Source organism: Callorhinus ursinus, unplaced genomic scaffold (genome assembly GCF_003265705.2).
Source record: "Callorhinus ursinus isolate GAN/ISIS: 27379988/994484 unplaced genomic scaffold, GSC_fseal_2.0 scaffold9, whole genome shotgun sequence".
NCBI classification, from domain to species: Eukaryota; Metazoa; Chordata; class Mammalia; order Carnivora; family Otariidae; genus Callorhinus; species Callorhinus ursinus.
In genome coordinates this window covers 45,565,056-45,633,390 of record NW_027397071.1, presented here as the reverse complement: position 1 = coordinate 45,633,390, position 68,335 = coordinate 45,565,056, and the positions used below count along the sequence as shown (strand labels likewise).

At 36.6% G+C, this 68,335-nt stretch overlaps 2 protein-coding genes across 11 annotated transcripts in view; both read right to left on the bottom strand.

The window, feature by feature from the left end:
- Positions 1 to 127, bottom strand: part of RPE65 (retinoid isomerohydrolase RPE65) — a 22,749-nt gene extending 22,622 nt beyond the window's left edge. The window contains exon 1 of one of the 6 annotated variants that reach the window (XR_012379412.1): positions 33 to 127. The gene's annotated coding sequence lies outside the window, so the exon portion shown is untranslated. The remainder of the gene's footprint in view (positions 1 to 32) is intronic. The other 5 variants (XR_012379411.1, XM_073896549.1, XM_073896551.1 and 2 more) reach the window with 5 other exon arrangements.
- Positions 128 to 13,739: 13,612 nt separating this feature from the next.
- On the bottom strand, positions 13,740 to 51,487 carry DEPDC1 (DEP domain containing 1). Of its 5 annotated transcripts, none has more exons than XM_073896548.1 (13): positions 51,330 to 51,487; positions 49,215 to 49,480; positions 45,692 to 45,848; positions 44,871 to 44,989; positions 44,331 to 44,461; positions 42,724 to 42,771; positions 39,273 to 39,413; positions 37,121 to 37,972; positions 36,509 to 36,681; positions 34,605 to 34,781; positions 33,098 to 33,283; positions 17,838 to 17,952; positions 13,740 to 13,983 (listed from the first exon to the last, which is right to left on the bottom strand). In XM_073896548.1, exons 1-12 carry the CDS (start codon positions 51,375 to 51,377, stop codon positions 17,911 to 17,913), a joined length of 2,340 nt encoding a protein of 779 aa, XP_073752649.1. In that variant the 5' UTR covers positions 51,378 to 51,487; the 3' UTR covers positions 13,740 to 13,983; positions 17,838 to 17,910. The 5 variants fall into 5 exon arrangements, with proteins under 5 accessions (XP_073752649.1, XP_073752648.1, XP_025727606.1 ...); XM_073896547.1 differs by lacking the exon at positions 17,838 to 17,952 and adding an exon at positions 17,662 to 17,783; XM_025871821.2 differs by lacking the exons at positions 13,740 to 13,983; positions 17,838 to 17,952 and adding an exon at positions 17,564 to 17,783.
- Between the last annotated feature and the right edge of the window lie 16,848 nt (positions 51,488 to 68,335).

Below are 68,335 nucleotides of genomic sequence, written 5' to 3'. Positions count from 1 at the left end.
CCAAGTGCAGAGTGAGGGAGCAAGTCCTCGACCAGGGGCCAAGTGCAGAGTGAGGGAGCAAGTCCTCGACCAGGGGCTTTATACGCTTTCTAAGTCTCTCTGAAAGGAATTAGGGCTTCCCCACCCCCTCAGCTGAGAGAAGGGGAACAGAAGTGGCTTTCAGCACTCAGATCCTCCTGATGCTTCAGCATTATTTGGGCTTGCCGTTCCCATAACAGCTTTTTGGCTGTTTTCCAGAGACCTCAATCCTTCCCAGAGAGAATGACAAGTGGATTGGAAAGAAAGGAGCTGTGTGGGAGTGGCTAGCGTCAGGACTGAGCTGATCCGGGTCACCCCACTGGAATCTGGCATCATTCTCTGGCCCTGACCTACCTCTCATCTTCACTCTCATGGATTCCTTCACTTAACTTATTTTTTAAAACATCTATTACATATCGTCCATGGGCCAGACAGATGGGTACCGTCCCTGTCGTCACAGATGTCGTCACTCTGCAAGGACAACAGGAAACTAATGAACTATTCAATAACATTTTATACGTGTTATGATTGGAACAAGTATGGAGTGTTATGGAAACACACTGTAGCGCCTCCAACCCTCTCTGGTTGCCTTATTGGCCCCATTCATCACCCTAGTTAGAATGAGGCTGAAGATTTTTTTTTTAAATAGCATTTTTAATATATCAATAATTTTCTATGCTTTTCAAAGAACCTTTTTGAAGACATAAAAATATCACAGATCATTTCATAATAATAGTGAATAGCATTGCAATTGTTGAATAAGAAAATACATAGTGACATTAATTGAGTATAAACGTATAGTGTATCAATCACAATTGTAACAAAATAAAAATTGAAAAAGTAGGTTGATATTTTTATATAACCTATAAATTATGATGTATACATTAGTCTACATCTAGACGTCTTGTAATAACTCTCTATGGACTTATAGGGCTTTTTTTTAAAATTTTATTATGTTATGTTAATCACCATACAAATACATCATTAGTTTTTGATGTGGTGATCCACGATCCATTGTTTGTCTATGACACCCAGTGCTCCATGCAGCACGTGCCCTCCTTAATACCCATCACCGGGCTAACCCATCCCCCACCCCCCTCCCCTCTAGAACCCTCAGTTTGTTTCTCAGAGTCCATAGTCTCTCATGGTTCATCTCTCCCTCCAGTTCCCGTCCCTTCATCTTTCCCTTCCTTCTCCTAATGCCCTACATGCTCTTCCTTATGTTCCACAAATAAGTGAAACCATGTGATAATTGACTTTCTCTGCTTGACTTATTTCACTTAGCACAATCTCCTCCAGTCCCATCCATGTTGATGTAAAAGTTGGGTATTCATCCTTTCTGATGGCTGGGTAATATTCCATTGTATATATGGACCACACTGAAGATTTTTTTAAAAGATTTTATTTATTTATTTGACAGAGAGAGACACAGCGAGAGAGAGAGCACAAGCAGGGAGAGTGGGAGAGGGAGAAGCAGGCTTCCCGCCAAGCAGGGAGCCGGATGTGGGGCTCGATCCCAGGACCCTGGGACCTGAGCCGAAGGCAGACACTTAAAGACTGAACCACCCAGGCGCCTCGAGGCTGAGGATTTTATGTCCTTTAGATTTGCTGAGGATGAAACCCTTTTCATCCCCGCACTTGTCACTAGTGCCTGTTTGTTCTGCACCTCACCATCCTGTTCACTGGTATGTGTGCTGCCCTCAGAGAATAGATACCACTATTTCCTTCACATTTCCATCAGCTTTAGTTGTTTGTCAGCACAGACATGGTGCTGCCCAAAGGAGTCCCTGGAAACAAAGTATCTACTCTACCAGCTGACAACTTTAATATTTTTTGAGAAACCTATTATCCATTTTGAATTTAAGAAGTGGTTATGACTATTAACCCTAGACCGCCTCAAACAACCTGAGCATTCCCAAAATAGAAGATAGGAGCTTCATTTCCCAGCCTGCCTTGCAATGAGGGCAAAGGCATGTGACTGGGGCTTCACCAGTCGGAGGAAGGGGCAGAGGTACTAGTGGTAGCCCCTGGTGTCCAGCACCAGCTAGGTCTCTGCCCATCCTAGGCTGTCATAGTGTCTCCAGTGGAGCCATTCTACAGTGGACCCTGGAGTATTATCACTGGCCTGGTATTCTCCAAACCCCATACTTTAGCCGTATCAGAGATTCTGTTAGCTACCTAATATTAAAATTATTTGTGTAGCTGCTTGATGAACTGAAATTGGTTTCATTGTTTACAACTAAGAGCTCTGTCTCTATAAAATGATGGTAATACAGGATACTGTAGTATCACATAGGATGAACATCTGTATTGGTATATGGAGGTCCCAGAGGGATTTTGAGGAAGTCTCTAAGCTGAGATAAGGAGAATATGTAAAAGTTGGCCAGTCAAAGGGCAGGGAGAAGAGTGTTCAGACATAGCCTGTAGCATTCACCAAAGTCTAGAAGTGAGTGTGATTTGGGGAAATGGCAAAAGATGAAGCCAGATTTGAGATGACCATAAGCCAGATTTTGTAAAGCTTTGTAAACTATGTAAAGAAATTGAGACCCATATCATGAGAACAGAGGGAATCACTGGAATGTGGTATTCAGAAGAGTAATACCATCTGATTTGCATTTTATTAAGACTACTTTGATTACGTTGTATATAATATATTGGAATGGGAGATTTGGGCAAGATAAATCAGAGACCAAACAAGTGAAGGTAACTGATATGATGTATTGGGGTTGGATATGAATGGTAAGATTCAAGAGATATTTCAGAAAAGGACTGATCACATTTTGTGCTTGGTAAGGACACTGAGGAAATGAAAGGTAGAGAAAGGATGACCGCTTGGTTTCTGGATTGAAATATGGTACAAATACTTGAGAAAGTATACACTGTGTGTGTGTGTGTGTGTGTGTGTGTGTGTGTGTGAGAGAGAGAGAGAGAGAGAGAGAGACGGAGAGATGTTTTAGAGATGCAGAGAGAATGAATTCTGATTTTGATAAGTTTGTTCAAGAGATGACTGGGGGCTGTAATAGTTTGAAGGCTTCATAGGGAGGTAGAGCGAGTTGGCATCTGAAGGACTGGCAGGGTGTGGACACAGAGCGGATGGACAGGGTATCTGGTGATGGGAGCAGAGTGAGAGAGGGCAGAGTAGGCAGTTTGGGAGGCAATGTTCAAAGGAATTTCTATCTCTTGCACTATTTCTGTTGGATTTTGTTTTCTCAGAAGTGTCTCTTCTTGAATAGAATTATGGGCCATGTTGTGATACCTATATACTGTCAATCCACTGAGGAGAAATTCCAGGAATGTCAGAACCCAGCTGCTTTTCTTCGTTTTCACCTCCCATTGAAAGGGGCCAAAGCAGAGGCTTTGTGGCAGCCAGGTGCTAGAAAACCTACACCAGCTGAGTGACGAAGCATTGACAAACTGCATTTTCTATTGAGGAGCATTTTTGGGAGATGAAAACCAACCTGACTGGTGACCATGACTGTACCAAATGCCTTTCGTAGGTATTCCTTTGATGCCCTTGGTATTCCGGGGCCGTAGCCACGTTGCTTAATTGTAGGAATGGATTTTGGTGATTTTTGTATTTAGTTTTGCATCTGTGGTAGCCTTTATTCTCCAGCCTATTTCAATCCTAGAAGTCAGCGGCTTGAGGGCCATTTTAAAAATACAAATCATAGCGATTCATTCCTGGAAGACGTATTGGCTCATGGATCATGTGAATCATCAAGTTAACATGCTTGTTCAAAGTCAGAATGAAATCTAATTACTGTGCACTGACCCTCATGGAACCCTGAGTTCTTCAGGTATAAAACAAGGAAAATATGCAAAAACATTTTTTAGCACAAAGTACCCTCTATACAAATATTAAGTGATATTTACCAATGCTCATTCATAGGGAGTTTGATTTCATATCTAATCTTCCAGCCAACACCTCTTACCTCAGGGCAACCCATTTCTATGTATTCTCTCTTGGTGTCAAGTCAGAAAACAGCTGGGCTATATCCTTTCCAAAGTAGTGTTTTGACCTCTTAGCTTCTAACGCCCAAAATGTGGACCTCTTTCTCAAGTCTATCTGTATTTTTCTGTCATTTCGTTGTTATACACTGGGTCACCAGTCTATTGTTACTTTTTCTTTCATTCTCTCCTCTTATTCTCCACTTTAATGTTTTGTTGTTTGGAAAAATCAGATCTTCATTTTCAATTTATATATCTGCCAAAGAAACTTTCATTTTTTTTAATTTAAATTTTAGTTAGTTGACATACAGTGCAATATTGGTTTCTGGAGTAGAATTCAGTGACTTACCGTTTACATACAACACCCAGTGCTCATCATAAGTACCCTCTTTAATGCCCACCACCCACCTAGCCCATCCCCCCCCCCCCCCCCACCTAGCCCATCCCCCACCCCCCCACCTCTCTCCATCAACCCTCAGTTTATTCTCCATTGTTAAGAGTCTCTTATGGTTTGTTTCCCTCACTCCTCCCCCGCCCCTCGTATGTTCATCTGTTTTCTTTCCTAAATTCCATGTGTGAGTGAGATTATATGGTATTTGTCTTTTTCTGACTGAATTATTTCACTTAGCCTAATACACTCTAGCTCCATCCACATTGTTGCAAATGGCAAGATTTACTTTTTTAAAAAAGATTTTTTTATTTATTTGCTAGAGAGAGAGAGCACAAGCAGGGGGAGCAGCAGGCGGAGTGAAGGGAAGAAGCAGGCTCCCTGCTGAGCAGGGAGCCAGATACGAGACTCAATCCCAGGACTCTGGGATGATGCCCTGAGCCGAAGGCAGCCGCCTAACCTACTGAGCCACCCAGGCATTCCATGAGATTTCACTTTTTTTTTTTTTAAAGATTTTCTTTATTTATTCATGAGACTCAGAGGTGGAGAGAGAGAGAGAGAAGCAGAGGGAGAAGCAGGCTCCCAAGGAGCAGGGAGCCTGATGCAGGCCTCGATCCCAGGACCCTGGGATCATGACCTGAGCCGAAGGCAGACGCTTAACCATCTGAGCCGATGGCTGAGTAATATCCCATTGAAACTGTTTAATTTTGATATATTTTGGTACATTTACCAAAATAATATTCCATGAATTGAAACAGTAAGACACCTTTCTTCAAGCAGAGATTTCTTAATAGGAACCGATTACACATTTCTTGGAAGAAACCATTTTGGAGAGTATAATACAAGCTACTTTGTCATCCTGGCACATGGCAGACCATGCAGGGCTTAGAGGTCATGGTGAAGAGCTTGGATTAGATTCTATTCTGAGAGCAATACAAAGAAATTAAAGGGTTTTGAACAGGGGAATGACTGAGGTGATCTGACTTACATCACTCTCCCTGATATCTGAAGAACAGATTGTAGGTGTCTGGAGTAGAACTAGAGAAAGCAGTAATAGTTCAGGTGAGGTGGTGATGGTTCTTAGTCTAGAGTGGAGCAATGCAGATGGAAAAAAAGTGGATAGATTTGAGGTCTGTTTTGTAGGTAGAAGTATAGGATTTTGTGTTATGTTAATTGATATGCCTGGGATGTAAGAAAATGGGGTCATGGGGCCTATCACTTATCTACTGTAACATAAAAATTAAACATCAAACCTCAGTGTCCTCCAACAGTCAGGTCCTGGGTTGGGTGGGTAGGTAGATTTGCTGATATTGGCTGGATCTGCTCTCATAATTGGATTTGCCTGGCTATTGGCTAATCTCCAGGTCTCAGCTGGGATGAGTGGGGTAAATTGGCTTTACCACATGTGTTTGTCCAGTAGGGTAACCTGGGCATATTCTCTTGCCCATGGCAGAAATGAAAGTGAGCAAATAGAAATACAAAAAGCTCCTTAAGGGCTAGGCTCAGAACTGATAACACTGTCACTTCCACCACCTTCTGTTAGCCAAAACAAGTCATGAGACCAGCCCATATCTCAAGGGGTATGAAAATAGCCTCTGCCTTTAGTGAGAACTATAGTGTCACATAGCGAGGTCATGGATACAGGGATAGATGAAGAATTAGGGCCGTTTTTGTATTCGGATACACAGGAGAACTAAATAGGAGTTTTAGCAACTGAACTTAAACTGTTCTTTAAGACTTTAGGGGAGGAATGGTTGAGTGGAAATGGGTAGGTATATCAAGAGTTCCTGATTAAATTTCAGATGCTGTAAGATATTCATCTTCTCCATATGACTTGCTTGTCCATTCTTCTCCCCTCCTGTAGCACCTCTGATGCTTACCCTGAAGGAATTGCTTGCTCAGTGGAGGTGGCATTCAAACCAGAGCAGTCTGATTTCAGACTGATTCCAGTCTGCATTCTTATAAACATTACTTCCAACTACATGTGTCAGTTCTGGTAAATATTATTTTCTCGATTTTATTACATGTTCAATAATATTTTAGTGCTCCATGTAGATAGATGCTCCTGGAAGCTTCCCAGCTCACTTGTCCCTAATCTGTGTCTTCAGCTATTCCTCAGCAACACTGCCAGAGTCATTCTTCTTAAAGGAAAATTAGACCATGTCCCTTCTTAGAGCCTTTCCAGAGGTCTGCATTACTTACCGGATAAAGTCCAAGCACTTTAGCACAGCTATAAAGTCCCCTACACCTGGATCCCTGCCTATGTCTTTGTGCCCTCATCTGCCACTCTCTCCTTTCTTTTGTGCTCCAGCAGTACCAAACTCTTCTTTGTTTCTCATCAATTGTGTACCATTTCATGCTTCCCTTTCTTCATACAGTTTAGCTCCTTTGCATGGAATTCCCTTGCTTCCGTTGCCCATCTGGTAAATGCCTAGTTTCTGTCACAACCCTGATAGAGCATCACCTTCAGGTGATGCCTCAGATAGAATGCTCTTTTTTGTACTTTTTGGGAAACTTTTATATAAGTCCACTTTTGTATATATCACATTATGTTGTTTCATTTGTTAGCATGTCTGTCTTCCACTTTAGTTTGTAAGCTTCTTGGATTATTGCTGAACAAATTAAATTCACCCAGAACATTGACATTTGGCTAAACCATTCAACACCTGTCAGGATGGAAAATGGCAGCCACCCCAGCTGCTCCCCCAGGGTGAAAACCAGTAGACTAGCAAAAGCTCTGCATTTACTTCTGCTGCACCTCCGTAAATCACACCGAGGCAACCTATCCTGCCCTCTTGTCTCCCCATCACTGCCAAAACTAAGACTGCCCTGGCATCATTAAAAAATGTCATGGGGAAGGAGAGAACATCAAGTCCCCTGACCATGCACACTCTGTCTTCTCTCCTCACTAGTAGATACCAGACTGCGCTCTTACTGGTGGGTCCTGCTTATCACTCAGGGAATCCCCCTTGTTTGCACATACCTGTGTGAGTAATAGTTTAAGTTGTTTGTAGTCCCTGGCTTGGGTGTGATGTTTTGACATCTGATATCTTAAAAAGGTAGATCCTGTATGCTTAGGGCATCAGTATAAGAACTCAATAAAACTTGTTTTTCAGCCAAGTTAGTATAGGTTACTAAAAGAACTGCCTTAGTGAATTGAGCACAAGAATAGTCTTAAAATTGTGCTAGTAAATGAATGAGTAAGGATTTGGGTTCGTTTTCTCTAAAGAATAAAATATTTTCCTTAAAATCTTGATTATAGTCTTAAATTAATTAGCTCTTGATTCACACACATGCAAAAAGCACAAAAGAGGATCTAGGCCAGCCCTAATGGACTAATGGTGCCTCAGCTATTTAAGGCCTGAGTCCACTTTAAATTCTCTGGTTCTGCCAGTTGGTACAAATGCAAAGAATGGGCAGCTGAAATCTTTTAGAACCAGACTTTTTTTCACCTTTTCTGGGCCAGAGAACTGGTTTATTAGACAAAAGAACCTTAAACGTGGATTAGGAATGACTTATCCTCTTAACTTCAGGCACATGAACATCAGAAAAAGAGCTATTCTAATAGCATTAGGAATTCTGGTTGTGCTAATCCAGTTTATGAAATTTTAGATTGCTTATGGCTCATTCTCAGACAATGGGAAAATAGGTTTACTAATAGGAGAAAGTTGTTAACAATTGACTGAATGTCCACACATATCTTCATTCCTTTACTTATCACAGTGTATTACCTGTTTTTGTGTTTGTTTCCCTACTTGGCTTCTTGAGACAGTGCCCTTGTTTGTCATTGTATGGTAAAGTCCAGGACTTAGTGAGTAGTTACTAAATATTTTATGCTATTGTAGATGGTAGTTTTTTAAATTTGAATTTCTGCTTGTTAGGTGCCAGCATATGGAAATAAATTTAATTTTTGTAAATTGATCTTGTATCCTGCAGTCTTTCTAAACTCATTTATTTTAGCCACTTTTTAAGTAGATTCCATCGTATTTTCTAATAGAAGATCATGTTGCTATAAATAAAGACAGTTTTACTTCTTCCTTTCCAATCTAGATGCTTTTTTTTTTTAAAGATTTTATTTATTCATTTGAGACACAGAGATACAGAGAGAGAAAGCATGAGCAGGGGGAGAGGCAGAGGGAGAAGCAGGCTCCTCGCTGAGCCAGGAGCCCGATGTGGGGCTCGATCCCATGACCCTGGGATCATGACCTGAGCCAAAGGCAGATGCTTAACCATCTGAGCCACCCAGGCGCCCCAATCTAGATGCTTTTTATTTCTTTTATTTTCTTGTCTTATTGCACTGGCTAGAACCTCCAGGAAAGTGTTGGATAGAAGTGGTGAGATAGGACATTCTTGTCTAGTTCCTGATCTTATATTGAGTCTTTCACCATAAAGTATGATATTACCTATAGCTTTTTTCATAGATGTCCTTTATCAGGTTGAGTAAATTTTCTACTTAATGAGGTTTTTTTAATCAGGAATGGATGTTAGATTATGTCAAATGCTTTTTCTGTATTCATTAAGATTATCATGTGAATATTATTTATTAGTTTGTTAATATGGTGAATTATATTTATTTTTTTCAGAATATTAAAGCAACTTTGGATTTCTAGGATAACCCAGAAATATTTATTATCATTTTTATCAACTTTTAGATTCTATTTGAGTTTTTACATCTACATTCATGTAGGATATTGGTCTATACTGTATTTTTTCTTGTAATGCTTTTGTCTAGTTTATGATGGCTTTGAAAAATGAGTTGGAAATTATCAGTTCTTAACTTTTCTGTAAGACTTTGTACAGAATTACTATTATTTCTCCCTTCAGCATTTTGGTAGACTTCATCAGTGAAGCCATTTAAGCCGGGAGCTTTTGTTTTTTACAGGGTGTTAATGACAGATTCTGTTTCTTTAATAGAGATAGGAGTCTAGGTTATATATTTCATTTGAGATATCTATTTCATAAGATTTATTAATTTGTGTCTTTCAAAGAATTTATCCACTTCATCTAAGTTAGTGAATATACTGGTATAATGTTGTACATAATAATTCAATATATATTTTTTAATATCTATAGAATCTGTAGTTATGTTGCATCTCTCATTCCTGATATTGGTAATTGTACCTTTTTCCTTTTTTTTCACTGGTAAGTCTGGCTAGAGTTTTATCAATTTTATTGATCTTCTCAAAGAACCATCTTTTAAAACCAATTAATGTGTTTAAGTTTAAAACTGAATTTCTTGTCAGCTTATATAGTTTGGTCTTGTTTTTTTATCCAGTCTGACAATATGTGCCTTTTAGTTGGGGTATATAGACTGTTCATATTTAATGTGACTATTGATGTGGTTAAATTTGAGCCTATCATCTTATTATTTGTTTTCTGTTCATTTCTTCTGTTCTTTGTCTCCCCTCCCCTTTTTTACTGCCTTGTTTTGGATTAATCAATTAATACCATCTAGTATATTTTCATATCAGACAGTGTAGCTTTCATCTCTAGAATTTCTTTTTGGGTCTTTGTTGTATCTCCCATATCTCTACTTAAATTTTTGAATGTTTTAATATACCTCTCTGGTAATTAGAACATATGTGTCAGTGTCAATTGGCTGATTTTTATCTTAATTATGGGTTATATTTTTCTGCTTTTTTGCATGCCTAGTAATTTTTTATTGGATACCAGGCATTTTAAATTTTACCCCATTGGTTGCTAGATTTATTTGTATTCCCTTAAATGGGCTTGTGCTTTGTTCTGGGACTCAGTGTTTTTGAAAACAGGTCCTTTTGAGTTTTGTTTTTAAGATTTCTTAGGTGGGATTGAAGCAGTGCTTAGTGTAAGGCCAGTTTTCCAATACGGTCCAAGTACTTTTCTGTGTGGGAAAACTTTTCTGTGTCATCTACCAAATTCTCCATCACTCGTGAGATTTTCTAGTCTGCATGGTGGGAATAGATAGGTCCTATGCTCAGCTCTATGTGGATGACTAGCACTGTTACCTCTAATCCAGTCCGGCGATTCTCTTGGCTTTGGTTAATTTGCTTACATAAAAGCAGAATAAATATTTCAGCAGAGTACTTAAGGGGGACATGATGCAGAGCTTCAGAATTCTCTCTCTCTGTAGATTTCTCCCTCTATAGGACTCCTTCCTGTGAACTTTAAGTCACCTTATTCTCCCCAGATTCTCAGCTTCATCTCCTCAATTTAGAGAATCTTCTAGGTTCACTTTCTGGCGTCACAGCACAGAAGCTTGCTTGCTTTCTTTCTTTCTTTCTTTCTTTCTTTCTTTCTTTCTTTCTTTCTTCCTTTCTTCCTTTCTTAAGATTTTATTTATTCATTTGTCAGAGAAAGAGAGAGCACAAGCAGGGGGAGCGTCAGGCAGAGGGAGAAGCAGGCTTCCCACCGAGCAAGGAGCCTGATGTGGGACTCAATTCCAGGACCCTGGGATCATGACCTGAGCCGAAGGCAGACACTTGACCGACTGAGCCACCCAGGGGCCTCACAGAAACCTTTCATAGCACTAAACTGGCCTACCTTGTTTAGTAATCATTGTTTTTTATTGGATGATGTCCAATATCTTGGACACTGTTATGTTAATTTTTTATTATTTCAGGCAAGAGGATAAATCTAGTCCTTAGTGCTTAATTTTGGTTGGGAGCTGAAGTTCACCAACTGATAAATATTTGTTTTGAAATAAATTTTGGGAACTGCTTGAACTTCATACAGAACAGCTTGGGAGGGCCTGTGTTGCATATCTTTGGAAATGGGCAAGTGAGATTATGGAATTTTGTGACTGATGGCATTAGGTGTAATATGATGGTAATGGAGGTTGGATAATGCAGGAGGCAAGAAACTTAAAAAAGGCCACGTTAAGACTTGTAAGATACAAATAGTGCCATACACTATCTATATGATGATGAATCAAAAGACAAAGTCCCTTTCTTCATCAAACATCTTTACAGTTTGCATGAGGACAAGTGTTTGATTGGCTAGTTTATTATTTTTTGCTTTCATTGAGATGTTTTATTTCATTAGGATAGACAATATAACCCCAAGAATATACAATATATGATATATATTACCTCACGGCTTTGTATTTCCCTGTTAAGCACCCATATTATATTATAATTGGCATTTATCTGTTTCTCTAACAGTCTGTCAGCTTCTCTATATCAAGATTAGGTTATTTTATTTACCCTTTTATCCCCATTGTCTAATACAATGCAGAGCATATAGCTGGTGTTAGTGAGTGAATAAATGAATGGAGAAATATGAGTGAATGAATCGTGTAAATTTTCTGTATTAGGGTTGACTGTCAAAGGAGTCATTTTGGATAAATGGATCTTTTAGTTACTTTTCGGTCACTACCCTGACACCTACCCATAAAAATAGTCAACACATTTATTATTAAGTGCAACTGAGGTTGGTATGTAATAATAATAGGGTTATGTGCTCAGTATACATTTTTTAAAATTTTAATACTAATCTCTATGACAACTTCAAGGTTTTTTTGTTTGTTTGTTTGCCTTTAAATTTAAACAAATGAACAGTAGTACTTCCTAAATTCAAGTAAGTGAGAAGCTAATTACATGTACACTTGAGCAATATCCAGTATTTACTTCATAATATGGCAAAGGTAGCTCTATGATCTTCCAATGTGAAGCAGTAAATAAATAAATAAATACATACATACATACATACATACATACATAAAATTTTAAGAAAGCAGCAGTTAATTATGGACCATGTCCTGGGCAGCCGTAACCTTGTATGGGTCTCAAGGACCAAGAGCAATACCTAGGAATGAATGACTGAAAAGATGAATGAACAACACCTCATCCTTCTCAAGGCTAATTCACTATGTAAAAATGACTCTGGGAGCATAACTGCACAAAAGGAAAAGGTAAGCCCATTTAGCAAGGTAGTATCTATATCTGATGAGGATGCTATTATGATTTATGAAGAGAATAGCCATTTTTAAAAAAACTGCCTGTTCAATAAAGTAGATATTTTATACCCAGATGGCCTTGGGCCACGGTAGAAAATGGGCAAGCAGATTGTTTTTTAGGGTATTTGTGCAATAGAATGCTTTAGCTTGCCCCAAACTAGTCAAGCCATTATTCAATACGCTGAATTCCAATCAGGTTTGTAAAATAAGATGTCAGATTGAAAACCTCTGCCAGAATTAAGTTACTTCTCAGAAGGCCCTTCCATATAGTCAGCAGAATAGTACAAGGGCATACAGGGGAAGAGAAGGAGAAAAGCCACACGTAAAAGTAAACATGGTAAAGGTGTGCATAAGTTATGGAGCTTTAATGGTATTTTATAATTAAACATTTGGCCAAATATTAGATAAGACATCACATATAATTATGAAAAAGTGAAATATCAGAAAAGGATTCATTAAAGATACTCAAATCAGACTTGTTGAATTACTTATTTCCAAACTCTGCTAATCTTACATATTAAAAAAAAGGTTGAGGGGTAAAAATAACCAAATCAGCAGATACTAATAGCTTACCATGCAAGCTTTGACAGTTAGCTTACAATGCTGCTGATAATGGCACAAAAATGTACATTAGAGCTGTGAAATATTCCATGAAGCTGCTACAATGTCTTTTCCTGGCTTCAATCATAAATGCAGAAATTCACATTCAATCAGATTTGCTAGCTTTTTTTTCCCACTGTAAATCTCTCATAATCTTTTTTTTTTTTAAGATTTTATTTATTTATTTGACAGAGACACGGCGAGAGAGGGAACACAAGCAGGGGGAGTGGGAGAGGGAGAAGCAGGCTTCCCGCTGAGCAGGGAGCCTGATGCGGGGCTCGATCCCAGGACCCTGGGATCATGACCTGAGCTGAAGGCAGATGCCTTCTGAGCCACCCAGGAGCCCCTCTCATAATCTTTCTTTAGCTAAGTTAATCATAACTGCCCAGTTGTATGCAGTTGAGGCAATTATTCAAAGAATCTTGTGATTCAAAATCACTTTGATTTTTAGTGTTCATACTTCTGAATAAATACTTTAAATTTTTTGTTTGAATCATCTCCTGTTTGGTTAAATTACTTTCTAATTTTTTTAATTTTTAACTTTTTTAAAAGACTTTATTTATTTATTTATTTGAGAGAGAGTGAGCAGGAGAGAAAGTGAGCAGGGGTTTGGAGCAGAGGGAGAGGGAGCCTGACATGGGGCTCAGTCCCAGGACCCTGGGATCATGACCTGAGCTGAAGGCAGAAGCTTAACTGACTGAGCCACCCAGGTGCCCCATTAAATTACTTTTTAAATATATTTTTGCATGAGGACACATTTCTGAGTGCCTAATGTGTTATTATTTATATTCATTAATTAGAGATGCTTATTTAATTAGGAATTTCTTTTAATAACCAATTTAGAAAGGCTCCAGTTGCACTGAAATTACATTTTAACTGTTATATTCAAAAGATCTATTTTAGATTATTATGGTTGTGAAACTCATAACTAGCAGATCATAGATTTGAAAGAATCAGTATAAAGTTCACATCTGAAATAAGGTAGAAGAAACAGGGGTGCGATCTCTTCTCTGAAGGGCATTAAATTAATTTCTCTACTTTGGAAGGGATGAAACTATTTAATCAGTCATTGGATCACCGGACCCTTTCAGAGGTTCTGGAAAGATAAGAGGTGAAGAGAAAAGGAAGTGAGTGACAAGGAGTTCCTTCTTCCTCCCAGACCCATATCCAAACTTGAATTAAGTTGGAAACATTAGCTGGCTTTACAGAAATAAATAGACTTGTTGGTCTTTATTGAATTAACCAATCAGATTAGTATAGTAAAACTACAATCAATTCAATAAACATTCAGTCATACCGATGACTTATCATATTTTATTTGACTAGATTAGTATAGACTTAGACTATTATTAGACTAGACTTTGAATCCAAGATTAGTATAAAGGAACTTAGAGACAATCTAGTACAAAACTCCCACTTTACATGTTAGGATATTAAATTCCAAAAAGATTATTTATCCAACCTATTAGTAAAAGCCCGAAGTCTCACTGCTTTTACTCTCAATTTAGTCAGAATTGAAATGTCCTTGGTATGGAATATAGCAACTACATTTGGGGTATGTTAAAGCATATTTGTTTTCATATTTATTAATCTTGATCTTTTCTTCCCATCAGAGAATGTTTACTTCCAACAGCCCATGTGTGGCCCATATGGATGCCATTTTAGCACTTTTCTATGTCACTTTTGATTATCAAGTGGTGGGGCTCCAGGCCTTGTCTCCCATTTGAGCTATACCCAATATGAATGTCCAGAATGAGTTCACAGGCAAAATTTACTTCTTACCATGGAAACCAATTTTCATGAACCCAACTTTTAGGACTCAGTCAAGCCAATCAGAATTAGGCTATAATCATGCTAGATTCAAAGAGTCATGTTAGTTAAAATCACGCTACCTGAGAGATAAGGTAGTGTTTGCCAAATCTCTTTAGAGAGAGATTCAGACTCATGAGGTCTGAGTTGATAGGCAAGGTTGAGAAACAATGCCTGGTATCAGGGGAAGAAAAGCATAAAAGGCAAGATCAGAGGTAGATCAGAGACAGCAGACCTTGGTCTTGTTGGTTAGAGCATGCTTCAAAGTCGAGGTCATTTAGGGACATTATTGGCTCTGAGGAAAGGCTCAATGCTCTAGAATTACCTAGTTGGTGCTTCCTCTAGTATTGTCTAATTAATTCAAGTTTACTTCACTATGTCAGATTATAAGTCCCTATAGTTCCTGATGTTCCCTGAATCTGGCATCATTGTCACCTGATTCATATTGCTGGAATTAAAACAAAAATGGATTCCATAGGGATGGTGAAGAAAACTTATACAGAGGAATTCTTTCCATTAAAGACGATTTAAAAATTTGCCTTTTAAAAATCATTGGCTGAGATTGTAGATGTACAAGTATCTCTATAACAATGGTGGGACAACTTCATTTTCTTGAGTGCTTCTACCCTCTGAATCTTCTGGAAAAGAAATGCCTTTTGTTGTGACAGGAACCTATGGAAAAGTGCTCATGCTTTCAGATGATCCGGAGAACTGTTCAATTCTGGCTTAATTCTCATCAACATCACATGACTCATCCTCTGAGATCTTTTTCTTTTTCTTTTTTCCTGGTGGAAAGGATCTCTTAAATTATTTTACCTCCTCGTGACTTTGTTTCCTCTTTTATTGTGCCAATGATAATTATACCTACCACAAAGAGTTCTTATGAGAATAAAACAAATTATTAACACGAAGTGCTCAGAATACTGCCTGGCAACAGGTGCTTAATAAATGTTAGCTTATTTTTACTGTCACTTCAGAAAGAGAGTAGTTATGATGCTGGGGTAAGACAGAAAAGAATCATTGGATCACATGGAAGACTGATGACAGATGGTGGCCCTTATCCATGCCCCATGCAATCTGTCCTTACAAGTTCTCCTATCAAGAAATGGAGTCTGTTTTCTCACTCCTTGAATATGGGCTGGACTGTGACTTCCTTAGAGTGACAGAATGCAGTAGGGGACTTTTGACTGCCATGAAGAAAGCCCAGTCTAGCCTGTTTAGAATGTTCGAGAGACCACATGAAATGAAGATGATTCAGCTCAGCTGAGGCTATTCCAGATCAGGTAAGACCAGAAAAACTGTCCTTCTGAGCCCAGCTGAGATTGCTGAACTGCAGAATTGTGAGCTAAATAAATAGTCATTGTGTTAAACTTTTACATTTCGGAGATGGTTGATAAAGGGGTAGAGGGCTTTTGGGAGGAAACGCAAGTTGTTGGAAGATGATCAGAAAATGTATGGTAAACAAGAGTTTAATAAGGTTTGACAGGGTTTGTTAACCAGATTTGTCAGTGCCTTCTCTATTGGTGTGTTGCTGAGTTCTCCTCTTCCTGGCATAGGAAAGGGAGACATCTTTACAAATGGAAATTTCCTTCATAAATGAGAATTTCTTTTACAAAAGGGAGACGTGTGCCCTGATTTTAGAACTTTTTCTGGGTGTTCTGGTTCTCAGTAGCCTTTAGCTCAAAATAACCCATATGCCAAAGAGGCATATTTTGGGGTGGTGTATTCTGATACTATTTAAGATATAGAAGAAAAAAAAAACCCCAAAGCTCCTGGTCTTAAGGAGTTATATTAATTTCTTATTATTACCACACACTTAGTGAGTAAAGCAACACAAATTTATTATCTTATGGTTCTAGAGGTCAGAAGTCTAAATTGGTTATACAGGGTCACTTTCCTTCTGGAGCCTCTAGGAGAGAATCTGTTTCCTTAACTTTTCCAGCTTCTAGAGGCTGCCTATATTCTTCGACTTGTGGCCCCTTCCTGTCTTGAAGCCAGCTGCACAGCATCTTCTCTTCTCTGCTTTTTGCTTCCATCTTTACATCTCTTTGTTTCTGATACTCCTCCTGTCTTTCTTTTCTAAGGACCCTTGTGATTATATTGGGTCTACCCAGATAATCCAGGATAATTGCTATGACTCAAGATCTTAATTTTAATCACATATGCAAAGTTTTTTTTTAAAGTTATATGAGGTATATAATCACAGGTTTTTGGCATTAGGACATGAACTTACTTGGGGGCCTGTTACTCAACTGGACACAAGGAGGTTGCATTTTAGTAAAGTTCATCTTTATAGGATAAAGCCCATGTTTTTGAATATGAGTCAGATAAATTTTTATGATGTTCTTTCTTCCCGGCTCTATCTCCAGTAACTCTCTGCCTCAGACACATAGTTCAGCCATCTTGCTTCTATTACTTCTCCTTAACAGAACAAATCTGTTATTTCTCATCCCTGTGATTTGCCCCTTTCTACAATGCCCTACTTCCACATAACCCTTCTCAACATCCCAGCACCCTTTGCCTGGAAAAACACTCAACGAGGGACATCACCTTATCTGAGAAATGGTGTCCCTCCAGTTGACTCCCAAATGACCCTTTGCCTGCTTCCACCACTGACTTTGTTACACTCTATTAGAGCTATCTGTTTGTGTGTTGGTTGCCTTGTTCCATTACTCAAAAGCTCCCCAAGAGTGGGGAGTGTGTCATTCATTTTTCTAGCCTCAATACTTAGCATAGTACCTGGCACACTATAAGAGCTTAAGAATTGTCAAATGAATAAGTGAGTATCATTGAAATTATTTATCTATTACTAATTATATGAGGAAGAAAGGAGGGAAAAGTTGAAGGAGTTTTTTTTTTTTTTTATCTTGAATTGTTAAGGAAGTTTGGTAAAGAGCATATTTCTTGCAGAGCCTGGAGAAGGCACAGCAAATGGGAAAGATGAGATGAGATATACATGACTCACAGGCAGTGATGATAACAAGAGCCAGAGGCACTGAAGAAGCTTCAGGGCCGCTCCTCTCAGTTGGGGTGTTTTTGATGTGTGCCTGCTTTGATCCCTGCTGTGTAGCTATGGCCCAGGATGTTCTGGAATGGAAAAAAAAAAAAAAAAAAAACGACAACAAACCAAAACACACTTACTGTTTCCTGTTCCCAAGATCCAGGGTGTGTTACAGAAGAAACACATGGTGAGGGGGTTGGTGACAAAAGAAAATCATTTCCCAAAGGTAAATGGTCTCTCCAACATGGCTGAGAGCTGAAGCAAAAGAAAAGAGGATGCACAGAGAGGACATTACCGTGTGCAGGAGAAAAGCAGAATGCAACATAAAAGCAGAGACAAGATAAAAGCGTGAGGTCAGCAAATCTGTGCTAGTAATGGCTGCAAGGGCATAACAAACGGTACATGGAGGGATTTTGTCAGCCTCTTGGACAACCCGTGGTGCACAGATAGTGCCGTGTCAAGTGCCCTTGTGCTCAGGACAGGACAACACAGTTGACAGATCAGGACTGGGGGAAGAAAGACACACAGAAACACACGGCTACCCCTCCCTGTACGGGAGGCCATGTGGGACTCCCATTGTGAGTGTATTTTTAGAAGCATAAATTTTGTCATGGATTATGTCCAAGTTAAATCATTCTTATTAAACTTATCTGAGATGTGGATTCAGTTATTCTCAAAAACTCCTTTCTGAAATAGAGCTTCCTTTTTAGAAATTTGCTAACTGTATACAATAGTCAGATCCTATTGACCATCTCAGACTAGCCTATTAGAAATGTACTGCTACTTTAATCTTCCCAGCTTGATAGAGAGAGAGGAGAATATGAATTTTTAAAAGGAGGGAGTATGTGAAACAAGCTTTGAGGAGTTGTTGGAAAATCAAGCACTATCGTGCTACACATGTTAAACAGTTTAAGAGGCAAACGGCTGGGGCTGTACCTAAGCAAATATCTGATGGGACTTGCTTCAAAAAAGAAGCTTTTTCTAGAATATAATGTTTTTTAGAGCTAATTGTCTCAGTCCCCATATCCTGGTATTTGATGGGATACATAAGCTGAGGTCAAAGTCACTGTAGTTCTACAAAGGGCTAAATCGGGTGATTTATCACACTAGGAAGCAGAGATCTTGTCTGTTTTATTCCCACTAGAAAAGTTCCTGCACATTGTGGACACTCAAAAAATGGTTGATAGAATGAACACAAGTGGAGAGAAGATGAAGCACTGAATCTATGAAACTTGTGTTTGTGAATGGGGTTAACAACTTGGATGAAACATGATTGCCCAAAGACCTGTGAGCCTCTAAGGCTTGGGCCTTTGCGATTTGGTCCTAGGAGAAAGCTAACAATATTCATGGCTATATTTTAATTGCAGGTGCATTGTGTACCACATTATGAGCTAGACATTTTAGACATATTGTTTCCAATCATCAGAATAACTCCCCAAGGTACATGGTATCATCCCTGTTTTACACATGGGGTATGAAGACAATAGTCCTTAGATTTTTTTTTTTTATTTGTTTGTTTTACTTTTAAGGGAAAGGGAACTACAGTTCATTGGGGCACATTGTATGCACATTCTATATGAGATGCTTTGTACATATAATCTCATTTGAGCTCTCAAAGATGTCAAGAAAGAAATATTATTCTCATTTTATAAATAAGGAAATTTCATGTCAGAGAGATTAAAATTTTGGTAAACAATGGAGCTGGTAAGTAATGGAGCCACAATTAGAACCCAGTCCTCTATGATCCCAATATTTATGCTCATTCAGTATACATTCTAGGTCTATATATTATGTTTAGTATTTTAAATATGAATACGACAATTGATATTAGCTCAGTGGTTTAAAAAATCCCTAACAGGGATCTGTACCTGTAAATTTATGCTTCTTAAAATTGTGCTTACTATCACTTTGTATTTGACATTATAAAGCCATAAATATTCATAGAGTCAAATCCCTTTTGAGAGCCCAAGACTAGTAAGAGCTGCATCAGAGGAGACCTGCAGATGGCACTGCTGCCCATGTCACCAAAAGCAAACTTCCTAATAGTTTAAGTAAAGAAAAGAAAAGATAGTCATTTTAGGAATTAGCCAACGGTGAATCCAAAAGTTCAATTCAGTCAACATTTGGGTGATTTGCAAATTGTGTAATTCCTTCCAGTTTATGGTTTGACATTGGAATTTAATGAACAACGAGTATAATGCTCGATAATGTTCTAGCCTAGCAATAGGTGGAATACAAGTCTTTGTGGAGGGGACACAAGAGTATCAACGAAGCTAGGGAAGAGAAAGAAATTTGGATTCTGCCTGAGCATAAGGTGCTGCCTGACAAATCAAGTCACTGAAGAATCATGAGATTGAGACTGCTAAAATCTAAAGATGGATGCAATCTTTAGAATTTCCAAGTAAACTGGAAGCTGATGAAAACCCACAAATACAAAAGTCTGAGACGCTGTACATAATGAACAAGAATGGCAGGTCTTTACCATTGTATTTTTAGCTTCACCATGAATTTTTAGGAAAAATTATTGTCAGTCTTTAATCCTAACCTAATCCAATCATGTAAGTTTTAGAAGACAAAGAGAGCTACTTTCTCTTGAGTCATTAAGAGACATAAAGTTCTGGAGAAGGAACTCCAAGATTTACATAAGGTTGATTCTGGTTGATAAGATTATGGGTGATTTAAAATTTTATTTCCAAATCATCTACAATATACAGGCATTACTTTTTAATAAGAGAAATTAAAATTAGTAAATACTAAAGTAAAAAATAACTGAAAACTGATTTTCACCACCTCTCTTTTGTCCCTCTTTCTCTCTTACTAACACAAATCCTCCGCACTGCCTGCTAGGGGTGCTAGGGACCCTCTGTGGTGAATGTGAGGTGTTCCACACAGACCTCCATTCAGTGCTATGTCATGAATTCTCCCAGCTGCCAGGAATATTGGCCGCAGTCCTCTTTAGGAATTGTGTGCTTGGCAGAAGGGAGTTGTCTTACCCAAGGTTACACCTCCTCATCAGAAACAACCCATATTCAGTGACTGGTTTACATAAAGGTACAAAGGCCCAGGGCTTTCTCTCAGTTTGAGAGAATTCTGAAGAGCCATCCCACCTTCAGAACCCCTCATGGGATCAGCTGCACTGCAGTTCAACTTTTTCTTTTGCCCCATCCCAACTCCATCACTTTCTTACAAGCGTTCCTGAGTGTACTTCCCAATAACCTTCTATGCAAATATTTGTCTCAAAATATGGGGATCATGACCTAAAACAGAACTAAGAGTAGTCCAGGAAGGTGACTAAAATAGAATTTTGGAGCTGGATCAGCCAAAGGCTGTCTCATAATGAGGGGACTGTCACTGGTGGCTGGTGAAGTACTGATAGTCCCTGCCCAAAGTTTCATTGGTGCTGAACCGCCACCAACTCCCGGTCAATATAGCAGATCTAAGACAATATCATGTAATTGTTCTCTGGGATTGAAGATTTTTACAAGAAGTCTACTGTCACTTTTATTTTTCTGTAGAAAGTGTGTTTTTCTTTGGATGCTTTTAAGGTTTCTCTATCAATAGTTTTTAGCAACCTGATTATATGTGTCTTGGTGTAGTTTTGCTTCTTTTGCTGGGGGTTATGTGAGCTTCTGTGGGTTTATGGTCTTCATCACATTTAGAAAAAAAATGCAGCCATTATTTTTGGCCAGTAATTTTTATGTCCTTCCTTTTTCTTCTCTCATTCCTGGGTTCCTATTGTTTTTGTTTTTTTTTAAAGGTTTATTTGGGAGAGAGTGCGCATGTGAGTGCATGGAAGTGGGGGGAGGGGCAGAAGAAGAGAGTCCTCAGACAGACTCCCTGCTGAGTGGGAACCCATCGTGGGGCTGGATCCCTCAACTGATCCATGAGATCATGACCTGAGCCAAAACCAAGAGTTGGACGCTTAACCGATGAGCCACCCAGGTGCCCACCTAGGCTCCTTTTATACACACTACTTAATTTCATACTTTCACACAGCTCACTGAGGCTCTGTACTTTTTTCAGTTTTGTTTCCTCTTTATTTTGGGTAGTGTCTATGGCTTTCTCAAGTTTACAGATCTTTTCTTCTGTGTCTAATTTGCTCTTAATTTCATTACATAGATTTTTCATTTGGGGTATTGTATTTTTAATCTTTACAACTTCTATTTGGATCTGTTTTTATATCATCCATTTTATCACTATATTCCCTATTTCCTTCATATCCTACAATATACTTATAATTATGTTAAAGTGTTGGTTAATTCCATTATCTCTGTCATTCCTGCATATGTTTCTATTGACTGACTTTTCCCCTTGGTTATGGGTAATATATTTTCTGTTTCTTTGCATGTCTGGTATTATTTCTTTTCTTCTTCTTACTACTTTTCTATTGAAGTATATTGGCAAACAACATACTAGCTTCAGGTGTACAACACGATTCAATATAGTATTTATTATGAAATGATCACACAATATGTCACATCTAGTAATTTATTATCAGATGCTGGACATTGTAGCTTTTACATTGTTGAAGGGTTTCACTGTATTTTTAAAAGTACGGAACTTTTTGAACAGTGCAGGTCCATGACACAGGAGTCTGTAAACTTTGGAGATTTGAAACTCTCTTCCTTCTGTTCTTTTCTGGACATAATGATGAGATGGAGAAATTCACCCCAAAAGAAAGAACAGGAGGCAGTACTCACTGCCAGGGATTTAATCAATAGGGATATAAGTTAAGATGTATGAAATAGAATTTAAAACAATGATTATAAAGCTACTAGCTGGGCTTGAAAACAGCATAGAAGACACTAGAGAATTCCTTTCTGTAGGAATAAAAGAACTAAAATCTATTCAGGCTGAAATTAAAAATGCTGTTACAGGATTTCCTTCTTCATCGGTGCCCACAATTCTTGGTCATGCTGCTTCTAAGAATGAATAGATAGACCAGACAGAGTGGTGGGCAGCAAAGCAAGACTTATTAAGTGGTGGCAAAGTTTATTGAATGGTAGAGTACACAGCTCCCAAAGAGGGAGAGGACCTGAGAGGGTTGCCACTGAAGTTTCTAAGTCTAGGGGTTTTCATGGGCTTGTTGGTGGACTGTTTTAATCTAATTAACCTCCATGAGCCTGTCATCCAATCAGGTTTTTGTCATCTATCTATCACATGGGAAAGGGTGGAGGGCTAATTCCAGGGTGGTATAAAATCTTTTTAAGCGTGGTTTGCCCTTAGGGTGAGGGCCTGTTGTCCCTCTCTGCTTTTCTTCCAACTATGCTTCATCAATGCTATTACCAGGATGTAGTCACAAATGGAGGCTCTAACAGCTAGGACAAATGAGGCAGAAGAGAGAGTCAGTGATATAGAAGACAAAATGATGGAAAATAAGGAAGCTGAGAAGAAGAGAGAAAGACAACTAGTAGATCACAAAGGGTGAGTTTGAGAACTCAGTGATTCCATAAAGCAATATAATATAGGGATAATATGGGGCCCCAGAAAATGAAGAGAGAGAGAGGGGCAGAAGGTTTATTTGAACAAATTATTGCTGAGAACTTTCTTAATCTGGGGAAGGAAACAGGCATTCAAGTCCATGAGGCACAGGGAACCACCCCCTTAAAATCAATAAAAATAGGTCAACACCTTGACATATAATAGTGAAGCTTGCAAATTTCAGAGATAAACAGAAAATCCTGAAAGCAGCTTGGGACAAGAGGTCCTTAACCTACAAGGGTAGACCAGAAAGGAACAGACACAATCTACAGGAACAGTGACTTTACAGGTAATACAATGGCACTAAATTCATATCTTTCAATAATTCCTCCAAATGTAACTGGGCTAAATGCTATAATCAAAAGACAGAGGGCATCAGATTGGATAAAAAACAAGACCCATTGATATGCTGTCTACAAGAGACTCATTTCAGACCCAAACACAGCTCCAGATAGAAAGTGAAGGGGTGGAGAACAATTCATCATGCTAATGGACATCAAAAGAAAACTGGGATAGCCATCCTTATATCAGACAAACTAGATTTTAAACCAAACACTAATAAGAGATGAATAAGGACACTATATCAGAATAAAAGAATCTATCCAACAAGAAGATCTAATAATTGTAAATATTTATGCCCCTAACTTGGGAGCAAATATATAAAGCAATTGATAACAAAATTAAAGAAACTCATTACAATAATAGTGGGAGACTTTAACATCTCACTCATAGCAATGGACAAATCATACAAGCAGAAGATCAGCAAGGATACAAGAACTTTGAATGACTCACTGGACGAGATGGACATCACAAATATATTCAGAACATTTCATCCTAAAGTAGCAGAATACACATTCTTCTCAAGTGCACATGGAACATTCTCCAGAATAGATCATATACTGGGTCACAAATCAAGTCTCAATGAATATAAAAAGACCAAGAATATACCATGCATATTTTCAGACCACAATGCTTTTAAAACTTGAAGTCAACCACAAGAAAAAATTCGAAGGACCACAAGTACAAGGAGGTTAAAGAGCATCCTACTAAAAAATGAATGGGTCAACTGCGAAATTAAAGAAAAATGTAAAAAAATACATGGAAGCAAATAAAAAAACATGACAGTTCAGAACCTTTGGGATGCAGCAAAGGCAGCCCCCAAGAGGGAGTTATATACCAGTATAGGCCTTCCTCAAGAAACAAGAAAAGTCTCAAATACACAAACTAGCCTTATACTGGAAAGGAGCTGGAAAAAGAAAGCAAATAAAACCTAAAGCCAGCAGCAGAAGAGAAATAATAAAGATTAGAGTGGAAATCGATGATATAGAAATAATAATAATAAAAAACCAGTAGCACAGATCAACGAAACTAGGAGGTGTTTCTTTGAAAGAATTAATAAGATCAATGAACCCGTAGCCAAACTATCAAAAAGCAAAGAGAAAGGACCCGAATAAATAAAATCATAAATGAGAGAGGAGAGATCACAAACAACACTGAAGAAATACAAACAATTACAAGAGAATATTATGAGCAATTATATGACAACAAATTAGGTAATCTGGAAGAAATGGATGCATTCCTAGAAACATATAAACTACCAAAACTGAAAAAAGAAGAAATAGAAAACCCAAACAGACCCATAACCAGCAAAGAAATTGAAGCAGTAATCAAAAATCTCCCAACAAAAAAGAGTCCAGGGCCTGGTGGCCTCCCAGAGGAATTCTACCAAATATTTAAAGAAGAATTAATACCTATTCTTCTAAAACTGTTTCAAAAAATAGAAATGGAAGGAAAACTTCCAAACTCTACGAGGCCAGCTTTATCTCGATCCCCAAAACAAAGACCCCACTAAGGGAATTACTGACCAATATCCCTGAATAACATGGATGCAAAAATTCTCACCAAGATAATAGTTAATAGAATCCACAGTACAGTAAAAGGATTATTCACCACAACTAAGTGGGATTTATTCACGGGCAGCAAGGGTGGTTAAACATCTGCAAATCCATCAATGTGATACACTACATTAATAAAGGACAAGAACCATATGATCCTCTCAATTGATACAGAAAAAGCATTTGACAAAATACAGTATCCTTTCTTTTTTTTTTTTTTAAGATTTTATTTATTTATTTGAGAGAGAGAATGAGAGACAGAGAGCACGAGAGGGAAGAGGGTCAGAGGGAGAAGCAGACTCCCCGCTGAGTAGGGAGCCCGATGCGGGACTCGATCCCAGGACTCCAGGATCATGACCTGAGCCGAAGGCAGTCGCTTAACCAACTGAGCCACCCAGGCACCCCAATACAGCATCCTTTCTTGATAAAAACTCTTCACAGTGTAGGGATGGAGGGAACATACCTCAATATCATAAAAGCTATATATGAAGAACCCTATGAGCTTTTCTCCTAAGGTCAGGAACATGACAGGGATGCCCACTCTCACCACTGTTGTTCAACATAGTACTGGAAGTCCTATCCTCAGCAATTAGACAACAAAAAGTAATAAAAGGCATCCAAATTGGCAAAGAAGTCAAACTATCACTCTTCTCAGATGGCATGATACTCTGTAGAAAACCCAAACGATCCCACCAAAAAATTGCTAGAACTGATACAGGAATTCAGCAAGTATAAAATCAATGCACAGAAGTCAGTTGAATTTCTATACACTAACAATGAGGCAGAAGAAAGAAAATTCAAGGAATCGATCCCATTTACAATTGCACGCAAAAATAAGATACCTTGGAATAAACCTAACCAAAGAGGTAAAAGATCTGTACTCAAAAAACTAAGAACACATATGAAAGAAATTGAGGAAGACACAAAGAAATGGAAAAACATTCCATGACCATGGATTGGAAGAACAAATATTGTTAAAATGTCTATACGACCCAAAGCAATCTACACATTCATTGCAATCCCCACCAAAACACCATCGGCATTTTTCACAGAACTGGAACAAACAGTCCTAAAATTTGTTTGGAACCAGAAAAGACCCCAAATAGCCAGAAGAATGTTGAAAAAGAAAACCAAAGCTGGAGGCATCACAATTCGGGACTTCAAGCTGTATTACAAAGCTGTAATCATCAAGACAGTAGGTACTGGCACAAAAACAGACACATAGATCAACGGAACAGAATAGAGAGCAGAAATGGACCCTCAACTCTATGGTCAACTGATCTTCGACAAAGCAGGAAAGACTATCCAATGGTATTGGAAAAATTGGACAGCCACATGTAGAAGAATGAAACTTGACCACTTTCTTATATCATACACAAAAATAAACTCAAAATGGATGAAAGACCTAAATGTGAGACAAGAATCCATCAAAATTCTAGAGGAGAACACAGGCGGGAACCTCTATGACCTTGGCCGCAGCAACTTCTTGCTAGGCATGTCTCCAAAGGCAAGAGAAACAAAAGCAAAAATGAACTATTGACACCTCCTCATGATAAAACAAAGTTTTTGCACAGCAGAGGAAACAGTCAACAAAACTAAAAGGCAACCTGTGGAATGGGAGAAGATATTTGCAAATGTCTTATCAGATAAAGGGCTAGTATCCAAAATCTATAAAGAACTTATCAAACTCAACCCCCAAAGAACAAATAATCCAGTCAAGAAATGGGCAGAAGACATGAACAGACATTTCTCCAAAGACATCCAAATGGCCAATAGACACATGAAAAAATGCCCAACATCACTTGGCATCAGGGAACCCCAAATCAAAACCTCAGTGAGATACCAGTCAGAATGGCTAAAATGAACAACTCAGGGAACAACAGATGTTGGAGAAGATTTGGAGGAATCTTGCCCTCTTACACTGTTGGTGGGAATGCATACCTGGTGCAGCCACTCTGGAAAACAGTATGGAGGTTCTTCAAAAAGTCAAAAATAGAACTACACTATGACCCAGCAATTGTACCCTTAGGTATTTATCCGAAGGATATGAACATAGTGATTCGAAGGGGCACATGCACCCCGATGTTTATTCATTTTTAACTTATTTTTATTTATTTGTCAGAGCAGGAGAAAGAGAGCGAGAGAACACAAGAAGGTGAAGCAGCAGGCAGAGGGAGAAGCAGGCTCCCCACTGAGCAGGGAGGCTGATGTGGGACTCGATTCCAGGACCCTGGGATCATGACCTGAGCTGAAGGCAGATGCTTAACCAACTGAGCCACCTAGGGGTCCCTCAGCCCAATGTTTAAAGCAACAATGTCTATAATAGCCAAACTATGGAAAGAGCCCAGATGTCCTTCAATAGATGAATAGATAAAGAAGATGTGGTATGTATGTGTATATATATATATATATATATACATATATATACATACACACACACAATGGAATACTACTCAGCCATCAAAAAGAAGGAAATCTTGCCATTTGCAATGACAGGGATAGAACTAGAGAGTACTATGCTAAGCAAAATAAGTCAGTCAGCAAAAGACAAATGCCATGATTTCACTCATATGTGTAATTTAGAAAACAAAACAGATGAACAGAGGGAAAGGGAAGGAAAAATAAGATGTAAATTGAGAAGGAGGCAAACCATGACACTGAACTCTAGGAAACAAACTGAGGGTTGCTGGAGGGGAGGTGGGGGGGGAGGGGTCATTGGGTGATGGGCATTATGGAGGGCACTTGATGGAATGAGCACTGGTTGATATATGCAACTGATGAATCACTAAATTCTACCTTTGAAACTAATAAAAAAATAAAAAAAACCTAAAAAAAATAAATATGGAACTTTGTTCTAGCACACAGGATTACTTGATCAATTTGAACATTTTGAGGTGTTTTTAAGATTTATTAAGGTGAATCCAGAGCAGTTTTAATTTAGGCCTAATTTGGCCCCACTAGTAAGCACAACTCTTCTGAAGATGCTACCCAATGCCCCATGTATTAGAAGCTCTATTCTTGGTGGTGGTAACATAAACTGTTCCCAGCTCAGTGAGGTCCAGGGATTGTTTGGTTTACTGCTTTCCAGTTATTCTTTTATTTTTTTTTTTAATATTTATTTACTTATTTGTAAGAGAGAGAAAGAGCATGAGTAGGAAAGGCAGAGACTCTCAAGCAGACTCCTTGCCGAGCATGGAGCCTGACATGGGGTCAACCTCAAAACACTGAGATCAAGACCTGAGACGAAACCAGGAGTCGGAAGCTTAACTGACTGTGCACCCAGCTGCCCCTCCAGTTATTCCTTTGTTGGTCATTTTGGATAGTGCTCAACTGACTTCCTTCGCCCTTCCAATTATTACTCAACAGATCCTTTAGACTCCTCTACAGACCTTTCAAGCTTTTTGTTATTCTGCAGCTTCCTCAGTCATCCTGAACTCTCTTCTAGTTACTAAATGTAGTGAGACGCTGGGTTTTATTTTGGTTTTCCCTCCCTTCACTGCAGCCTGGCAACTGTCTCCAGGTGGTAATCTAGGGGCAATCATAAGGTTCACCACCTTTGTTTTCCTTTTCTCAGGTATCATAGTCCCATATTACCTACAGTGCAATGTCTAAAAATAGCTATTTTATATATTTTGATTTTTTAGTTGCTTATGGAAGAAAGGACAATTCAGAGATCAACTAGTATATGTGAATCTACACTTTGATACAGCAATTTTTTTTTCAAAAATTGTTTTTATAATGAGAAAAAATCATTACTTTCACTTGTCTTATAAATTCTACGTTTCCTCAATGTACATCCTGACGTTTTCAGGAGGTAATAGGTAATCTGTACATTTCCCCCCCTAGTTCTTAGAAGATAAGATTCTGAGTTAATAAAAAAGCAAAGTAATAAAAGATTCTTAGTTGCTATACTTGATTGTATTCAGAACTGTTAAGTTTATTCTAGTGAAATTGACTTTATTTCTTTTGATTTAGAGTTTAATATCAAAACTAGCTATCCTTAATTTTCTGTCCTTAAAAGGCTTCAATGCCCTGCCCTTCCCCCCCCCCCCACTCTCTCTCTCTCTGTATCTTTAGAATCAAAAGGTGGTATAACTGCTGGAGAGGTACACAGATTGCTAGGATATAAAATTCCAAACTATCTTTAATTCCACTAAATATGAGGTCAAAATTATTACCACTGATAGAATGGAAACATACTGTGAAATGTGAAGGCAGAGATTTGGTAGGAAAGGAGTTTTAATTAGCAGAGATATTGTTAAGCTCAATAAAAGGAAAGAGGAAAGGACTGAGAAATTGAACATGGGGTTGGCTCGGTTCAAGATTTAAATATATTGCCTCTTTTGATTACCAAAACAACTTGGTTAGGTGCATGTTATTATTCATATTTTATAGATGAAGAAACTCAGAGTTTAAGTTTCCCAAGGACAGAATGTAGTCAGTAGGAAATGCCACATACTTTTCACTTCTGAATGTTACATAACTGGACAATATGTGGGGAGAGTGTTTCATTATAACACAACCTTTAGCAGAAGCTATAGGGGATGGTTGGTGACAAGAACTACAGTTCATAAAACAACCAGCTATCATTTGATTTGGTGTAACTTGTGTATCATCCTCCCTATCCTGCTTTACCCTTAGCAGTTGACTGTATTTCCTAAGAAACTAAAAGCAATTAGAAGAGAATTTCTATAAAGCCATCAACATCAAATCAACCAATCAACCTATTTATATTTGAACTTAAATACGCTGCCTTTTTTCCAATACATGGAAAGTATGGAATCTGTCTATGCTCTAGCTGAAGGCTAAGCTCTCTACTGTGTACCGCAGCCCATGTTTTCATATACTCAAGAATATTGCTTCTGAAGATACTCACGTTTTCCTTCCTCATCACATTTTCCCTTCATACTAGTTTAAAATTTTTCAACCAGTGTGTACAGTCAGAACTTTTATCTCATAACTAAACAGCAGTTTAATAAGACTCAATATTGTTCACAATTTTGTTTGGTTAATGTCTGCTTAAAGAAACTGAGAGGATACAGGACTGTTTTTGCTAAGATCTCTTCTAGTGCTATAATTCGAGGTAATTCTAATAATAATTGTTAATATTTAGAGTTCTGTTTCTAGACTAGACACTGTGCTAAACACTTACATGCATTATCCTATTTAATTCTCACAACAATCCTAAAAGAGAGGTACTATTATAATCTTTATCGTATCGATAAGGAAAGTGGAACTTAGAACAGTTAAGTAATTTGTCTGAGGTTACATAATAAATATAGCACAGTAAAAGTCAAACCTGACTTCACAATTCATGTTATTAAATTGTTACACCAATTTTGTAACCTCAATTGCATGCACACTACTGCAGATGTAAAGTTACTATGTCTTTATAACATTTATATATTTAGTATCAATAAATTAGGTACAAAACAAAATTAAATTGTTATAAAACCCACAATAATTTTTATCTCAATATGCAACAGAATTCACATTACACATCTTTTCTTTAAAAAGATTTATTTATTTGAGAGAGAGAGGATAGTGCAAGCGAGGGGAGGGGCAGAGGGAGAGGAGGATTAATATCAAGCAGGCCTCACACCCAGTGCAGAGCCTGAAGTGGCACTACATCTCACAACCCTGAGATCATGACCTGAGCCGAAATCAAGAGTTGCATATTTGACTGAGACATCCAGGGGCCCCTATTACACATCTTTAAAGAGGAAAAGTTTTAGCATACAGACACCTTGGAAAAAGATCTAATTTAGTCCTATAATTTTAGAGCTAAGGGCAAAAAATATAGTTATCATTTTCTGTCCAGGTTTTTAATAAAAAATAGTAATGTCAAATGAAACATTGTCATTTTATAGTACATTACATCGAGAAATCAAGTTATTGAATAATAAGTTTCTATTACATCTCAGCCATCACGTATATATCTTTACACATAGAGAATGGATATTAAGCAGTCTTGGAGTAAAATATGGAAGAAAAACTGCTTCAAGTTTGTACTTAGTAAAGCAGAAATATGAATAACTCTGTATTAAGATAAGAAGCATTTATAATTTGCATTTTCTCCCAATGAAATAATAAAGCCAGTGTGCACCAGCTTGGCATTTACTTAAATGCTTATAAAAAGTTTAGGGACTGATTCTTAAAGTTGGCTGAATATTGGAATTGCCTCAAGAGTTTGAAAAATACTGATGCCTATGATATAAGGTAGGGCCTGAGCATGTATTGTTTTAAAACTTTTGGTGATTCTAATATGCAACAGTTTGAAAAACACTAGCTTAGAGAACTGTTAACATAACTAAGGAGGTCAGTCTTCAGCTGAAGGCCATCCCATGACTTGATTTCAGGGGATATATTGTTATTTTAAGTATCTGATAGGTGTATCTACCTTGACTACAAAATAAATAAAGGAAGAGATTTTCTATTTTATTCATCATTGTCTCTTCATATCTGGAATAATAAAAGGCACATAGTAGTTGCTAAATAAATATTTTGAATGAACACATGATTGCCTTATACTTCTTTTACACCACTATCTTCTAGTAGATACATGAACATAAGAATGCAAAAGATATTTATTGAAAAATGAATGATTGAAGCAGTTGAGATAAATGTTTAAAGCAAACTGAAGACTTACATGTGCATATTTAAAAAACACATACATATATAAATAGATCAAAAGTAGAAAAAGAATATACAAAAGAGTGCAACATTTAGCATAGAGAATTCACTGAGTTTTCCAATATTCTTCACATTCTTATACTTAGAAACAAGGGTACCCCTAAACAACTAGTACTTTAGCTAATATTCATAAGCCCATGTACAGATAAAGTTAATTTCTTTTAAAAACTGAATTACAGCTTAATCTTGATAAACATGTCAGTTTTCAAAATTCAAGTAAGTAAAATTTTAGCATGCACCATAATAGCTTTTATAGGTGTATTAAAAAATAAAAAAAGATTGTTACTGGTTAAAGTATCTGGTACCACTTTTGTTATTTGCTCTCAGTTGAAACCTATTAGTTTCTTAGCAGTCTTACACTGATAAAAAATTACTTTGGTACCTCTTTACGTATGTGTTTTATTTAGAAAAACCTTATTAATAAATAGACTTCTTTTTTAGAAGCTAGATTCTTAGATATGGCTTCATTTACCAAAGTTCCACAGGTATTACATTGTAATTTTTAAATCAGTTAGTATCTTAGACTACGAAACTTTGGTTTTTTTAAAATTAGCATTGGTTGTTTGATTGTAGGTTTGTCACCAAAAAGTACTGCTTCGCTCTCCGTGGTTGGAAATCTTTTCTGATATATCAAGGGATATTCCTTCTGAAACTTAAAAACGAGGTGAGAAATTAGAGGGTATTTTACATTTATTATCCTAGCTGAAGCCAGTGTTCAACATTTTATAAGAATTCAGGGCCTTTCTCCAACATGTATTTCAGAAGTGAGTATACTTTCAATTTATCCTTGCCTTTCCCTTTGCTTTCTCATATATGAAAGGTATAATGTAAGATTTCTTAGATCCAAGTTAGCATTAATATTCTAGGATTCTCTTCTGATGCATTCTCCTCCTAAATTCCAGATCTTCTTCCTTTCCATTTGTAACACCTATGAAGGTCATAATGATCAAATATTTCATATTTGAGTATCTCAGACCTGGAATTAAACTTGCCAGAATCATGTTGCTACTGGATTTTGATGGAGATAAAAATTCTAAATGGTAAAAATGAGTCACTAAAAGTTATGTATTATAATCAAAATATTTTAATTGCTTTCCCAGGCTAATCGAAACTATAATTATAAGAAGTAAAGAAAGAGTATTTTTTATTATTATTATTTAAATTTCAGGATAAAGAGTAAAGCCAGGCATGTAGGCTATATAAATAGCCTATATAGTATCTAAAATCCAAAATATTAAAATGAGAAATTAGATTCTAAATGTTATTAAATAACAATCAGCAACAGCATATTGAAAAATATTACATGATTGAGAACTTGTTCATTCTCTTACCTGTTTTAGTTTTTTCCTTTTCTCTTTTAGAGGCAAACTCTTGTTTTTAATAATATTCTCTAAAAGTTCTGCAATTGCAGCTTGTGAGGTAGACACTTTTTGTTCATCAAACTCCCGAGCACTAATCTGCTTGCAGTATGAATACGTTGGCAAAGGAACAATCAGTCCATCTCCAGGATTTTTAATCTGTTGTGAACCAAGTGATATAGTCCAAGTCATTAATTCTGTTCATGTCCCTATTTGCTAAGGGTTCTTTTGATGGGATTTAGTATTAATTTCCCATCAAACATTCAATACTTTCAGAAAACTGTATTATGCAGTACAGTAGCGATAAATCCCAGAATCTAAATCCCAGACCCATAATCTACTAGCTTTGTAGCCTTCAGCAAGTTATTGTACTTCTCTTGGTCTGTTTCCTCATCTGTAAAATGGGGATTACATGAGATAATGTATATAAAGTGCTTAGCACAGAATATGTATTAAAGTCATCCATCATCATATTGCCTTTAACCATGTATTTTATTCTTTTAACTACAAAACAATAAAATATCAAAGTGATGTTTTAATTCATTTTAAAACATTAATGTTCCGACATAGTAATAGTATTCATCTACTGTTTTTGAGGTGTAGAAGCATGAGCAGATACTATATCATCTACTGACAACAGAAGGAAATTGTAAGGATAATTATAAGTCAGGGCAATATTAGAATGGTATATATGGGAAGAAACATATATGTGAAATATATGTGCTGGGCAGCCAAAGATTGAAAATAAGACATCTTGTTTTTGGTTACTCAGTATTCCTGCTCTCCTTCTTGTAATAGTCGCTTCCCATTCCAGCTCCACTATCCTCACCCCACCCCCCTTAAAGATTTTATTTATGTATTTATTTGAGAAAGAGAGAGAGTGCGAGAAGCAGAGGAACAGGACAAGCAGATTCTGCACTAAGTGTGGAGCCTGATGTGGGGCTCGATCTCATGACCCTGAGATCATGACCTGAGTCGAAATCAAGAGGCAGATGCTTAACTGACTGAGCCACCCAGGTGGCCCTTTCCTCACTTTTTTTGAAGAGCAGATTCTTCTCTAATCTATGTAGAGCCAGAGTATGGCCCTATCTCCAATGCACTCACCCTCAACCACCTAAAGGGCGTGTATTTAGCCTAGACTGAGCCAGAGTCCATGTGAAGAACTTTTAAATTGGTAGGTAAAGGGGTAGTTCTTTGCTCCTTTGAATTAAAAATGAAAGTCTGTGGCTTAAGAGCTTTAATCAGCCGTGTGCCCCCTATCATGTGAAGGAGCCATTTGTTAAATATAGTACCAAAATGGAAATAAGAGATGAAAACAGTTTTATTGCTATTTGAGTCCCCAGATTCTGTCTATATTCCTGACTTTTAGAGGTTATTTATGTGAGCTAATAAAGTCTTCCTTTTTAATTAGACTAGTTTGAGATGAATTTGCCACTTGGAACTGACTAATGCAGAGAATTTTAAGATTTACAATACATACATAGCCCTTTTTTAAGTAGTCAAGATGTTTATCCACTGCAGTCTGTAAGTAAGAGGGTACTTGAAGAATTTCCTGGTGATGATCCATTAAGAAAGAAACTAATCTTGCAGCAAGAAGCTCATCAAGATCCACTTCTTCAGCACAGCATAGCACACACCGAGAAAAAGTGTTTATCATCTAGAAACATATTAAAAGATGTGAATTTAAAACGCTGAGGTTTTATATAAATAAGAGTATCAGTAATTTCTGGGTACCATGCTAAAGTACTGAGATAAAGTGATAAGCAGACTTCAGCTTAAAAATGAGGACAATTAATTACATTAGAAAGGTAAGAATATGTTATTCTTTTTAAAGTACTTGTTAAGTATTTCCTTAATGTAATTCCAAAGGATTATAAAGGGCTTAGCTTTTTCCTTAATTTTGTCACAATTTTATTGGTAAGTACCATGGGTTCCCTTAGTATCATGTAGATATATCACTTAAAGAATGTCAAAGAACAATGACTTATTATATTAAATTAACCCCATAAAACACAAACTAGGAGAGAGAATACATAACATGTAAACATTAGTGGTTATGAGGTTGGTACCATTTAGCTTTTGGAATTCTGGAAAATAGCTTTTAGCCCTTATTCCATCAATCTTGAAAGACAATTCATACATACATTTTTCAATTCCATCATAAGTTGTTGTCAAACCCTGGGTTAAATTTTGTGTTTCAAAACTCATTTACTCTCACTCATATCCATATTACCCACTAAGTATAAGACACACAAACACACGCCTCATTCTAAAATAATTAGTTATCAGAATTCTAAGTATTTAGCACATGATAGATGAGGAACATATTTATTGAATTGAAACATTTTTGGTTTTATTCCTACATGTCAGACATCTCTCCTTCCAAGACAGTCCTCAGCTTTTTATTCTTCTCTCCTAGCTTTGTAGAGCTCATTTATTTTCAAAGCTCCAACTACTACCTCTCTCCAAATAATCTGCCTTCTGCCCTAATCTTTACCAGGCTCATGTTTCTAATAGTCTGTCGGATAAATTTCACTTGGATGTCCTATAAACTCAAACTCAAAAAGTATAAAACTGAAATTATTTCCTTTCTATTCATGTCTTTCAAAATATATTCCTCTACAAACTTCTCTGTGCTTTTTAATGGTGTCACAATTACTCAAGAATAATTCTTCCTCTTTAGATTGGGTCTATCATTGCTAAAGAACTGTCTTTAATGAGTGGAAGAATAGAGCTCAGTTCCAGATTCCTTGCTATAAGAAAATCATCTGAAGCTGCACTGAGAAAATGGCAGCTCTTGAAAAGAGAGAGCGAGCGAGCGAGAGAGAGATCAGATACTATTTTAAGAGTTCGTTTCCAATCAATATCTGTATAAAATGCTTCCACCCTCATCCACTACTGCTTCACAGTAGTCTGTCCCAATTTCTTGCCCACAATGATATGCTATCCTAATTCACATATTTCATCAAATACAACTTTCCCACCACCACAATATTTCTATTAATTCTCTCCTTTACAAAGTTATAGTGCCCTTATGCTTTTAACTGTGCCTATATCTCCTCTTTCTTCCCCACTAAACAGAATTGGCACAAGGTAATGGAATATGGTCTGATAATCTGGGTCAATCACTATGATCTGTTAGGAGTGAAGAAGCAAAGTGCTCAGACAAGATAAAGATCAGGATATGAAAATTTAGCATACTGGGCACAAAGGATTAATGCTGCAACATTCTGCTACTAGGAAAGATACTTTTAAGAGCTTTTCTATCCCAAAAATCTAGGATTTTGAGATGACAATATCACTCAAGTAGTACTTTTGGATGATTTGCTTTTCTTTTTAAATTTATGAGCCAAGGCTTATTCTTTCCTTCAGAAATCAACTTACCAGTGATCTTGTACCCATTGCATCATGAAGTTGAGGCATATCAACATTTTGACTCATTCGGGAAATCATGCGCATTAAAAGTTGAAGCTTTCTACGATTTGGTGGGGGCAGTAACAAACAACATAACTGTAGTGCATCGATGGCAACCTTCTCTAAATGAGGTTGTAGCAAACCTAGAAGACAAAATTACACCCCACCCCCGAAAAAAATCATCAATGACTAGTTGCTTTCAAACTATGAGCATACACAAGTACATAAAGAATACTGTTACATAAATACTAGAATACATTTTAACTGTCCCTAGAAATTTCCACATTCCTCAAAAGCATGGTAGATTCTCATTACTTTCTTCATAACCTATGTGAGTATTAATATTCTTTATATACTACAAATAAAGTGACTCAGAATAAGTTAAAATGAGGTAAAAGAAATAAGGGCTTTAGTTAAGTAGAATAAATCTTGGTTATGCCATGACAAAGTCTTTTACAATAAAAACCTTTCCTTTTGGAGGAAAAATATAAAGCAGTTTCAGAGAAGAAAAGACAGGTAAACAAAACATAGTTAGTAAACACTAAAAGTTAATATTACATGCATTGAAAGCATCAGCCTTACTTTGTGTGCCAGTCAACACAGAAGAAGCTGGAGGTAAAGAATTTTCTGAAAGTTCTATTGTACTTTTGCAGAGTCTCTTATTGATTGTGGTACTAGACTCTCCGAGTTCACTTTCCATAGCTGTTTGCACACTTGTGCTGCCTTGTCCAAGATTTGGTTTCATGATAATTTCAGCCACTGGCATATTGATATAACTATTCCTTCTTGTACTACTTCTTAAAAGTAAACTCTGAGATCTACAAAGCTGTTTTGACTTGCATTTCCCATTACATAACTCCTCTTGGTCTTGAACAGTCAAAGTAGAGGTTCTCTTAAAACCAACACAGAGTGGCTTTTGATTACTTTCCTCTGAATGAAGATTCATTAGGGATTCCTGTTTGGTCTTAGACTCTAAAAATTGCTTATTATTTTGTTCTTCTATATTCAGAACAGATTGATGGAAGACACTGAAGACCTCTTTACTTGAACTCCCTGGTAAGTCTATAATTCCTTCTAAAGAATGGCACTTTGGTTTGATGTTAGAGGATAGAACATGCATACTACTTAAGCCTATTAAATTATGACAACTTCCTCCCATAACGTCATTAGCACTGGCTCTTCTATTTTTAAAATTAACTAGCTCCATTTTCTTAGCACATTTTTCTTGAAATCCTTGATCACTTATCTGCAGTCTCTTAGTAGTATCTGATTCTTCTTTGTTTTTGTCTTTATGAAGCAGACTGAGAAGAAGACACTCAGTTGATTTGAAGGAATTCAAATTGTTTAAGCGAAGGATTTTTGAAGACTGTGGATCATCTTGGATTTTATGTATCCCACTGGGTCTATCTGAAACTGTGATGTAGCCACAAACAACTACCAGGAAATGAAACAAAAATTAAGATGCAACTGTGTGACAGTGGGCAAAAATAAAACAAAAACAATAGTAAAGTTAAAAAAAATAAAGCATCACTACAGTATATATTGTTAGTACAGTACAAATAGCAGTTGCTTAATTCAGAAGCCACTTAAATAGGACACATGCAACATTCAGTTACAAAGTGCAAGACTAGAGGTTTTCCAACTTGTGATAATAAATAACTTTAAAGTTTATTTCAACAGTCTAATTAAATTATAATTGAGTCAAATACATTAAAAAAATAACTGGTTTCAGTCTACGAGTTATTAGAAAGCTCTTAATTATAAGACAACTATAGTATAATAAAACTTGTATGTTTGGCCTTTGTCTCTAGTACCTGATATAGTGTTCCTAAGATGCTTGGAATTTCCAGAGTGACAGGAGTCTTTTGTTTTTCATAATGCACCTGTTTGAGTACATCTGAATTTAAGCTAATGAGGTGACTTAGGGCTGGACTTGCTTAGAAGTTTGGAATTTTCAGCCTACCTCAGAACTCCCTGGAGGAGAAGAGGATGTGGGTTGAAGATTGAGTGCAATCACCAATGACCAATGATTTAATCAATCATGCTTATATAATTAAATCTCAGTTAAAACTCTGAAGTAACAAGGCTAAGGGAGCTTATGGGTCCGTGAACATATGGACATGGTTGGGAAGATGGCATTCCTGGAGAGGGCATGAAAGCTCTGCACAGCCCTTACTTTCCTATCTTGCCTGTATACTTATACTGCCATATGGCTGTTCCTGACTTGTATCCTTTATAAAAACTGGTACTATGAGTTCTGTGAGTTATATCAATTGTTAAGCCCAAGGAAGGTTGTGGGAACCCCCAAACTGGTAGTTAGTTGGGCAGAAGTCTGAGTAAGCCTGAGGACCTCATTAACACGTGGTACCTGAATGGAGGGCAGTGTTGTGGAGCTGAGCTCTTAATCTGTGGAGTTTGCATTAACTCTGGATGGTTAGTATCAGGACTGAAGGATTTTGTCCCTAACTTGTGGGGTCTAATCTAACTTTGGGTAGTCATTGTCAGAAATGAATTGAATTGTAGGACACTCAATTGATGTGGAGAACTGGTGTTGGAATGACATATTTGAATTACTGGAAAACAACATAACAGGAAGCAGAGTATTCCTAAATTTTAAAATAATTCATAGCTTGCCACCTTCTTATTTATCTACACTTTTAGATCTTTTAAATTATGGGAGACTTGAAAAGGTTAATAAGATAAATTTAAATAGTAAGTAAAAATCCATACATACCCAAAATGCTTACAAATAATTCATAATATTCAAAGGTAAGCAGAGGTTCAGGGAGATCTAGAAAATAATCTGCTATTGTTCTGAATACATCTCGTTCAAATCCAACATAAGTTGGATTATTCATATCATTATTTCTTGGCCCTATGAAACAGAAGGCAAAAAAAATTGGCAAAATGTATTTTATTTTAAATAAAAATTTTAAATATACCTGTAAAAAGGATAAAACCTGTATTTCATGAAGGAGCTAAGTTTAACAAATTGGGTCACAATTCAAAAATTTAAAGAGTTGTGCACATCTCATTCTTCCTCGTTATGTTTTCATTAGAAATATGCAAGCAACTACAAGCATTTTGTTTTAATATTTATATACCTGAAAATTGTATATAAGGCAAAATTTCAAATATATTTTAAAGTATTAAGGTTATTTAATGAGATTTTATTACAATTCATTTTATAAAACAAAGAATATTTAGATAATGCAAATAATCCTTCTAAATTATCTTTTGTAAATTTACATTTTCATGAACAAATTTTACCTAACACAAAGCATGCCCTTAATGAATTTAAATAATGTCTTTATACTGCCATTTCATTAGCTTAACATTCTTGAAAGAATCATTCTTACTCATTATTGTTTTACTCAGAAATAGAAAAAAGTGAAGCTCAGAGTAACTTGCCTAAGATGAAAGAGACATTGGTGGTAAAGTTAGAATTAGAACTTAGAGCAGTGTAAGTGAGAGCTAGACCCAGGACCTTGAGGTCTAACAATATTTAAAGTATGCTCCATGGACTACATAATCAGAATCATCCAATGTGCCTATTAAAAATATAAGTTCCTCTGTACAGACCAGAATTTATGGAGGCGAGGCTAAGAATTACTGACTTAGAAATGTTTGCTTCTGGCTCACTAATTGAGTAGTTTCCAAACGCTGATCTGGGAATCTTCACTCTAAGAATCTTCTCTGTCGAATGAACTGAATGAAACCACCTAATGAATCAACCGAATCAGAATCTTTGGCTAGTTTCCTTAGTTACTGTAATATGCACTCAGGTTTGAGAGTCACTATTCTACCTTTTTTTTTTTTTTTAAAGATTTTATTTATTTATTTGACAGAGATAGAGAGAGAGAGAGAGAAAAACAGTGAGAGAGGGAACACAAGCCTGGGCAGAAGGAGAAGTAGACTCTCCGCTGAGCATGGAGCATGCGGGGCTCGATCCCAGGACCCTAGGATCATGACCTGAGCCGAAGGCAGACGCTTAACAGCTGAGCCACCCAGGCGCCCCACTATTTCTTTTCCTTTCCTTTCCTTTTTTCTTTTCTTTTCTTCCTTCCTTTCTTCTTTCTTTCCTTTCCTTTCCCTCCCTTTCCCTTCCCTTCCCTTTTTCTTTCTTTCCTTCCTTTCCTTCCTTCCTCCCTTTCTCTCTCTCTCTCCTTCTCTCCTTCCTTTCTCTCTCTCTCTTTCTTTCTCTCTCTCTCTCTCTCTTTTTTTTTAAGATTTTATTATTTGACAGAGAGAGAAAGAGCACAAGCAGGGGGAGCGGCAGGCAGAGGGAGAAGCAGGCTCCCCGCTGAGCAGGGAGCCTGATGTAGGGCTCAATCCCATGACCCTGGGATTACGACCTGAGCCCAAGGCAGAAGGCAGATGCTTAGCCACCCACATGCCCCACTGTTCTTTCAAGTTAAAATCTTTCTCTTCCCAAACCCAAATAATCTATTTTACTTCTCTGTCTCCAAGTTTTTGTATTGTCATACAAATGTGACTAAAAAAGGATTAAAGAAAACAAATCACACACATTTAATAGCTTAAAGGCTAATATGGATTTACATAGAGCAAAATAAACATCTTCTTAAAGAGGATAAGAAATATTCTCAATATGTAGAACAAAAAATTTTGATAATCATTAAAAAAATTTCTAAGACAGAAAATACACCTACTAGAATTAAAATACAGAATTTATAGTTAGAGAATCTAGGTTTGAATGCATAGCTCTTTATATTATCAGTAGACTTTCAAAAGACTTATTTTCTCTTCTAGAAAAAAACTGGGGATAATATATTAATCACTGATTCCTGTATGTCACAGGATTACTATAGGGGATTAAATAATAACTACAAGTCTAAATACTACCTCTGGCTAGATATATTGTTAAACTGGAATCTAGTAGATTATATCTTTGGTACCATTTAGGTATAACATAGACTGGTAAGAAAGGGAAGAGAAAAAAATCCTTCAACATGGGATGTCAGAGAAATCCTGAAAGTCTAAGTATCGGAGTTGCTAACCATGAACCAAAGTATGAGACAGAAAGGCAGTTAGGTGAGGGAAGGTAGAAAGAGAAACTCAGAAATTGAGCTTATGATTAAGACCTTTACCTCAATTTGATAAATAAAATCTATCACTTACATTATTTACTTTATTGCTATTTATTCTGTTATTTTGTCATATTGACACCCAGTGGACAACAAGGGAATATATACCTATCTTGAACATTATTAATAAAATACTCATTTCATAAGAACTAGAAAAATCCTTTTATAACAAAAACTATAAAAATATAATTTAACTTTTGATGATTTATTTATTATTTATTTATTTTTAAGATTTTATTTATTTGACAGAGAAAGAGCACAAGCAGAGGGAGAAGCGGGCTCCCCGCTGAGTAGAGAGCCCGATGTGGGGCTCGATCCCAGGACCCTGGGATCATGACCTGAGCTGAAGGCAGACACTTAGCAGACTGAGCCACCCAGGCACCCCACTTTTGATGATTTAGAAGCATATATTTCTGCATATTTTTAAAATTGACTTTTAAAGCAATTAGGGTTTTATACTTGAACTAGGGTCTCAAATTATAAAAAATCAATTATTACTGATCATTATGGAAAAAGCTTGATGAACAAGATGCTAAAAAAATGGTTTGCTGATTAGTGACAGATTTTTTTTTCCTCATAAATATAAAAGTCCCATTAATATATCTGATGGGAGTACAAGCATGTCATGAAGCATCTCAGTATTGAAGCCTTGTATAATGGCAAGGGACTAAAGTAGATTTTATGCGACTTTATTTCTGATTGAATCTTTCCAGCTTGTAAGAGCTATGTTACTTACAGGTTGCTATTTGAATTCTAGAGGCCTCACTAAGACAACTGATGTAGGTTATACCTAAAAATTCTGTAAGATCCACTAGCCTATGATTTTATGATTTATGAAAACTGAACCATAAATGATGAGATTGAATTATAAAATCATCATCTGCATAGAAAAGGTTAAGGACTCTATTCCGCATGCAAGGAAATGTATTCAGTTCTACTAGATTGTCATTTAAACATCAAGAGAAACTGGCATACTTTATCAGGACCTCTATGAATTATTTTAAAAATCTCCTTAGTTCTTGTTAAATGCTATGAATATGAAACATATATATACATACATATTTTGCTTGTTTAACTTACAATTTGCTAGGCACTTCATGGCAGATAATACCCAATGAGGAAGGTCATCTATACAAAAAAATATTTACAGTTTAGAAAATCACATTTTTATGACAGTATATTAAAATGTTATACTTACTATATATATAATTATATACACACACATATATGCATGTGTATATATATGCATGTATGCATATACATGTATATTACCAGGATTAAAAATTGTTTAACAAGACATAAAGCCACAATAATATTTTAAAAGACAAGTTTAAAACTTATCGAGATCTTGAGTTTGATTCTTTCCATGATACATTTTTAGTTATCCCAAAATTGAGGATAAATTATTTTGGTGGGGGTTCAAAAATAAATTAATGTTCATCCTTGTCCCCTACTACCATGTTTTCTTTATCCTCATTTCCATTCTAATTATAGCTTTGCTATTAGAATATTACTGGTTTGAGTGAGATCTATGATTGAAATGACCTATGTTTGAATATTAGGGTGCTTTCACAGTGAGGCTTACTTAAAATCTTTCATTTGCCACTAACTGAAACATGCTGCATAAAATCTAGTAGTTTTTTGACACCAATCAAAAAACCATACATACACTTAATTTGAAAAATTTATGGTTATAAAGAACAGAAAGCTTGAATAAGATAATATACTATTAAGTATGTGATTTTAGGTAATGAAAGATGGGACTGGACCAAAGCCATATGCATATGCAACATGACTCTTAAGTTTTTGCTTTTTGTTCCTACAGTTTAAACCTTAAAGTTCTTGCCAACAGAAAGAAACTCAAGTAATGCATGCCAGTTAATTCTCCAGGCAGCAATTGATTATAAAAAATGAGTCAATACTTTGAGATTTATTGATACATTTCTTGAAATGTTGTTTTGTAATGCATCTGGCTTGAATTATATCCCTAATTTTTCCATCTTAGATCTAAAATCAATACATTATATAAATACATATAATACAAAGCCAGTAATCTTCAAAATATTGGCTTTGAGAGTTTGGGCTTATTTTATTGTGTGTTACCTCAGTTTTACGTATATGTCTAAACCTGTGTAAATTTATATATAACTACTCACGTAAGCTCCAGGAAGTCATGGACCATTTCCCTCTTGTTCATTACTTTAGCATAATGCCTGGTACATTGTAGGCCCTCAGTAAAATGTAGTTATATGCATAAATACCACTTAGGGGTTAAAATAATAGTATGAATAATATTCACTTAAAATGATTACTAAAGCACCTATGATAAAATAATTTCCTCTTGATGCTCTCTCAGTTAAAGTATTCTACTTTCTATATTTTTAGTCTTTCTGCACCCCCACTATAGATGTAACCTATGTTAGCAAGTTTAAAAGATTCCAACTTCTTTTTTTTTTTTTTTTATTTAAAGATTTTATTTATTTATTTATTTGAGAGAGAGAGAGAGAGAGAAACAGCATGAGAGGGGAGAGGGTCAGAGGGAGAAGCAGGCTCCCTGTTGAGCAGGGAGCCCGATGTGGGACTCGATCACAGGACTCCAGGATCATGACCTGAGCTGAAGGCAGCTGCTTAACCAACTGAGCCACCCAGGTGCCCAAAAGATTCCAACTTCTTTTACTGATACCAACCTGATTTATCTTGTAGTATAACTATTCCATGTTTACTTGTATTGGTCATGTTGTACATTACGTATTGAGGAACTACTTGCTTTGGATTTATGAGTTCTTCTAGGGATGGCACACCTAAAATGGTTTGCAGGCTAAACAGAAGAAAGAATACAAACTTCTTTTTCTCTATAAAATAAGTGGAATAGGATATAAATATGAAAAAGTATTAATGGCAAACAGTGCCATCAGAATATTTCTTTTCTTAAACCAAACTTGTAAGATTTATACTTAGTATCCACTTTCAAATGTATTTATCTTAGTAACCTTGAAAGGATTCCAATATAAGACTCCAAACTATAGGTATAACTTTGAGTCAAAGAAAAACAAATCATACTGAAAACATTCTATTTCTACTGTGCTAGAACTATAACAAGAGAATTTATTAAGAAACACATACAGGTTAAATTCTAAGATTTTTTACATTTGTATTATCTTGATAAAAATGTCAAATTAACATTCTAAACACCTTTGGAACTTGGTTAGAGCTTAGTTTTAGCTTACTAGATCAGAATAATATATCTCCAAACTTCTTCAACATCTTCCTGGCTTATTTCTCTATTATCAACTGAGTTTTCTTGATCTTCATTGATTATTTCATGGTTCATTTTCTCTATATTTTCCTGGAAAAAAATTACTTTGGTTTAATATATTATGCTCAAATTAAGGAAATATTGAACTGGCACAATTCCTAATATTTTGCAATTTTATTGGTAAACAGTCTACAGTGAAGCTATAAGCTAAGTATCACTTAAAGAAATAATGTTAACATATGGTAAAAGAGCTTTTTGGTTTTGTAGCTTCCCCTACCACCCTCAAATCAATTTAAAAAAAAACACGCTTAAATTATACAAATACTGTTTCAAATATGTCTCATTACCATTTTAATTATTGTTCCTATGGGTTCTATGTTCTACTGTAAGACAATTTACACACATATTTTTGGAACACAATGTAGGTTAAGAGATTTCAGTATTGGCTTCAAATATTAAAGACTTACATACTTTTATTTATTTATTTATTTTTATTTATTTATTTTTAAAGATTTTATTTATTTATTTGACAGAGAGAGACATAGCGAGAGAGGGAACACAAGCAGGGGGAGTTGGAGAGGGAGAAGCAGGTTTCCCCACGGAGCAGGGAGCCCGATGTGAGGCTCGATCCCAGGACCCTAGGATCACGACCTGAGCCGAAGGCAGACGCTTTAATGACTGAGCCACCCAGGCGCCCCCAGACTTACATACTTTTAATGATTTTATAAATAAGTACATGTAATTACCATGTAATTACATTTAAACTAGTAATTAGTAAAAGGGATGTTTTACCTGAGAAAAATGTAATCCAAGTTTTTTAGGAGTTCTACGAGATAAATTTCGTAATTTAAAAATGCTGTCTTTATCTTTGGAAAAGTTTTCTATGCTGTTTTTTCTCAGTTCTGGATGCCTTCGTGGAAGACTTTTAAGCGGAGAATTTGCAGGAAATCTGGTTTAAGAATAATATGCAATTAAGTAATGTAAGATCAGAAACAAAATTTTAATGCCTGTTTATCTAAAATAAAAATCACAAAAAGAACTGAATTTATTTATATTACCAAGGAATGAAGATTCTACATAAATAGATTTTCCCATTAAACCTTTAAAAAATATTTTAATAGTTTCCTACTTTCCTTAATATACTGTATATATTTTAACTTTATTATCTGGATAATTCAGAGTTATTATTGGTATCAATTCTGTTGAAGAAGAAAATGGTTCCATTTTCTAAATTTCTTTGACAAGTGATCTAATTTATATTTTCTGACCCTTTGTCCATTGTGCTTGTTCTAATTTCCAGACCTTGGTCTCTGTTACTCCTTTTGATTATAAGGCTTCTTCCCCCCTCCAGTGTAATAAAAAATATTTCAAAGATACAAAAAAGTACAGAAATATAGACAATATCCATGTATGTAATCATCAACTAATGCAATTGTTAACATTTTACTAAAGACTTCTTTATTTTTTTTGTTAAATCAAAGAAATTCTTTGCTTATTCTATTTCTTTCTCTCTTTCTGAGGGAAGCCATTAACTTGCAGTTAGTACATTTCCTTCTTGTTCATGTTTTTATACTTTTAATAAATATTCATAAATAATATATATGGTTTGGTGTTTTTACATTCTACAGTATCTTACACATTAAATATATGCATAAGTTTTTAGTGACCTCAGAAGTTCTATTATATTCCACAGTCCTAAAAATATTTTTTTATATTCCTTCATAAGTGTTTTATTTTCATATTTAGGTATTTAATCCATGTATAACTAATACCAAGTTTCCATATACAGTTGACCCTGAAGATGGGTTTGAACACTTATACACAATTTTTTTATAAGTGCAATACAGTATTATAAAAGTGTTCTCTTCTTTATGATTTTCTTAACATTTTTTTCTCTAGCTTACTTTATTATAAGAATACAGTTTATAATACATGTAACATATAAAATGTGTATTAATTGATTATGTATGTTATTGATAAAGCTTCTGGTCAACAGTAGGCTATTAGTAAATTTTGGGGGGAGTCTAAAGTTGTATGTGGATTTTCGACCATGCAAGGAGTCAGTGCCCCTAACCCCTGCATTATTCAAGAAACACTGTATATATGGGTTTGCTTTTTCAGTACTTAATTGTTTTAATTTACTTTAAGCCCAGATATCATATAGGGCAATTCTCCCCTCCTTGTTCACTTCAAAATTGTCTTGAACTTTTATATTACTAAATGAACTTTAGAATCTGCTTGTCACACTCTATAAAAAAATTATATGGGATTTTGAATGAAAATGCCCTGAATTTATATATCAATTTTGGGAAAAGTGACTTTTTTATGATATTAAGTCTTCTGATTCATCAACAGGATGTCCTTCTCCACTTATTATCTTCAATACAATTTTGTAATTTTCTCCAGTAAGGTTTTACACATTTTTGGTAAAGTTTATTTTTAAGTACTTTATAATTTTGTTACCATTATAAAAGACTAGAGGCAGAGAGACTAGTTGAAGAATTACACAGAATTCCGGGTAAGGGAGGAAAATGGTCTAACAAAAAGAACTATCAGGGTGGAGAGAGAAGTGAACAGATAGAGAACTACTGAAGCAGTATAACAGACATGGTTTGTTAATTAAATCATATTTAAAGGGGAGAAGAAAGGAAAAGAATCAAAGCAACTACAGGAGAAAACAGTGCCATTCATCTAGGTATAGATATAAGAAGACAAAATTTAGGTTAAGACATGATATTGATTTTTCTTTACGTTATATCTGAAATGCCTAATGGGCAAAAAATGGGTCTAAAGCTCAGAAGGTATATTTGGGTTGGAAGTTTGAAAGTTAAAAGAAGAGTAGATGAAGACATGGCAAGAGATTGCCCAGGGAGAGAGGTGAAGTAAAGATAAGTCTAGGACCTTAAGAACCAGGAACAGCTAAAGGATGAATAACAGCAAAGGAGCTCACAAAGGTGACTAAGCTGTAGTTAGGAGAGGAAGGGCTGGTAGGTGTACTACAAAATGAACTATTCATATGCTTTTTATTGCAATTGACTTGTACAACATAAATCATCTTTGATACAGAGGCAAGAATCAACTTCTAAGACATTTCATTTGAAAAGTACTAATTTTGTAGAGAAAAAAAGCGTGGGTATTAGAATCCAAAACCTCGTTTAATGATATATGAAACAGAACCCTGTGCGCATGAGAGAAAAAGCAATTGTGCTGGCCTGAGGGAGTCAGAAAGGCTCCAGAGAAAGCTGAAATACAACTGACAGGAGAACAAATGTATTTACTAGTCTGACAAATGTCTACAGTGTTTCAAGGTAGAAGAACATATTTCAGACATATGTAACAAGATTAAATGAAGCATGGTCTCAGTTTCCTCATCTGTAAAAAGGAGCTAATATCTATCCTGTTTAATCCAGGGATTAAATAACATATAAATCATAAAGCAGGGCTTCTGATACATGGTAAACCCTTAATAAATATTCTCTTTAACCTGTTATATTTCTTCTGTTATTTATTATATAAAGTTTGCTATTATTTATTTTATCACATTTATTCTTAGATTATATAAGATTATATGTTACTTGAGGGCAAGGACCTGTGAGGATTTGTCTTATAATTCCTCAATCAATGAAACTAAAGATTAATAATGATCTGTTCTTGAAATGTTACAGCTTTCAGAATATGAAAAAGTGTTATCTCACTCTATTTTATTATATATACTACTTAACATTTTAAAAGTTTTTTTAATTAATTAATTTTTGATGTAGTGTTGCATGATTCAATGTTTGTGTATAACACCCAGTGCTCCATTCAATACGTGCCCTCTTGAATACCCATCACCAGGCTAACCCATCCCCCCACCCCCCTCCCCTCTAGAACCCTCAGTTTCTCAGAGTCGATAGTCTCTCATGGTTCGTCTCCATTTTAAAAGCATTGATTGTGCAGCGATTAACTTTAACTTCTAAGTGCTTTTTTTTTTTTAAAGACTTATTTATTTATTTTGAGAGAGAGAGACTGAGAGAGAGAGAGTACATGAGAGCGGGGAGGGTTAGAGGGAGAAGCAGGTCCCTCGCCAAGCAGGGAGCCCGCTGCGGGACTCGATCCCGGGACTCCAGGATCATGACCTGAGCCAAAGGCAGTTGCTTAACCAACTGAGCCACCCAGGCGCCCCTAAGCGCTTTTAATTGTACTAAAAGCAGTAAGTTTTATGAAGAAAACATTTCTTCTGAAGAAGCTGCAATTTTAGTAAAAGTATTATAGAAGTGGAGTTAAACTTTATTGTTAAGTAATTCAGTTTTGCAGTTATTTATCTGTTCAGTACCTGAATAGCTGACTGTTGTCATCAAGATTTTCTGATCCCCATCTGCCTTTGATATCTTCAATCACATGGTTCTTAAGAAATTTTCTAAGCAGTTGGAGAGTCTGTTGCCTTGTAACTTCAGGACCAAAATTGTTATTATTTCTTAATAGGTCATAAAGCCAATCCACTGCTTCTTCTGCTGTAAAACAACTGCCATATTTTTTAAAGTGTTGCCTGTGTTTTCTTAGAGGCATTCCCACTCGAAAAGATGTAGTAATTTCATTCCACTGCAGAAAGAATATATTTTTTAAAATATTAAACAACAAAAATTAAATATCTTACTGATTTGAAACAAATTAGACAAAGAAAATTATTCACATCTGATTACATCATAAACTTTCATGGTGAAATCATTCATCTTATTTACTACAGAAAATTTTATATCTTATACTGATTTCTCTTTATTCTAGCATTGTAATAATATTTCTTTGTAATAGTTTTTGACTAAAAGCACTTCATGGTCTGGCTGGCTTATTTAGGAAACCTACAAATAATGAAGAACTGCAATGAATCTGCCCTAGTCTTCAATAGAGAAAACATTCCTTTTTTTTTTTTTACCTCAACTAATATTAGTAAAATGTTAGTAGCATTTGTGTCAGACACTGCTTTACATTCATTACTTCATTTTAATTCTCACAATTCTACGAGTAGGTACTATTATTATTCCATTTTCATATAAGAAATATGAAGCACAGAGAGATTTAATAATTGGACCAAGGTCACACAGCCAAGTGATGGATCCAGGCATTCAAACCCAGGTTTGATTGACTCTAGAACCTGCATTCATAACTACTATGCTGGCCAAACAAAATTCATGGCAGGCAGTAGTTTTACTGGTAAAATATCTTTAATGTTGAAATACCTTACATATTTACTATAGTATTTCTTATGTGAAGATTCCAATAGTGAACATAGAACAGAAGGGTAAATTAACTAAGCTTTAAGTCCATCGCATATTGAATAACAGAGATGCACCTACGTTTTAAAAAGCTACACATATTTTCCAAATTGTCCTCAAATAACCCAAAGTTTCAGGTTTGTGGCAGCTCTAACACTGGAGCACCAAGGTGGTGGTGGTGGTGTAAAATACACACATCACTCTTTAATTGAAAACTCCTATATTAGAGGCCCAGAGATCTGATTTGTAACCCCAACGATGCCACTGCTAGCTGTTATCATTTATCTAACCAATGCGGCCCCGACACCCACAACCAAAATTTAAGAGTTGAAAACACAATAACTATTCTTTTCTTCCCACCACACCTCCCCATTTCATGCATTTATTTATTCAAGAAACATATTGAGCTGTAACTTATCCATAGGATAACAGACTTTCACATACAGTATCCTCTCGGGATATCCTTTAAGGCGGGTGTATGCATTATTAGCCCGACTTTACCAAGGTGGAAACTGGGACTCAGGGAAGTTAAGTCACTCTCCTAATTCCACGTACCCAGCGGCACTGTACTCTACCGGATTGAGAATCTAAATGCACAAATCCAGTGACTACCACCAGTGGTTCCCGTTGGGTATCTTAACTATTCTGGGTTTAGTTTTGAAACGGGCAGCTGTTACCTAATGCTATTTCAATCGGTAGATCCTGCATTAAATTCTACAGGCCCAGCAAAACAAAGCTGCCACATTCGGGCTGCCCCCATTCTGACACTACAGAGTAACGGAACTCTTTCTAAATTCTTCTTGAATCCTGATGGGGGTAGAAAATCAGACGTGGAGAGAGGCTAAAATCGGAATATTCTATGACTTTCCAGGGCACGCCGACAACTGCAGGCACAGGAGTCGCTTAAAAAAGGCTGGAGTATGATGCGCCGTCCCGGGGACGCGACCCTTTGGACTTAGGGCTCACAGACACAGCCCAGACCCTCAAAGAAGGGGGAGAGGCGTGTCCTGCAAGGGCTTCCCAATGCCTGTTAATTGCCCCCACTCTCCTTTTCAGCGAACCAAGGCAAGGGGCTCTGGGACCCATCTGTCCGCCCAAGACGAAACTACGAACGTTCTCACGTAAAGGTGGTGGCCATTGCGGCGGCCGGCCCGTCTAGTTGTTCCGCGCTGTCTTACCAGTTTGGTGGCCCGATAAGGGCCGGGAGGCACACTCCGACTCTCCATTCCGCCCGGCGAGCCCGGAGGTCTGTCAGCGGCCCTCGCAGTGCATGGCGGCGTTAGGCGACACCGGGACTCGGTGGTCCCGACGGCGGCGAGGCTAGGCACAACCGTCGGCCGCGCCGCCAATTTGAATAGCGCAGAGGGCTGCGCTGATTGGCCGCGCCTCCGAGTCACGTGGCGCGCCTCCAGGACCCGGCTGCAGTTGGTTTGCGCCGTGTTGCTCTCAGGGCCGGGGCGCGAGCGGCGGACGGCTGGCACCGTCTAGTCAGCGCGGGGGCCGGGCCCGTGGGACGGGCTCTGGGCCTCACCCGGCTGTCCTGGAGCTGCTTCTCCTCCCTCTTGCGGTCACAGGCGAGGCGGAGTCGTGTTTCCACACTCAGAACCGGTGAGGCAGTTTAGCCACAGACTGGATGGTTTGGAGTCCAGGCTTTGGCTTAAGGGAATTTGAAATTTGGAAAAGAAAAAGGAAAACAAAACCCCAAGCCTTTTTTGCCTGGCCCTACAGAATCTCCAGCAGTGGTTGGCATGTAAAACAAAGCATCTCTGGGGCGTAGCTTTCACCTGACAAACCCCTTTTGTAAAGCTTCCTGCGTGTATGTTGCAGTGCTGACATCCTGGTACATCTTAGCAGGGGCCGTGATCCCGTTCTCCCCGGTGCAAAAATGTAGAATATCCCCTTTCCCCTTTAATTCCGTGGTAAAATGGAGCATAAGTAGATTTCCAGTAAGTACACACAATGAAGGGCTTGGGAAAGGTTATGTAAAACTTGCCAAATTGCTCCCCTGAAGAAAATCTACCGTCTTTATAAGAATCCTGGTTATGTTTAAATCATGATTATACACTTAAAAAATATCATTTTTCAAATGACATAAACTAAGTTCTGAACGTTGAAGAGACTTGCCCAAAGTTGCACATCTCCTTGGCAGAGGTTAGACTTCATACTTTTAATAAAAGCTCTATCACCAGTCTGAACCTGATACTAGGAAAGCCTTACTACAGCATACTGAGAGGTTGCTTGAGTGATTTGAAGCTGTAGAATAATTAATTCGGAAATTAAACAGTAATTTAATAGGATACGACTTAGCAAAACGTCGAGGTAAGGGAAAGTGTTCTAAGGAAGAGTAGTATAAGGGTCTGCAGTTTATTTTAGCTATTGAATTTGAGATAATTTAGATGGAGATACATCTTTTCTGAACAGGACCAGTGGATAGGAATTTTCAAAAACCGCTTGGTAAACGGGAACAATCATCTAAATTTCGCATTTGTGTTAAGGAAAAGTAGAATGATAGATGTTACAAAATAATGATAACTGTTGTTTATCTGGCTTTATGACATACTGTCCTTTCTTTTGCCTCCTATTTCCCTTCAGAATGACATGGGGATGAGAATGTGAAGCCAAATTCATTTTGCATTTTTGCCTAGCTCCTTAGTTGAAAATTATCTCATTACAGCCTTTGATACAGCTTAATATTACCTAAGTTTCTAAGACATAACCTGACAGAGGATACTATTAATGGCACAAAATTAATTTAAAATTACAAAGTATCATCTGACATTTTTTAGAGGATAGCCGGAAAAGTCCGGAAAAGTAAATCCAAACTTTTCATAAGAGAGTGGTTGGAGAAGTCCTAAAAAGGCATGCAACAAGATGTAGGTGTCACATCTTGAGAAAGCCTCTGGGACTCCTTTTTTAGGTGCTTTCACTGTGTCTGTGGACTTGCCTTACTTCACCTTCATGTTGACTGTTTCTGTAGATAAGAAAATATCTAAACGTTAGGGCTTTGTCAGATGTTGGTGGTTTATGTTTCTTTAGTTAACTTTGTATATTTCTGCTCTTAGTAACTATTGATTTTGTAGTTTGATTCTTGGAAGTAATTTTATTTCTTTCATTACCTGGTTTTTGGGACTCCACTATTTTTTTCCTCATTCCTCTACCTCAGGATTTCTCAGGTGGGTAAAAAAAATCCACCTCCTTAGGATCACGGGATACCTATTAAAATGCTGATTCCTTGGATTCCCTAAACGATTTTGGGGGAGAGTGTGTTTGTGGGGGGGCAGGTGTGGTGGAGTAGGTGCAGGGTACATTCTTAGGGATGGAGGAGCCTGGATTTCTAAAGATTTGTTGGAGTTGAGTTGTTAGAATGCCCAAAGGCCACTACCTGTGGACTCCTTATGAAAGAATATGAACCACTATTAATTCAATCTTAGAGCTGAACCTAATCCTAATTAATAGAACAAATACTAGAACATAAAATAAAATGTAGTATCATCTCTTAAATATGATGAAACAAAATATGATGAAACACAAAATTTTCCTACCTAGACAGAGATTATCTATCTCAGTAAGCTTTTCCCACGTTGTCTGCAGTTTCATTTAGTCCCACTAGAATGGAAGTTCCATAGCAGACTTTATCTAATTTGTTTACTATTGTATCTCCAGTTGCTAAACAGCACATAGGAATTTAATAAATATTTGGTGAATGGATGAGTTTTTCTTATCACTAAAAACAAGGCTTGCATATGGGTGATATATATCCAATTATCCTTTTCTTCCTAGAAAACTTTTTATAAAATATGTCTGCATGTTTGTAAGATTTATTTATTTTTGAAGTTTAGCCATTCCATCATTCCATATATCTAGTTATGAGTGTGATTTCATAAATCTTGACTAATATGTGGTCTGGTCTGAGAAAGTTTCCTCTTTTTCTTTTGAATTGCTCCAGTCTGTTTTCTTCCCTGCTTTTGAAACTGTTATAGGCTATTATCAAATAGCCCTAACATCAGTCCTGGGCCTATCTTATTTTTCTAATGTCCTTCTTTGATTTTTATTTTACTGTTTTTTCTTTCCCTTTAAGTTTTGAGAGAATTCTTCCAACTGAGCTTTGAATTCAGTGGTCTAATTTCCTTTTACATCTTTATGTTTTATGGTAACTCACTATATAATGCTCAAAAATGACCTTCTTCTTTGAACCGCTGATTCTTTAAAAAATATTTTATTTCTTTATTTGAGAGAGAGAGAGAGAGCATGAGCATGGGGAGGGGTAGAGGGAGGAGACTCCTGCTGAGCAGGGAGCCCAACATGGCTCCTCCCCAGGACCCTGAGATCATGACCTGAGCCAAAGGCAGATGCTTAAATGACTGAGCCACCCAGGTGCCCCAACTGCTGATTTTTTTTATTGTATGCATTGATTTGCTTTAATTTATATTTTCTTATGAGATTTTTTTTTTTTTTAGTTTGCCATCAGTAACTGAGATGAGTCCCAGTAAAGACTTGTTAAGTCCATGAAAATATTAAAATAACTTATTTTTTTATTTTGCTACCTTTCATTTCCCAAGATCCTGCATTCTCAAGTATGTAGACAGCTATTATATTTTAGGGTTAGAAGTATAGTTGACACTCATTGTTTTGTCTGGCATTTGGCTCTCATTTCTCTTGGGAATAGCATGCCTTCTCATTAAGAGAACTAGTTCTACTACTATAACATGTATTCTGAATGGACTCTTCCATGTTCCTTGCTCTCAGGAATGAACACAATATAACTGAGTTATAGCATTCTGCTCCCCTGATTCAGTGAGGTGATCATGTGACCAAGCTGAGTCAAGGAGAGTCCTTTGAGATTTTTTTTTTTTTTAATTGGGTCAAGCAGGAAGAGCCTTCTCTTTCTAGTAACTGAATTGAGAAAATAGCCAATGCTGGCTATAGTTATAGCTGAATGAGACTTCTACTCTGTAAAATACACTGATGCCTAAAGAGAAACAGAAATGAAAGCTAGACAGTACTAGTTTTAGTCTTTCTGAGGCTAACTTACATCTCTAGAATTTGATTACATGGTACAACTTTTGTTTGCTTGGATTTTTGTGACTTACCATCCAAAGATCTCCAGTAAAAGAATTTTTTCAAGAGTGCTAATGATGATGGTATTTCTTAGGAAGAATGCCATTCAACTCCTTGGTAAGGTTTTATATCATTTTAGTATGTTACAGAGCTCTATATAGATAACAGAGAAACCATATAACTACATTGGGGAGATGATCAGGATTGTTCACAATCAGGTTTCGGCCTTCCTGAGGAGCTTCTCACATGTTTTGACAACTAAGCTAATTTTGGGACTTATGACTTTTTTGTCTTTATTTGGGGAGTTTTACCTCCTGAGACTTCTAGTTTCCTACCTAGTACACAGTATATGAAAGTCCCTAACTTACTTCTTCAAAGCTTCTAGTAAATCCCATAGTCTCAAACACACTATGTAAGTCTACTGAAGCTTGGCAAGAGGAGGATGACAGGGACCTGTGGTCAGACTGCCATATTTCATATTTTTCTGTGTTGTATTTTTATGTAGTAGAACAATTTTTAGTAAAGAAACATCGGGGGTTAAAAAGACCATGAAGAATTCAATTATGTGATTTCCTTTTCTCCATGTGAGATTATATTAGCCAGCCTCCAAGACAGCCCCCAATGATTCATGCTTCTTGGTGTTCATGTCCTTGTGTTGTCCCATCACAAACCAAGTAGGACCAACTTGGGTAACCAATAAGATGTTGCAGAAATGAGTGTGAATCTTGACACTAGGTCATAAAAAGAATTCCCGTTCCTGCCTTGCTATCTCTTGGATCATTTGCTCCGGGGGAAGTCAGCTGCCATATCATAAGGCTATTTGGACAGTCTTTTGGAGAGGTCCCTGTGGAAAGGAATTGAAGCCTTTTGTTAACAGCACTGATTGAGTAAGCCACTTTAGAGTGGATCCTTCTATCTCTACTCAAAGTTTTGGATGACCAACTTTGGACAATAGCTTGACTACAGTCTTATGAGAGACCCTGGGCTAGAACCACTAAGCTATATCTGGTATCCTGACCTGCAAAGACTAATATAATAAATGTTTATTGTTTTAAGCTGTTGTTTGAGAGAATTGTTACAGAGCAATACATAACTAATATAAAGATCCTCATTGTTCTTAAGAAATCAATTTGATAAATGGTAGAGTTTATTCTGATGGAGAAAATTGGGGTAAGAACAAATTGAAATCAAGATTTCTGCTTTGGACTTGTTAATTATGAGATGCCTACTAGAAATTCAAGTGCGGATGTCAAGTTCACAGTTGAACATAAGATTTTTGCATTTTAGAGATCTGAATCATAGAATGAAATGTGAGAGGCATCTGTATATAAATTATATTTAATACTGTAGGAGGAGATGTAGGGAAGAGAATGGAGCTCATCATTAGGTCATTCCTGGGGTTGAGGGGAGGAAGAAGAGTCAGCAAAGAAGAAATAGTCATTGTGACAGGAGGAAAAGAAACGAGCTTGTGTGGTTAAGGATGCTAAGAGAATAAAATGTCTTTGGAAGAAGGGAGTTATCCACCTTGTCAAATGACCTGAGAGGTTGAGCAGGATTAACAGGGAAGTGTCTGTGGGAGCTGGCAACGTGGTGGGCAGCAGCACCTTCCTGAGAGCAGTCTTAGTGTAGTGGTGATAAAAATATGAAGCCCAAGCAGAGTGACCTGACAAGAGAATGGGAATGAGGAAGTTAAGACAGATACCACTAACACATTCAAGAAGTTTTGCAGTGAAGGGGAGGTGAGAAATAGCTCCTGGAAAAAAACAGTAACTGGAAGAGGATATGAGGGCAAGAGAGGGTTTATTTTTATCTGCTTTATTTATATTTAAAAATTTTAAGATACAGGATACCAGACTATATTGTAAGCTGATGGGAATAATTAAGCTGAAGAGAATAATTGATGATGCAAGAGAGAGGGGATAATTGTGGGAACAAACCCTGTGAGAAACTGAGAAGGAATGAAATAGAGTTGGAGAGGTTGGTTTTTGAGGGAAAGAGGAAATACTTCTTTCTTTATAATAAAAAGGCAATTATAGGCCTTTCCTTTAGTAACACAGGGAGTGTGGGAATGAAAAACGTGTCAGAAAAACAGTCTTGCTATCTCAGCTCTTACTCTTCGTAATGAAAGAATGAATCTCTGATACAGTTTTGATTGATCATTCCTTCATTTGAGAAGTATATATTGAACTCTAGCAAAGTGAAAGGTAATTTGGCAAAATAATAGAATGTCTTTCTCTAGGAGATTAAAACTTGCATTGGAAATGGTCATGCAAATAAGGAATTAAAATACAAGAATTTAATGGTGATAATGGAGGTATGTTTAAAATGCTATGAGAGCATAGGAGAAAGAAGGACCCATCCTTGTTCAGGAAAGACAGGGAAGGCTTTGTAGCTGAGGCTTAATGGAAATTAGAAGGAGAAGTAGGAATTTGCAGTTCTGCTGATTAACAAAAGCAGTGATCATTCTGAGACCCCTCATTCATTATGGGAAAACACAATAAAAGGTGATGGTGAATCCTTTCCCACATTTCTCCCTGTGGTTTATGTGTATGCTTTCACATAATTGCACATTAGATCTTGAGTGGACTGTCTTTGGAGTTCTCTATTTAGTAGCACATCAGTATACTGATTTACATTTGATAACTCCTAAACTATATAGATTTAGAAGTGTTCAGAGATAAGGAATTGAACATTTCCTTAAAAATAAATAGCAATATCTAATAGCTTTTCAAATGGAAATACTGCACTTTAGAATGTAAACTAATCTCTGTGAAAACAGACTAAATGTATCCTGTGTGTGTGCATGTATGTAGGTGTGCATAAACTTGAAATTCAGATTAAAAAAATACTTGGGTGTATATGGGGTATTCAAGCTAATCTAAATTTTTTTGTTTAACTAGAATACTACTGGTTTCAACATTATTGTTGAAAATCTTTCTAAAATAGATCACTTTTCTTTGTTGTCTTGTTAATGCTTAAAAACGCATATTAGAAATTATGTGGAAAAATTTTTAATTAAGTAATTTTCAATTAAATTTTGGTTAAGATTTTACTATACTTGAATATTATTATGTTTAGGTCCCTACCCTTGTATTTCTTCTATTTGAATAATTCTAATTTGTGTGTGTGTGTGTGTGTGTGTGTGTGTGTTTAGTGCATGATGATAAAAGAAATACGATTTTATAATTTATACTCTTCCATTAATGTAGAACTTTATTTTTTCCCCTAAAGTCATTCATATGAAGTAGTTTCCACTAACATTTTCCTTCATTCTATTTGATTTTTTTTTTTCTTACTCTTTTGTCTCTTCTGGTGGAGAGATAGCAGTAAGGGAGGAAGCTGTAGGGAATTCTAGTCTTCATTTGGTATGTCATTTAATAGACTTCTACATTTCTTTGAATTCTAATGCCAATTCTTTATTATTATTTTTTTTAACTCTGCTTAGTCAGGGCTTATACTATCCTGGAAGGAGGAAAATTTATTAATGAATTTCAGTAAGTATACATAGAAAATGCTAATGTAATATATAACCATCAAATATCTGAGTTTGCCTTTGTTTAATATGATTTCTATGTTTTTCTATTAAAGGTAATCCATTAAAATTAATTGATCTGTAGCTATACAATTATACATGTCTAAGACATAGCTTTGTATGTATGTATAATATATATGTATTCTGAAATCAGAAAAAAATCCTTTGGTGGACTTCTCTGTAACTACAGTATGTACGTGAGAAATCTGGTGAACTCAGGGTATGACAATAACATTGGTAGAAGGGGATTTATAGAAGTGGAGGCAATTTGTGAATTTTATGGTGAGAAAAGACTACATGAAGTTTGTAAATGACTCTTTGCCTTGCAGGAAATTCATAGATCAAGGAACATTCTCTTCTAGCATGGTGGATGTTTATTAGTTGATTACACAGCATTGCTTTCCTTTATTCATCTTTTTTATAAACCCAGATTTTTCTTACACCTTCCATCCCCTTGATACATGGCCCATAAATCAGCTCTGGGTGTAGCCCTGGATTGCCTTAATCTAATAAGGATATTAAATTGCTTTTGATGCAATTAATTTTGATTGGATTTAAGCCAATGACTATGTTGAATCCGCCATGTTTTATAAAGGCCTTCTAGCTCCTACAGGAAGGTTTTGGAGTCAAGTAGACACACAGCTGTCTGTGTGTCTAGCAACTGCAGGATGGCTAGCAACTGCAGAACATTTGGCAGATACCATAAGTAGGGGGAAAATCCCAAAATATAATTCTTATGAAATTGGAATATGAAAGTCAGGAAGGGGTGCTAGAATCACAGTAATATGTGATTAGAAACTCGTCTTGCATTTTCTTTTCTTTCTTTCTTTTTTTAATATTTTATTTATTTATTTGAGAGAGAGAGACACAGCGAGAGAGGGAACACAAGCAGGGGGAGTGGGAGAAGGAGAAGCAGGCTTCCGGCTGAGCAGGGAGCCCGATGCGGGGCTCGATCCCAGGACCCTGGAATCATGACCTGAACAGAAGGCGGATGCTTAACGAGTGAGCCACTCAGGCGCCCCCATGTTGCATTTTCAACTATAACAGTAATCATTAGTAGCATGTTCAAGGAACTTAACCTGTGAGGTTCAAGGAGCTACATATAAAAATAGCCCTGCCTTAACTTTAATTCTTCCCTATTGTGCATTGTAAATTACAGGACTATTGTTCCTTAGGATACCTGTAATTGGGGACTAATATAGGAATTCAACTCAATTTAGAAAATTATTTCTAGGGAAAAATGAATTCCCAATTCTAACTGCAAGTGATGCATAGATGAGTTTTTGAAATACACCCCACCTATAAGTTTAGAATTTATTGTATCTATGAGAGGCTTAGAAAGAACACTGCCCTAGGAAGGAGTCAGAAAATATTCATTCTCACCTAGCTCTGCTGTTAATAGCTATGAGACCTTTACAAGTCACCTTCCTCATTCTTTATTTTCTCATATGAAAAATGAAGGGTTAAAGTAGATTTTGCAGAGTCTTCTAGTTCCAGTAATTTATAATAAATTTGTCAAATGCCAGACACTCATTTATTTGACAGTGACTTTAATACTAGGTTTTAGAAATGTGTTTTGATTTTTCTTCATTTGATTCTGTTCTTCTGGAACATTAACTATTATTCATGAAAGTAATTTTACCTATGGGCATTTAATTTAATACATTAGTTAGGATCATTCTAATAATGGTACCAAGACACATCTTGATAAGATAATGTATTAGACGTAAGTTTTTGTTTTGTTTTGTTTTGTTTTGAGAGAGAGAGAGAGACCGTGGTGGGGAGGGGCAGAGGGAGAGGGGGAGAGAGAATATTAAGCGGGCTCCACGCCCAGTGTGGAGCCCAGGGTGGGGCTCGATCTTACAACCCTGTGATTATGACCTGAGCTGAAATCAAGAGTCAGATGCTTAACTGACTGAGCCTCCCAGAAGCCCCTAGACATGATTTTAAATGCGATTTTTTTATTGATTCTAAATGACTTTAAATCTGTTCATTTATTTTCCGATTATTTTTGTGATACATTGATTTGAGAGGACTTTTGTTATTTCCCAAAATAATTATTACTGATTTATAATTTTATTATGTTACTGATTTAATAGTGTTCATTAGAAATTTTAAAACAAATAGTGTTATACATGTACAATATTATAACATATATGTGTGTGACACTAGACATGTATATAATAATGTGATTAACATTACATATATTTCATGCATATGTATATGTGTATATACATACACACATATATAAATGTATAATGTAATATATGAAATACTATTTATATTGTCATTGTTTAAGCCTATTTTATGCCAGGTGCTCTGATAGGCTCTAGAGGTAAAAAACATATGGTTATTGGTTGCAAGGAGCTTATGGTCTACTGAGTAAAATAATCAGGTAAAATGTTGCATGGCCAGTCAACATATGAAAAGATATACATTCACTAGTAATCATGGGAATGGGTAAATAATATATTCCAGTTTTTGAAGATTAGATGGGTGATAGTATCACATATAAGGCAGAATGTGGAAAAGGGATGCTGTTTTGGAATGATTATAAATCTTACTCCTCTTTATCTCGTTATCCTGCTTTATTTTCCTTCTTAGACCTTATCAATATCAACATGGTATATGCTTATTTGTATATCATCTGCTTTTATCCACTAGAACATGAATTCCATGAAAGAATGGATTTACAATGTTTTGTCCACTGCTAAGTTCTTAGGGCTTGTAGTAGTGCCTGGCACACAGTAGGTATTCAATAAATACCTGTTGAATAAATGAGTGGCACAGAATAGTAAAGTTCAAGCAAAACTGAAATTGCCTGTCTTAAGACTTAGTAATTCCACTTTTTAAGGATGTAGCTCATAAGAGTAAATGATTTTTATGCACAAAAATGTTCACTTGAACACTCTTTAAATACTGAAAAAATTGAAAATAAACTAAATTTTTATTAAAAGGGGAATAGGTTACATAAAATGTGCTACCTCCATGCTTTGGAGTAGATATATGTGTGCTGACATGGATAGAACTTCAGGGAACACTTTTAAGTGAAAAAGAAGTGGCAAAACAATACAAATAGTCTTATCCAATATGTATGTGTGAAATTATGTAAATTAGTAGAAAAAAAGAACCCTGGAAGAACACACATCAATCTAGGGAAAGTGACAGAGTATGTAATGTTCTTTCATGTAAAATTTTTATTCTTTTTATCTGTGAGGTTTTTTATTATTGTTTGAAATTTTTATATTGGGCACTTGTCAGTGTACTATTTTTGAAAAAAAAAAGAGAGTTCTGTATCAAAGTGTAGATTCACACATATTAGTTGATCTCTGAATATCCTTTCTTTCATAAGCAACTAAAAAATCAAAGTATATGAAACAGCCATTTTTAGACATTGCACTGTAGGTAATATGGGACTATGATACTTGAGAAAAGGAAAACAAAGGTGGTGAACCTTATGATTGCCCCTAGATTACCACCTGGAGACAGTTGCCAGGCTGCAGTGAAGGGAGGGAAAACCAAAATAAAGCCCAGGGTCTCACTACATTTAGTAACTAGAAGAGAGTTCAGGATGACTGAGGAAGCTGCAGAACAACAACAAAAAGCTTGAAAGATCTGTAGAGGAGTCTAAAGGATCTGTTGAGTAATAATTGGAAGGATGAAGGAAGTCAGTTGAGTACTATCCAAAATGGCCAACAAAGGAATAACTGGAGGGGCAGCTGGGTGCACAGTCAGTTAAGCTTCCGACTCCTGGTTTCGTCTCAGGTCTTGATCTCAGTGTTTTGAGGTTGACCCCATGTCAGGCTCCATGCTCGGCAAGGAGTCTGCTTGAGAGTCTCTCTGCCTTTCCTACTCATGCGCTTTCTCTCTCTCATGAATAAGTAAATAAATATTAAAAAAAATAAAAGAATAACTGGAAAGCAGTAAACCAAACAATCCCTGGACCTCACTGAGCTGGGAACAGTTTATGTTACCACCACCAAGAATAGAGCTTCTAATACATGGGGCATTGGGTAGCATCTTCAGAAGAGTTGTGCTTACTAGTGGGGCCAAATTAGGCCTAAATTAAAACTGCTCTAGATTCACCTTAATAAATCTTAAAAACACCTCAAAATGTTCAAATTGATCAAGTAACTTCCTGTGTGCCAGAACAAAGTTCCATATTTCTTTTTTTTTCATGTTTTTTAAAAAATGTTTTATTTGCTTCGAAGGTAGAATTTAGTGATTCATTAGTTGCATATAACACCCAGTGCTCATTCCATCAAGTGCCCTCCATAATGCCCATCACCCAGTGATCCTTCCCCCCACCCACCTCCCCTCCAGCAACCCTTAGTTTGTTTCCTAGGGTTCAGTTATGGTTTACCTCCTTCTCAATTTTCATCTTATTTTTCCTTCCCTTTCCCTCTGTTCATCTGTTTTGTTTTCTAAATTACACATATGAGTGAAATCATGGCATTTGTCTTTTGCTGACTGACTTATTTTGCTTAGCATAGTACTACTCTCTAGTTCTATCCCCATCATTGCAAATGGCAAGATTTCCTTCTTTTTGATGGCTGAGTAGTATTCCATTGTGTGTGTGTGTGTATGTGTGTGTGTGTGTGTGTGTGTGTGTATATGGTTAGGCATCTGCCTTCAGCTCAGGTGATCCCAGGGTCCTGGGATCGAGTCCCACATCGGGCTTCTTGGTCAGTGGGGAGACTGCTTCTTTCTCTGCCTGCTGCTTTACCTTCTTGTGTTCTCTCACTCTTTCTGACAAATAAATAAAAATAAATTAAAAATGAATAAACATTGGGGTGTATGTGCCCCTTTGAATCACTATGTTCCTATCCTTTGGATAAATACCTAAGGGTACAATTGCTGGGTCATAGTGTAGTTCTATTTTTGATTTTTTGAGGAACTTCCATACTGTTTTCCAGAGTGGCTGCACCAGGTATGCATTCCCTCCAACAGTGTAAGTGATCAGGAATAAGGCACCATGATTACAATTGAGGGACTGCAATGCTAACCACCAAGTGATTTAGCATCTCTATAATGTTCCTGTTGAGGTAGGATTCTTAGATAGGTATCCTTTTGAAGATTGTGGGCTATATATCAATTTTTTTCTTCTTCACTTTTCCTCCCACCACACCAGTCACAAAAAGACAGGGGAAAGTGAATATGGGACAATGAGATGGTAGGAATAGAAACTCTAGGAAAAAGTAGAGATGATACTAAGTTTTGCTTAAGCTTTGAAATGTTTGTACTCAGTTTTACCTATGCTTGATTAAGAGGTTGTAGATATAAGAGGGAAGAGTTTTGGAGAAAATGAGAGTTGCTTCTGCCACAGAAGCAGAGGAATAAGACCTGCTGATTTTGGGCTCTCTAACCTGCAAAGTTTACCTCACTTTGCTGTGAGGGATGTCTGGGGATGGTAGTCAGAGTGTCCAGCATGATGTACTCCCAATTGGTCTGAAGTCCTATGCATGATGGGCTTGTATGTTGAAAGGTCATACCATGGCCCAACTTCAATCACGTGTTAGGTAAAGTTGGATAGAAGGACCTGGGCTTCCTAGGACCAGAGTGGAGGTATTCCTTTCCATTTCTTCTTTTCATGGGGCCTTGTCTCTGGCAGGGATTTTCCTGGAAGGGTTTTGATACCCCTGTAAACTAACTTCCTGGAAATAATGCTGTTGTGAATCTGAGAAAATATGATTCTGAAAGTGTTGCTCAATTGTTACTGATAGTGAGAGATGATGATATTGTGGAATATTATAGATATATAATATTCAGTCAGGTTATTGGAGAGGTTAACGAATCACGTGGGGGAATGCATTTGGTTTGGTGCTAATGGGAAGGTGAAATTCACTTTGATATTTATCTTAAAACCTTTTCTACTTTTGTACCTTTAACTTGAGTGATTTATAATTACAAATAAGCACATGTTAACATAAACCACACAATAAAGACAGAAGAATTCTTTTTTTTTAATAATTTTTTTCATTGTTATGTGGATCACCATACATTACATCAGTTTAGTTTTTGATGTAGTGTGTCATGATTCATTGTTTGTGCATAACACCCAGTGCTCCATGCAGAATGTGCCCTCTTTAATACCCATCACCAGGCTAACCCATCCCCCCACCCCCCTCCCCTCTAGAACCCTCAGTTTGTTTTTCAGTCCATTGTCTCTCATGGTTTGTCTCCCCCTCCAACTTACTCCCCTTCATTCTTCCCCTCCTGCTATCTTCTTCTTTTTGTTTTTTCTTAACATATATTGCATTGTTTCAGAAGTACAGATCTGTGATTCAACAATCTTGCACAATTCACAGCACTCACCATAGCACATACCCTCCCCAATGTCTATCACCCAGCCACCCCATCCTTCCCACCCCCCACCACTCCAGCAACCCTCAGTTTATTTCCTGAGATTAAGAATTCCTCATATCAGTGAGGTCATATGATACATAAAGACAGAAGAATTCTAGTGACAAGGAAATTGGTGAAGTTGAGAGAGAAATTTTCTTTTCTTTTTTTTAATTTTATTATGTTATGTTAATCACCATACATTACATCATTAGTTTTTGATGTAGCGTTCCATGATTCATTGTTTGCATATAACAGCCAGTGCTCCATTCAATATGTGCCCTCTTTAATACCCATCACCAGGCTAACCCATACCGATTTCCTTAGAGAAGGTGAGTTCTTTTTTTTTTTAAGCTTTATTGAGGAATTATTTACAAACAATAAGCAATGTAGTAGCCACAATTTCCATTTCTGTACCCTTTATTCCTTTGTGTAAATTCATTATTTTCATAAGTGTCATTTTTTTTTCTGCCTGAATTTTTCCTTTAACATTTCTTGTAGTGTGGATCTGCTGGTGATGAATTCTCTTGGGTTTTGTGTATCTGAAAAGTCTTCCTCTTAGATTCATTTTTATAGATTTTTTTATTTTTACTGAATATTGAATTCTAGATTGACAGTGTTTTCTTTTCAGTACTTAAAAATATACTTTAAAAAATGCTCCACTGTCTTCTCACTTGCATTATTTCCAAGAAGAAATCTATCTCGTTTTTCTCATCATCCTTATCCCCTGTAGGTAATGTAACATTTTCTGTTTATCACTGATACTGAGCCATTTGATTATAATGCACATAGGTGTAGTTTTCCTCAGGTTTCTCATGCTTGGGGTTCATCGAGCTTCATGGAACTGTAAGTTTATCAAATTTGGAAAATTTTTAGCCATTATGTTTTTGAAAAATATAAAAATTTTGAAAAATGTTTCTGTCCCTCCTTTTCAAGTTTGAACATGAGCTACATTTTTCACTGATGTTCTGTTTCTTCTTCTTTTTTTAAATTCTCTTTTATTTCTGTGTTTCCTTTTGGATAGTTTCTATCACTACTTCTTAAAGGCCACTAATATTTTCTTCTGCAATGTCTAATCAGTTTTAATTTTTTAATTTAAGTTCAATTAATTAACATATAATATATTATTTGTTTTAGTGTTACAGATCTGTGATTCATCAGTCTTATATAATACCCAGTGCCCTTTACAACATAAAACCTCCTGAATGTCCATCACCCAGTTACCCCATCCCTCCACCCCCTCCCCTCCAGCAAACCTCAGTATATTTCCTATGATTTAGAGTCTCTTATGGTTTGTCTCCCTCTCTGGTTTCATCTTGTTTCATTTTTTCCTCTCTTCCCCTATGATCCTCTACCTTGTTTCTTAAATTCCACATATGAGTGAGATTATATGATAATTGTCTTTCTCTGATTGAGTTATTTCGCTTAGAGCAATACACTTTATGTATTCTAGTTAGCTCCATCCACATTAGTTCTTTCTTGAAGGAGGTCATAGATGCAGATTGGCATCTATGTTATGATTTGCCTTGAACAGCTCATTTAACCTTATCAAAGGCTTTTCACATTTATCATCTCACTTTATCCAGATAAAAATTCTGTAGTAGTTATCATACCAATTGGATTAATAAGGAAACCAAGCCATCAAGAGATCAAGTATTATCAAAGGACACATTTTGTTAACTGAATATCTGAGTCTTGAACCCAAATCCCCCTGTGTTCTGATCTGTGATATAGGCTATATATAATCTCTCTCCATAGGCTATATATAATATCTTTCCTACTTTGTCCCTCATTATATAAGAAACACATAATAGAAAAGAAAAACGTTGATATTTGAATATTTTTGCTATTAAGTTTGAAAGTGCAAAAATATTAGGAAAATAAAACTAATGAAATAGTTAAGCTTTTAAAAGCAAAATAAGTTAAGGGGTGCCTGGGTGGCTCAGTTGGTTGAATGTCTGACTCTAGATTTCGGCTCAGGTCACGATCTCATGATCTAATCATGGTGGGGGGGATAGAGCCCCAGGTCTGGCTCAACAGGGAGTCAGTCTGCTAGAGATTCTCTCTTTCCTCTCCCTGTCTCTCTGCCCCTCCCCCCAAACACACCCCCCTCAAATAAATAAATAAATCTTAAAAAAAAGTAAAGTATTAAAAATAGTTGTATTTCTGAAATATTCCCCCAAAGTTAGGGAAAATGAATTGCCATCAAAGATTAGGTCAACCTGGAGAGATAAAGTACACTAAACAATTTTTTTTTAATGCAATGTAATATTAACCTTTCAAAGTTCAGTTCATATAGACTTTTTTTTTTTTTTTTTAATTAACAGCTTGTTCTAAGTGATGAGTGTCAAGTTTTTTGCTCCTTGTTCTTTTGCTATGCTGTGTCTGGAAATGGAACTGGGTGTGATGTTCTGGTCCTGGGCTCTCATTCCTGAGGCCAAGAAGTGTTAGAGTGGGGTTGATGTCAGCATTAGGTCTAGATTGCTTTCTTAAAAGGGAGGGAACTTTGTCCACTGCTTTCTTCCTCGTGTGGTTATTGTCTCTGATAAGCTACTGCTCATGGGCTAATTAAAAATGGCATGAGTGCTCACATTTCACATATTACCATCATTTTGATTGTTTTGTTTGTAGGGCTTCACACTCGGAAATCTTTTTTTTTTTTTTTTTTTGAGCACAGCCTCCTTGCCTCATTCGTATACCCTCTAACATTTTGTTTCTCCTGAGCTTGCACTTTATCTTTTGGCCTCACTCTGGTATTTTAATTACTAGATAACAAGGCTCCTGCTTTTAGAAAATGAAGGCAAACCTGGTAAAGAAAAAAAAGAAAAGAAAAAGAAAATGAAGGCAAAAGTTTTAACTCTCGAGGAGCTCAAAGTCTAGTATAGGCAAAAAAGCAATCACAAGATAGCAATGTCATGTGGGAAAAATTGTCAGTTTGTTATCTCTTTTTAGTAGTGTGGTCTTGATTAGCCATATGAAACATAAGCAGGGTATGAGACTAAATAGTACAAGCCCCAGTGTATTTCTACTCTATTGCTATGTAACAAATTACCTCAGAACTTAATGGCTTAAAACAACATTATCTGGAAATTTTTGTGGGTCAGAATCCTGGGCTGGCTTAGCAGGTCCCCTGTCTCTAGGTCTCACAAGACTACAATCATGGTTGGGCTGTAGTCATCACAAGGCTTGTTTGGGGTGGGTCTGTTTGTTGGCAGGATTCAGTTTCTTATGAGTTGTTGGATTGAGGGTCTT

What these genes read in the sequence shown, in the direction of transcription:
- DEPDC1 (XM_025871820.2), bottom strand. Translation starts at nt 51,377, where the DNA reads ATGGAGAGTCGGAGTGTGCCTCCCGGCCCTTATCGGGCCACCAAACTG. An exon ending in GACAACAGTCAGCTATTCAG is followed by an intron (nt 45,849 to 49,214) that starts GTACTGAACAGA and finishes TTCTTAAACCAG; the next exon opens with ATTTCCTGCAAATTCTCCGC. An exon ending in AGATATATTATTCTGATCTA is followed by an intron (nt 44,462 to 44,870) that starts GTAAGCTAAAAC and finishes TCTTCTGTTTAG; the next exon opens with CCTGCAAACCATTTTAGGTG.